At 35.7% G+C, this 58,835-nt stretch overlaps 1 protein-coding gene across 4 annotated transcripts; it reads right to left on the bottom strand.

Annotated features, from left to right (window-relative positions):
• Positions 1 to 2,393: 2,393 nt before the first annotated feature.
• PLSCR5 (phospholipid scramblase family member 5) lies at positions 2,394 to 56,969 on the bottom strand. 4 transcript variants are annotated; one of them, XR_012129461.1, is made up of 10 exons: positions 56,796 to 56,969; positions 51,830 to 51,903; positions 40,699 to 40,862; positions 36,002 to 36,044; positions 34,850 to 35,070; positions 32,736 to 32,897; positions 30,974 to 31,135; positions 28,559 to 28,641; positions 11,915 to 12,126; positions 3,750 to 11,378 (listed from the first exon to the last, which is right to left on the bottom strand). XR_012129461.1 is itself a non-coding variant. In XM_073232232.1 (9 exons), exons 2-8 carry the CDS (start codon positions 51,840 to 51,842, stop codon positions 28,603 to 28,605), a joined length of 804 nt encoding a protein of 267 aa, XP_073088333.1. In that variant the 5' UTR covers positions 51,843 to 51,903; positions 56,796 to 56,969; the 3' UTR covers positions 2,394 to 2,648; positions 28,559 to 28,602. The 4 variants fall into 4 exon arrangements, 3 of the variants coding, with proteins under 3 accessions (XP_073088333.1, XP_017505841.1, XP_017505840.1); XM_073232232.1 differs by lacking the exons at positions 3,750 to 11,378; positions 11,915 to 12,126 and adding an exon at positions 2,394 to 2,648; XM_017650352.3 differs by having other exon boundaries at positions 3,750 to 12,126.
• Positions 56,970 to 58,835: the final 1,866 nt, after the last annotated feature.

The raw sequence follows: 58,835 nt of genomic DNA, 5'->3' as shown, positions 1-58,835 counted from the left end.
TTGAACCTTTATTGTAATGAAGTGTTATTTCTAGTAAAAATTTTCCTTTGAAGTCAGTTTTGTCTGAAATCAATGCTGTTCTTATAAAGATTTTACCATTATATCTCTATATCATCTATTATCTACATCTATATCTGTATCTCTGTCTCTTTCTGTATCTATCTAGGAAAATAGATATCTTTCCCACATCTGATACTCAGGTCAGGAGGGGTAGATTTCCTCTGTGTTCTTCCCTCTCGCATGGCACTAATTACTTCTCTTTCATGTTACAAGGCGGTAAAACTCATGGGCTCAGATTTTAGTGCTGCTCTTCTGTTAGGTTATCCTTCTTGATGGGCCTGAAATCTATCTTTAGTTTTAATACTTATGCAGTAGTGAAAGTAGACACCCAATGTCTCTAGTGAATGCAGAAGTTTCTGTTCGTTTAGTTTCTTGACTGCTGAACTACTTCCAGGAGGGGCAGAAGAAGTTACTGTAGAGATCCAGTAACTTCTATTTGCAATGTTATTTTTCAACCTCTACTCCCCAATATTGCATTTGAATCCTAAGATGTTTCTGTCCCATTTTAAACACAAGAACTCTTTTACACCTAGCTTAGGGCTGTATATACCATTGCCACATTCTCTCCATGGGGTAGTGAATACAGCTGGGTGATTAGGCTTCTGAATGTAGGTTTTAAGCATTTTTCATTTTAATTTCCAGTTTTCTACTTTCTCCTCCCCCATTGGCATCACTAAGTCTTCAATTTTTCTGGGTATCTGTAGAGGCAAATTGGAGCTCCTCATTCTTACATGCCCCTACAGATTTTATGATTTGTCATGTTTTACAAAATAGTTACCACATTTGCCTCTTTTTTCCTTTTTCCCAAGTTTGTTGACATATTATTTCCCTCTGTACATTATCATCTTTTTGTTGTTCTTGTGTTTTTTACAGCTTTTGGGTGTGTTTTTTTATTGTTTTGTTTTAATCATTTTTGTTTCCATTTTATTATGATATCTGAAGAAAAGTACCATCTTTAAATAGAAAATATCTAGGTATAGTATAAACCATTAGTTGTCTACCCAACATTCAGTAAGTGCTTTTATGTGGCAAAATAGTGGTTCCCAAATTTTTGTCTGCAAAAGGCAGCAACATATGCGAAGGAGGCCATGGTGTAGTACAAGAATAAAAGTGGTTATATGAACTGCAGTGCAAAAGGGAGCAAGACAGAGTTGAAAGGTACCCCTGATGATGCAGAGACAATTTACTGTTCACCAAAACTTACATTATCTTTTCTTTGGTACGGAATTGTTGCTGAGAGGTGACCAACTAACATGTGGCCATATGACTGAATTCCAGCCAATAGAATGTAAGAAGAAACAAATGTATTGCTTCTAAGCCAAGGTTCTTAAGAAGTAGGTGATCCTTTACTATACCATTTCCCTCCCTTTGACTTGATGCTGAAGATGAGACTCTAAGGTATGGCAGAGTTACAAAACAAAAGGATCCTGTGGCCCTGAAACACCATGTGAATAAAAGCTTCCCACAGACTAGAAACTTCCACCCTGATAGTTACATAAGTGATAAACTTTTATTGAGAAAAGCCATTGAAATTTGTTATAGCAGTTATCATTATCTAAACGAATCAATCCTGGAAAGACTGAGCAGGAAACACATGTAAAAGGTCATACAGTACACTGATGAGGTTGGGTTTGATCTTGGAGGATGGACTGAAGAATTAAATAATTTTTAAGTATGAAAAAGACCCCCATTAGGCTCTTGTTTTAGAAAGACCAAATCAGTAGAAATGTGAAGAATGATTTGTATGATAGAAGAAGCGAGGACATCATTTTAGTGACAATGCCAGATACAATACAATCTTGAAAAAACAGTGAAATTAGAAAGGAGGAGATGTATTCTAGGAATAGAAAAAGAGGAATAGCTGGTACTTGGTGACCGAATAGATGTTGTGGGGAAGGGGGTAAGGAAGGGAATTATTTTAAGACTGTTTTCATCTTGAGTAATTGGATGGAGGATAGTGCATATGTAGATAGGGATCACAGAATGAGGTCAGGAGTAGCGTTCAGTTAAATTAGTTGAGTTTGAGATGACTGTGGGACATCAAGGTACAGAGAACTGGTAGGTAGTTAAGATAGTCCTACCTACCTTTTGAGAGAACCTGAAATATGTACAGTAATTGAAATTATCAAACAGGTAGACCTGCACCATTGAAACTTTGCAGCATGAGGAATGAGTTGAATATGGAAATGAGAAACACCACCGTTTAAAGAGCATGGGCTTTTTATCCTTTGCCTATGGAAAACTGAAAGGAAGGACGCAGTCATATGCAGAACAGAAGTGTGATTTTTTTTCTGTAACTAAACAAGGAGAGACTTTAAAAAATTAATTTATTATGTATTTTTATTAAGGTATCATTGATTTACAATCTTATGAAGGTTTCACATGAGCAACATTGTGGTTACTACATTCTCCCATATTATCAAGTACCCCCCCCACATGCCATTGTAGTCACTGTCCATCAACGTAGTGGGAGAGACTTTTAATGAGGAAGTGATCAGTAGTGTCACAAACCGTAGGTAGCACAGGAAGTTGCGGCTGTGGTGGCCAAGTCATGCACGTAGGTTCCCGGATCATTCTTTGGTTTGCACCTAATGACAAGGGAAGAATGCTTGCAAACACCTTCCTGTTAAACACAGTGCATAATTTATTGTGCCTCCCACCTCCCCCATCTAGAAGGGAAGGGAGGTTGCTAAACAGAAAACGCATTGCACAATCTTATGACACAATCTGAAGCCTGGTAGGTGGATGTTACCAAAGTGGAAAGAAGGTAATACCTCACTCTGTAGTTTCAGGTTCCTCTAATGACAAGTTCTCATTCTTTTTCAGGCAGGAGAGAGAGAGAGAGGGAGAGAAATGGGAGAAAGGGGAGAAAGGGGGAGAGAGAGAGAGGACCCTGGCTGAGAAGGACCAAGCTCCTGCGCCGGATTGACCTGGGAGGAGGCACAGGGCTAAACCTCTGAGGTAATCAGTTGTGGCTCTGGTTTATCAGGCACACCCTATGGTGAGTTCTGTTTTAGCTCTTCAATTTGCACAAGTTAAACAACTTTCACTTACCCAAAATCCAAACCAACAAAACCTTGGTGCCTAAAGGTTTCTACTTACTTAGCCAATGGACCATCTAAAGAGACAATTATGATTAGGTCTAAAAGAAAAAAGCCCAGAAAGTTTAAGCACAAAAGAGATTTTGAAAAGCACCTTTGTTCTGGCTTTCAGTTAAAGATTGAGTCATTTCCATGGGGTCTAACAATAAAAGGCCACTATCAACTTTAGCAACGGCAATTTCATTGGAATGGTAGGATTGGAAACTGTATTTCAGTGGTTTGCAGACTAAAAGGGAAGGCGATGAAATACAGGCAATGATTATTAAAAGGACTTCAAAAAACACGACCGCTAACCGACTTTACTTTAAAGTAATTAGAAGCAAATACCAAGAGTGCTAACTATCAGATATAATGAAAAATCCAAAAGGAGGTCAGGCTCATTGGACTAAACCTTTGTTAATTTAAAACATAAACTTTCTTGGATGTATTACAAGCAAAAACCAGACAAGAGACACTATAATAAAACTCTAAGAACAATTTGAAACCCTTCTAATGAAATAGCTTACAATCAAGTGACCATCAAGTCACCATTGGAATCAATATTGAAAACAAGCAGCAACATACAGCATCCTTGTAACATCCATGTTAGCTCTGTTTTCAATACAGTTCAGTGCTGGTGATAATTGAACATTTTATCTACATTTTAAAAAGAACACTTTGATCTTTATCTTTCTAGTAGTGATGTGATATTAGTCATGTCTTTTTGTAGTACAAGGGAGAAATTGCTTATTATTGATGTTCGGTGGTTTGCAAATTCAGATGGTGCTGATTTCATCAGCAAAGTAATATAATTTACATTCACAACAGAGCAGGACTTGCATTTGTTTATTTGGTCATATGCTCTGTGAAGAGATAATAGTGAATAAAAAGTGTTCAGAGCCATGTGTGATAACTTGAATATAGTGATACTCAAGGAGTATAATTTGTACTTAGGAGCTTGAGAAACAGATTCCAAAGCATTCCTTCACTGAGCACCGAATTTCTAATTCATTCTTTAGACTTATAGGGTTAATGCAAATTGGATCATTAACAAGGTAGGTTTAATCTGGGTTATGTAAAAGAGAAATTTAAACAATCCAGGACTGATGCTAATAGATTTTTCTAAGCTCATAATTGGAAGAAAAATTTTAGGTGGAATTAAATTGCCACTGTTTGTCTTTTTTATCTTTCGACACATTTCTTGAGGATAAATTTTCAGGCAGATTTTAAGTCAAAGTACTTGATTATTTTAATTCTTTTATATATCTTGCTAAACTGCTTTCCAAAAGAATTGTACCAAATTTATTTCTGCCAGAATATTTATTTATATTCCCACTTACAGAATACATGAAAAGCAGTATATATCTATTTTTAATGAAAACTGATATGCACAGTGTTTATTAAGCTTTAAATTAGGTGGCTAAAATATAATTTTAACGATACAAAGGTTTTGATAAATGTAAGTTTTACAATAATTAATTCAATTAAAAAGTCTTATGAACATATAAACATAGGTACAAAAGTTATGATCGTGTGGCAAAGGTTACTACAGGACAATGATAAAAGCATAAATATTTCGGAAAGGAAGTCACAAACCATTCTATATAGTTGCATTTGCATAAGAATATTACTTACAATAATCTAAAGAAAAATTAAGATAGCAATTTCCCAGTGGTTTGGGTTCTTATTTCTACTGTCTGAACTGTCTTCAGAATTTATGTAGTGATAGGATGAAAAGCAAGATTATTTGTTATGATTTAAGAATTGATATGTTTAGTGTACAGAAAATGCTCATAAGGGACCTACACAATAATGACATGAGGGAGAAAAATAACAAAGTGCCAAATCCAAGTGATGATACTAGGGAAATACATTATTAACCTAGGGTTTTCCTGACACTTCTATGTTTAGATATTCTTAGAATTTTTGTGTTCAAGGAGATATTAGGCCCTTTGGGTCAATTTATTTTTGAAGATAAGGAAACCAAGGTACCACAAAGCTAATTTGGCAAAACAAAATATATATAGAATTAGTGTCATATGTATAAATAGCAAACACAGGCTACAGATCAATGTTCAGTGTTTTTTTGAAAGAATATCATATTGTGAAGTAATGATATATAGTTTTATAAAGTACACAAAAATATTTTAAAATTATAAAAAACCCTACCACACATTATATAGTGAACAATATAACTTAATGTTTTTTCACAGTCTTCTTTGTATGTGCAACTGCATTTGTATTATTAGTAAAATTAGACTCATGCAGTTAATACAGTTTAGTATCTTGCTCTCATTTAATACATAACAATTATTTCCTTCAAAAATCTGTTATTCAAGGGTTGCATAATATTTCATGTAATGATTGCACTATAATTTATTGCTCTATAATTTATTATTTATTATTATGTATATATAATGCTGTGAACAGTCTCCTATATCAAACAAGTGAGCCTTTAGAGTATTTTGGGTGGCTTAAAATCCTAGATATGAAATTTTTAGGTGCCAGTGCTATTTGTTCTTGTCAACTGTGGAGAAAGTGAAGGTTCCTGTGGCCAGGATTCTCACCTGGCTCTGGTCAGCTTGTTCACTGCACACATAGGCAATATGCTGTTACTGACTCTATAAACAGAGCTTCACCTAGTGCTCTGGGCCATGCGGTGGCACAACTGCAAGGCTGCAGGAGAGCAGAGATGAGACTGGAGTGGTGGCAGCACTGAGGACAGAGACTGACACAGCTGCAGGGCAGAGAGGCCCGGAGGCAGAGATGGGCTTGCTGCATGCAGACTCACTTTGAGTAGACAGGATTCTAGTGATTGACCTGCCACTGTGGGAGTAAAGTTGGGTATAACCCTTTGACCCCAAGAATGTTCCACTGTCATTTTTTTGGCCACACTGGATCCAAAGTGAACTTGCCCAGTGCTGAAACCTATTGGCAAGACACCAACAAATACTTGTACAAAATGGGACTCATTCAGATGGAGAACAAATATTCAGGCATTTTGTTTTACATTATTTGGCTGTAGATTGAATATAGAAGGAAATATGTAGGACAACTTCCTGCATTTAGGCATTCGTTGGGCAGTAACACTGGCTTCAGTGAAAGTTTACATGGCATAGCTAGGTGGATAGCACTTACTTGCCTGTACTCAAGTTGAAATCATAGGTTTGGCATTTATATTAGATTGTTATTGCTGTTGTAACAAACTGCCACAAATTTAGCAGCTTAAGTAACACAACTTTCTCATCTCACAGTTCTGTAGGTCAGAAGTCTGGGTTGCCTTGTCTGAGTTCTCTGATGTGGGTCTCATAAAGCTGAATCAAGGTTTATTGCCAGCTGGGCTCTTGACAGGAAGCTCTGGACAGAATCCACCTCCAAAATCATTCAAGTCGTTGGCAGAATCCATTTCCTTGTGGTTGTAGACTGAAATGCTGGTTTCCTTGTTGGTTGTCAGCTAGGGCCTGCCCTTAGCTCTGCACAGGTCCCTGCGTCTCAGCGCCAGTAGTCGAGTGTTTAAATCTTCCTCATGCTTTGGAATCTGTCTGACCTCCATCGCTGCTACATCTTTCTCATCTGCTCTTCTGTCTTCTGCCTTTTAGGCCTCATCTGATTGTCCCCACCTGGATCCCCATTTTAAGGCCAGTTTATTAGTAATCTTAGTAACTTGCATAGCAGTACCTAGTGTTTGAACAACTAACCAAAAGATGGAAAATGGAGGGAAAAACTCTTTAGCATTCTATCTTCTCCAACATCAATTCTGATAGCTTTGGTCCCCTGCCATGCCATACCATATATGCTTTTGATTATCCTTCCTGAATATAATCTAATGCTAACAGCAGTGAGATATGTCAGAACCTGGGCAGTCAGCCTTTTTCCTCTACTCACTCTCCCTCATTGAGGGTGTCAGTTATTCCACTGACATGACTGGGTATTGGGGTCCAAACCTTGCCATTACCACTCTTTTATTATGTTTTATCATGTGTTACAGTTCTTTTACTAGTCCTGATTGCCCCTTAACATTCTGCCAGGAGCTCACCAGGAGTTCTGCAAGGCTACCTCCCTCTCTGAGGCCAGCCTCTCACAGATCAATTAAGTTAAACTTTACCATCTGTTGTGCCTATAAAAATATACTTTAAGCTTTGAGGTTTGAGGAGAAAACTGCTTGTGTATTTGGTACTTATGCTTGGGTCCATAGATAATAAAAATATTGGTCTGTTTTAGCTCCAGATGACATCAGTAGGCCTCAGTATGGTGTGCCCTAGAGAGACCTAAATTGGATTAGTTTTTGAAAATTCAGAATCTATTCTTTAGAAAAGTTTGAGGCCTGGCATAACAAGAGAATTGGCTCCTTGAATTTGGGATACAGAGAGATCTCTCAAAATAAGAGCATTATCTCCATTTTTAATTAGAGCTGAGCCATTCTTTGCAAATAATACTTAAAGGACTCTCTCGTAAATTGTCTATAATTATTCATTATAGAAGAGATGGATTGTTTTATTTAAAAAAGAGTAGTCGTGAACTGTGACAAAGATAGATTCTGGAAACATGCTTCAGTTATCTCCTACCCTTTCTCCACTCTTGGAAAACAAAAAAACCCCACCTGTGTTAGTTCTCTCTGGGCCGGGGGAGCCTGGGGTTTCAGTAAGACCAACACCCATTGCAAATGTTACTCCTTTTTTGTGGCAAAGGTAGACCTGGGCTCTCCTAATGCTCCCCTCCCAGTGTGGTTTCACATTCACCTTTGTCTTCTGTTTCCATTCTTTCTGTCTTCCTCCCCATGCCACCCTCTCATAACTTTTCTTTCTCATTATTTTTTGTCTGTTAAGATTTCTGAGAGATTTTTCTCAGTTGATCTTTCACACCCTAGGTTAATTTAAAACTTTTGCTCTTCTATTTTCAATTCCTGCCCCGCTACCAAATGTCCTTTCTTATAGTTTCCTATTCTTGTTTTGTAGATTGCTTTTTATGTTTCTGAGGTTATTAATTATGGAGTTTGGGAGGTTTTACTTGCTATTTTTTTTTCAGCATTATCTCTGTTTTTTTTGCTTCTTTCTGTTTATCTCTCTTATCTGAGGTCTTCCTTAAGTGCCTGGTGATTTTTAGATAGCCCATTTATATATATGCCAGAGGCAGTAACATAGCACTTTGCAGCGGCAGGCTTCACTGTGTGGTGAATGGGTAGAAAGCTGCAATTTTTTTCAGGTACCCCCAAAATCTGGAGGGTTTTTATCTTTGACTCTTCAGTTTCTCTGGGGAACAACTTTCCAACCATCTGCACATTGTGAAACTCTTATGTTTCTTGCATCCCAGATAAGAGAAACTAATTAGAAAAACCAATTTATTTCTAAAAGAGACTTAGAGGGAAGAAAGAATGAGAATGAAGGAGAAAGGTGAATTTGAATATCCTATTAGGGGAGGTACCCAGGTTTATCCTATTCACTTAAAAACAGAAATAACCATTGCAAGCAGGGTTGGACTCACCAACAGTCTAGGCTTCCTAGTCCATAGGGTAGTGACCTCTTTTCTTCAGGCAACAATTAAACATAGCTAAAAAACAACTTCATGTGGGTTCTAATCATTGAAACCAGAGTCAACACGGCCAACCAGAAAACATACCTTCATCCTGAGTAGCCCTTCTGATTAAAATCCTCTGTTTCCTATGACAGGTAAGTGTCTCCAGTAAGAGCTTTTATCAGCCATTTTCAGGTCCAGGGTTATTTACAAGTGGAGACAGTCATACAATCTCTCTCCAACCTCTGGCTAGCATAGCAGGATGTCTAGAGAGCCGTCACTTCACAGCACCTTCACTCTGTCCTGAATACTCCAACAGATCTTTTGTCTGAGTGACAGGAAAACATGCTTCTCTTCCCACTTTAAAAGGACTGTTTCAGAGGCCAGTGATTGAAGACAAAGCTAATCGAAGAATGAGAGAGATACTATCCAAATTTGTAGATTTGTGAAAGAGCAACAATAAAGCTTTAACTTCTATTTTGTCTTTTTCTACAACTGCTACTGTTATTATAACTACTTCTCCTACTAAAACTTGATTTCAGAGGACCTGTCTTAATTACATATAATGAAATTAGAAATATAACTTTTCACACTATTGGGAATTAGAGGTTATGGGTTCTTAATCTAGAGGAAAACACTAATGAAATTAAAATGAGCTTTTTTAAAAAAATTGGAAAACTGAAAAGTGGAGACTTTGAGAGTGTTTATGTTTCACACAAATTTTAGCAGGTCTATATGAGATGAATGCTGGTTTGTTAGAATAATTTTTTTTGAGGATTAATTAAAATATAGCTGACTCTTTGTCCTTTATATGCTTAATGACAGAATAGCATAGATTATGTTTTACCAGAAGTCAGGAATTAAAAAAAAATGCCCAAACAACCATTTTGGGAGGTGTCTTGCCAGTGGGTTTTTAGCCCTGGGCATGTTCACTATGGATTCAGTGAGACTGAAAAATGACAATGGAATGTTCTTGGGGTGAAAGGGTTTATACCCAACGTTATTCCCACGGTGGCAGGTCAATCACTAGAATCCCGTCCACTCAGAGCGAGTCTGCATGAGGCCTCTTCCTCTGGGCCTCTCTGCCCCTGCAGCCGTCTCAGTCTGACCTCTGCTCTCCTGCAACCCTGAAGCTGGGCCATCGTGTAGCCCAGAGCACCAGGTGGAGCTCTTTATTTAGAGTCAGTAACAACATATTGCCCATATATGTGTAGTGAGCTAGCTGACCAGGGCCAGGTGAGAATCCTGGCTATAGGAAACATCACTTTATGCACAGGAAGATATGCCTAAAAGTCCTCCATAATTCAACTAAGTCAAAAGTGCTTATGTTTATCTTAACTACTTCATATTAACTCTGGAAAGGATAAGTTTAATCAGCAAGACTGTAAGCTATTCTCCCTCTTTACTCTCTCAGCCTCTGGAAAAGAAAGTGGCCTGGTCAAATCTCTTTATAAATACACTAATCACCGGTCTTCTGACAATCAAACTAATGACATTTTCTAGGAGAGATTTTATGTGTTCCATGCTTATTCTAGGATTGAGTTGGCTTGTTTAGGATTTTAAAGGTACACCAATCTAGAATCTGTGCATGGGGCATGGCCCCTTGGAAAACATCAAATGAGCTGCATAACTATCTGGATATAAAACAGAGATGTTTCATAACCAGAACAACTCCCTTCCATTAAGAAATGTAGCTGTGTAATATGTTAGCATCTGTCATATTAATTTGGACCCAAGGGTGTTCTGAAGCAACAAGAAATTATTCAGGTAGTTGTGTTAATATGTCTGGACCTCTTTCTGCTTCTCCTTTGTGTGGTGACTAGACTGCTTGTATCCTGAAAAGTTCTAGTAAAGCTTGTTAGGGGATGAGACCTTTTATTTGTATGAGTTGGATTTCATATGCAGGTTCCTTATGTTATCTTACTATAATTAGTAACAATATTTGTATAGCTTAAATGAACAGAGTCTGTCATCTAACTACACACATTTGAATTTTTACCTCCTATAAGGAACAGTTCAGTAAGTTAATTTAGGTTGGACAACAAGTGTTTTGAGAGAAACCTTAAATCCTAGGCAGATCTTTACTAATAGGACTTGGAACAAAACAACCCAGGAGTCTGCCCTGTTCCCCTCTGGCTGGCTGCGGTCCTGAGGATCCCCGACTTGAGTCTAGGACTTCTCCTTCTGCCTTAAGAATGCTGAGCAAGGAAGCCCACTGAGGATTAAAAGTGACATTTAGGGAATGAGGGAAGCTTTCCTAAGGAGGCAGGGTCCCCCTGACTGGGATGATTGAACAAACAGCGTTTCTGAGTTCATCTGGACAGTAAGAGTCTCTGTAAGGGAGAGTTCACTAACTGGCCCCTGCGGGAAAGGCCAAAGCTCTTCTCCTGACAGCCTCAGGGTCTGTGTTCAAATTCAAAGGGTTTATAGCAATCTGAATTATTTGGGGGCTTAACTGCATTTGGCATTGTGGCAATTGTTAATAAAAAATTGGAGAAATGGTACCAGTACTGACATGATGCACTGTACTAAGGATAATGAAGATAACAAAGACAAGAAATATCTTTTGCAGGTGGGCTTTAATTTCTTACTTTTACCTTGTTACTATTACCTATCAGAAGAGGACCATGGTCATATTACCAGTTTGTTCCTTGTCCTTTGGAAATATCAACAAATTATTGACATACCAGTTTGCCCTCCTATATGACAGTGATCCAGTAACATTATCTGTTGGAGTAGACAAAATTGGGCACTTAAAATGTGTTTTTTTAAACATATTTTTAAAAGCAGTTAAACATTTTGAAAAATGATATTGAGATATGACTGACCTACAAAAAGCTGAATATATTTAATGTATACGACTGGATGAGTCTGCACATATGTATACACCTGTGAAACCATCACCACAATCACTGCCATAAACATATCCATCACCTCCAGAAGTTTCCTTTCTTTTTTTGTTTACCATTATTGTTATTTTTTGATAACACAACACAAGATCTAATCCCTTAGCGATTTTTAAAGTATTCAACACAATATTTTTAACTATAAGCACTGTACCGTACAATAGTTTTCTGGGACTTACTCATCTTGCATAGCTGAAACTTGTTCTCTTTGACTAATACCTCCCCATTTCCCCTTCTTCCCAGCCCCTGGCAACCATCATTCTATTCTCTGCTTCCATGACTTTGAGTAAGTTAGATTTCTCATATAAATGGTGTCACGTAGTATTTATCCACCTACGTCTGACTCGTTTCACTTACCATGATGTCCTCCAGGTTCATCCATATTGTTGCTAATGGCAGAAATTCCTTCTTTTTAAGGCTGAATAATTTCCCATTGCATGTATATACCACATTATATAACAGACATTTAAGTTGTTCCCAGGTCTTGGTTATTGTGAATAGTGCTGCATTGAGCATAGGGGTGCAGATGTATCTTCAAGACCCTGACTTCAATTCCTTCGGCTGTATCCCTGGAAAAAGGATCACTGGATCATACGGTAGTTCTATTTTTAGTTTTCTGAGGAGCATCCATATTGTTTTCCATAGCAGCTGTACCAATTTACATGTCCGTCAACAGTATACAAGGGTTCCCTTTTCTTCACATCCTTGCCAACACTTGCTGTCATTTGCATTTTGATAATAGCCATCATAACTGGTGTGAAGTGATAGCTTATTGTGGTTTTTGTTTGCATTTCCCTGAAGGTTAGTGATACTGAACATCTTTTGCGTGCCTGTTGGCCATTTGCCTGTCTTCTTTGGAGAAATGTCTATTAGGTTCCTCTTTTTAATTGGAGTTTCTTTTTTTTCTATTGAGTTGTATGACTTTTTTTATATATTTTAATTTTAACCCCTTATTAGACATACATTTTGGAAACATTTTTCCCATTCTGTAGGTTGCCTTTTGTTGATGTTTTCTTTTGCCATGCAGAGGCTTTTTAATTTGATGTGGTCCCACTGATATGTGTTCACTTTTGTTTCCTGTGCTTTGGACGTCATATACAAGAAATCATTGCTAAGACCAAGCTCAAGACTTTTCCCTTGTTTACTTCTAAGAATTTTTATGGCTTCAGCACTTGTGTTTAACTCTGTAATCAATTTTGAGTTTACTTTTGGGTATGGTGTAAGATGAGAGTGCAACTTCATTCTTTTGCATCCGGCTGTACAGTTTCCCCAACATCATTTATTGAAGAGAATATGCCATCCCTTGGTTCTAGAGTCCATGGCCAAGCCTAAAATATCTTAATATATTTTAAAGTCCTTAAAATTCACATTTTAATATTGCCCAAGCCCACATTATATTCTATCATGTGTTATAATCATCTCTACGTTCTAAAATTCTACAAACACATTTTATGTACATTTCTACTGAGGTAGAAATTTCTTTGAAAAAAATCAAACTTCTTATTTGTAAGTTGAAAACTCCTAGCCCATTTTTTTAGCTACTTAAAATGTCATTCTTACTTCACAAGAAATATGCTTCTTTTTATTGAAGTATAGTTGATATAAAATGTTTCAGGTGCCACACCATGATTCAAAAATTGTATACATCATCAAATGCTCACCACAGTAAGTATACTTACCACTGTCTTCCTACAAAGTTAGTACAATATTATTTATTATAAAACCTTTGCTGTACTTTTCATCCCTGAATTATTTATTTTATAACTAGTCCCTGATAATGTTAAAGCCAAGTAAGGATAAATTATTTTTATTAAATGTCTTTGAAATATTAGAAATTAATGCTACCTGGTGAAATGAAAGGTAACTTACCTAATATTTGCCCTACATATTTTTAAAAATTTTGCATTTTTTCCCTACAGATTTAAAAAATATTACACTAGATTGGTTATCATAAGTCTATCATTTTAAATAGGTTTAGTAGCTGGCAACTTCTCACAGATGTTCCTTGGTAAATTCTGAACCATTTATCATTTTCAGAGTGTTCCTTGGCTAACAAGGAATCTAACAGAGAGGCTTTCTCTGTGGAGCACTGGAAGAGCTGAGAACATTCAAGGATATTTGAGTACTGATGCTGGTCACTTCCACTACCCTAGATATGGCCTTGTATACAATTAGGTTCAAAAATTAAGAGAGCTTGATGTAAAGAGTTTCTTAAATATAAATACCTAGCTTACTGAAGTAAGTTCTTTTCTCACTGACAATGTAAGCTCAAGTGCAAAAGGTAGTGGCAGAGTATGAAGACTTCTTTTTTTTAAATGTTTTATTAAGGTATTATTGATATACACTCTTATGAAGGTTTCACATGAAAAAGCAATGTGGTTACTACATTTGCCCATATAATCAAGTTCCCACACATACCCCAATGCAGTCACTGTCCATCAGTGTAGTAAGATGCCACAGATTCACTATTTACCTTCTCTGTGCTATATTGTTGTATGAAGCCTTCTTAACTCTACCATGGTCCTTTATGAAAGTAGAGCCTTAATGCTGGGAACCAGAGCTAGTGAAAAAAACATTAAAAGACATGTGTCTGTATTACTTGGAAATGTCTTTTTAATTTCTAAATGTTTTTTCTAGCTTTTTGCTTTAGTTTTCCTTTTCTGCCTAATTTTCAGTATAATATTAGTTTTATAAGATGTTTGTCCAACAGTTCTTTTTGTTACTACTTGGTGAATATTTCATATGTGCCTCAGAATGATATTTATTCTTCATTTGTTGCAAATAGGCAGCGGTTCTCAAAGGGTGGTCGGAATAATTTCCTGTATCACTAAGGTCTTATTTGCCTTTTTTACTTACTCATATGACTGTTCAGTGGAAATTTCCAGAGGCTTCTGATATATGGAAGCTAGTGGAATGTGAGCTTGTTTTTTTATGTTTTAACAATTTCTCAGTTTTAATTTCTAATTCTGGTTAATATCAAGAGATAAAAGCCACATAAACAAAAGCTTTTGGGCTCTTCAATCAATCTTCCTTCTGCTGTTACATTTTCAGCGTCCTTAAATACCTGCCCTCAGGGCAGACATTTAATACCTATGTTCTAAGTACCTATGTCCACTCTAGATTTTATAGTGACATTAAGTGGAAGAGACAGGTGCAGTGTGCTTTCTGCATCTTACCTGGATCTGGAATCTTTGGTTCTTTTTAAAAAATATTCTCCTATTCTTGACTCTATAGCATCTTACTACACTGATGAACAGTGATTGCAATGATAATATAGGTGAATGTTGAAACCACAATGTTGCTCATGTGAAACCTTCACAAGATTATATATCAATGATACCTTAATAAAAAATTTCTCCTTTTTTTATATTATAGTACATGTATGTTCATAGATATACGAACATTGTGAATTGTTCATCATGTGATGTATTTAATCAGGATTAAAGTTTACAGATGGTAAATATTTGACATATAAACATTAGTACTTTGATCATTTTTTTTAACATTTTGCCATATTTACTTCAGATCCTTATAAAAGCAATTCTAAAACTATTTTGAGCATAGCAAAAGTAGTATATATAGTGAAAGAGCATAGTAAAAGAGAATACAACAACAAATACCCTTATATTGGGTGGTTAAGTGTACCCACTCTGGAGCCAGGCTATGTAGCTTTGCAGTGACATTGGAGAAGTTACTCAACCTCACATATCCCTCTCTTTATTTTCCCCTTTATTTTCTGAAATCAGAATACACGAATTTAGGGAAATAGGGAGACATGATTGATCAGGACAGTCACCTCTGATGAATGATGAGAACATCACTATTGAAGATAGACACAGCTAGAGAATTTTCATCAAGATTCAGTCTTGGAAGATTATATGTTTCTAGGAATTTATCCATTTCTTCTAGGTTGCCCGATTGGTTGGCATATGATGCTTTATATTTCTGTGATTGGTTGTAATGGCTCCTATTTAATTTTGATTTTATTTACTTGAATTCTCTATTGTTTTCTTGGTCTTTTAGAGACTTGTCAATTTTGCATATATTTTCAATGAAACAGCTCTTAGTTTTATTGATTTTATCTTTTCTTTCTTTTTTAAAAAACTTCTCTATTATCTATTTCAACAGTGATCTTCTGTCAAATCATCTTAGTAAAATTCTGGCACCTTGGCAGTTATTTGAGCTTGTAGTTAACAAAAAAACTTGCTTTTCTTTACATGAAATATTGAAAGGTATTCCATTTTGAAATTTTGAAGATAACTAGTTAAGTCTGAGATGTGATATGTATCTATACAAAATTTTCATTTATTCCACAACAAGGAAAGAACAAGAAAAAGGCATAGGGTTCTTGGTGTCATTGGGGGCACAAAATTTTGCATTTGTTTCAAAAATAGTAATATTTAAATCTAAGACAAGAATGCTAGCTGTTTGTCAATTATTTATATGGATTATATATTTATAATATTCTTTTCTTTTTTTTTGTACTGTAAAATAGTGCAGGAAAAGAATTACGTCTTTTTTTTCTTTAAATACACAAATGTGGCTCCTAATTCTTGTGCCAAAGTGCAGTGAGTGGTAAATTTATTAAGCACATGTAAACAAAACATTCAGCAAAGTGATCATATGCCTTTGCTTATTTTTTCTCCTTTTGGTTAATTATATGTTTATTTGCTGTTATCTGAGAATGAAAAGATTTAATATTTAAAATATGCTGATTATGCTAGGGATTATTACTTATATAACAATATTTCCTGGAAATGGGGCTGAATCTTAGTTCAAATAGGAAATTAATATTTTCTTTAGATTATGACACTAAATCACAGGGGTCCCAGAAATGTAGTAATATGTACTAAGGGTTGTTAGATTTATGTTTTTAAACAGCCCCCTGTTTTTTAATGAATGTATTAATTTTTCAAATTCCTCAATATTCACTGAACTTTTGTTTTTAGATTCTTTATTGTACTTTGGTTTTTATGTTTCTTCTTTGGTCAGCAGTTTTTTATTTATCTTAGTCTAATGTTTCACTATATATCTGGTGGTCCTCATTTATTCATATTTCAGAATAGAGAACTGGTGACCTGTCATTTTTCCCTGCTCTGTGTGCCTGTTTCTGTGCCAGCTCCCTCCCTCCTGTAAGTTAGGACTGAAAGCTCAGATGTGAACAATGCTTGTCACCTTTAGAGTAAGCAGAGCGGAGACTGCCCTTTGAATGCTAAAGTGGGAGAACTTTTCTCTGTGGCACTGAAATCATTCCGTCAACATTGGAAACCTTGTGTTCAGGCAATTAATTAAAATTCTTTAAGAATGCTATTTTTGGATGCCTGGGATGTAGTGCTGAGCTGCTGTGCTCAATGTGCATGGGCGACAGGGTGGGGTTGGAAGTGAAGCGAGTGTGAGCACCTGATTAGCATAGTATTTCAGTGGACGGACTTTCCACTAACTGTTGTTAGACATGCTTTCTACTCCCGCCTCGTGTGCCGCTGCTATCTCCGGAACAGCGAAGACACAGGCTAAGGGCCTTTCTCTACTGGGGACTGTTCGTGTGTACACCCACCTGCCTTTTGCTGCTTCTGTTATCCGCCAATGCCTTCATTTGCTCTAATTTACTGGAAACTTAAGAGAAAGGGAAGAGATAGTCTTATTTTTTGTTTGTTTTGAAAAGGAAGAGACATGTCAGACACTTGTTCTAAAAAAAAATCGGTCTCTCCATTATATAGAGAATGCATTGTAGGAAAGAAAGGCTGGGGACAGGGATATAAGTAAGCAGATGCAAAAATAAGATAGTGGCAGTGGAAACAGAGATGAAGAGAGAATGAAGAGGTAAGAAAGAACATATACCATTTGGTGACTTTGTCCTCGGCAGTTGTGAATATACAGGAAGAGTTAATTTCTTCCTTTTGCGTGACCAGTAGGCATAATTTCCAAATAAAAACAATATGTAAAATTCCAGGCTACATGTCTCTTAAGAATTATTTTCTAACTATATAATTAGGTTCTAAGTAATTAAAATTCAATCTACTGACTGTAATTGATATTATATTTCCTGAAATCTAATGTGGAGCCATGATGTCTGGAGTCACATGTGAACAGTAGGGACCGGTTCACTGAAAAGCTGGAAGCCATAATTTTACATCTAATTCTCCATTTCTCCTTGTCATTTTCTATCATTCCATAAAATAATACCTGAGGTTCAGCCTTTTAACTCAGATTGATCAAATGTTGATGCTTTCAGGTCCAGGAGAACTCCTCGGCTCTTTCAGCACAAGTTTATCCACCTGTTTTGGTGTATTATTTGTGGTGTATTATTCCATGGGCTTTGTTTGTGTTGGTTACTGCCCAGGGTGCTCCTGCAGCAGAGACAGACCCTCCTCTGCTAACTGACACCTGACTTTGTCACCCTCGTCCAGATCCTCATGGTTGTTCATATTCACTCCATGTTGATTCCAAGTTATTTTTGTTACATTAAACATTTTTTTCCACTTATTTTCTCTGCTTCCTTTCTTTTTGTCATGCCCAAGAGCATCTAAATTAAGACTCTTACCAAAATCCATTTAATAGCACTTTCTCTTGAGCCTAATAATATTTGAATGCCTAAATCCAAAGAAAATAACGAAATCATGGCACTGTTTTTTAAAACAACACTGAGTATGCTTAATTACTACTCAGCTCGCAGAAATCTCTCTTAATCTCTGTAGTATCATCCTCTGTTGTCCTTCCTGTTGGTCTCTAGGTGTTTCTCCTCAGTCCTTTGTGTACCTTTCTTCCACAAGTTTTTCAAGTCTGCTGTCTTAAGGCTTCCTTCTGCTTATGATATTCTTCTTGTGCAAAATAGTTTCCGTGGAGTACTCATGGCTTCAATTCCCACATTTCAGCCATCGAGCTAGAGCTCTCTCCTGACAGAATTCTTCCTCCCAACTTCTCTTCTGACTGCATTCTCATGTGGGTGGGAAATAAACTACTCACAGAAAGATTATAATGTGTATAATGATAAATTTGATGCCAAGTGATTTCAGAGTGTCACTGTCCTTTTAAGTATTTTGACAGAAGGATATTTATTCTTTCCTTTCTTGAGTACTCATGTCCACTGATGTCATCTCAAATCAGATTGTTCTTGAGTTATGTAAAGGGGGATATTAAAAGACTGGAATTTAAATATATTGAGTAGTATTATAGACGCCAGGAAACATGGTACATGTTTATAGGTTGGACATTATGAAAACTGAATCAATGAAAATAAAGGAAATAAGTGTGTGTAAAAGATGGGCTTATTTAGAATACAGTTGAAAAGAAAAATTGTGTATACTCATGAAAAAAAGAGCCATTATTTTTCTTAATTTGATTGTTAATTATTTTTCTGTGAATTTAAGAAATATCACAGGTTTCCCTTTTGAGGCAAATCTGAATAATTGTTTTTAGAAATAGTTGCACTTTTAACCATTGTGTGTGTGTGTGCCATGTATGGATGTATGTATATGTAGTGGGATTATTGTTCAAACATTTCAGAAATATATGTAGTAGTAATTAAGTTCCCCATGCCTGCTCCAACTCTGAAATAATCATTTAAAAATCTGATATATACTCTTCCAGATTTTTAAATTTAAGAATATCCTATACAGTGTATATGCAATTAATATTTTTTTTCTAAAAAAATGAATCGCAGTTCTGCATACTCTTACAGAGTAACTTATTTTTCTTTACCTACTATACTATGGTTATTTCCCATTCTCTTTCCCTACACTCTGCCTCCTGCCTTCCAACTAAATGACTATCAACTTATCTAATTTTAAGAAAAGAAAAATTATTGTCTATGTGTGAGCATTATTTATTAATAATTATTTATTAACTAATCCATGATTGGTGAACATTTACCATGTCTCCATCATTTTACTGTGAATATTAAAACAATCTGACTCTAGCATTCTGACACATGTGTCTTTGAAAGCTTTTACAGTTATTTAATGTATGTACAGAATAAATTCCAAGAAACCAAAGTTACTTGTTTCCTGAATATGTAACATTTAAAGTTTTTTACACTTGATGCCAAATTTTCCTCCTGATTAATATCAATTTACTCTTCTACCAAGAGTGTATAAAAAGTGCTGCTTTCTTGAACCTTTGATAACAATGGACAATTCAAACATTTGATTTTTTCCAATTCATTTCTTAAATAGACAATTTGAACATAATTTTATTTTTATTTTATTTTATTCTATTTTTAACATAATTTTATTTTTATGAGCCATTAATATTTCCTGTTTAATGAATTTTTAAGTTCAGTATTATCCCTGTTTCCTTTAAAAATATTTGGCTCATATGTTGGTAGAAGCTCTGTTCTCATTTTGAATAAGTACCATGTCTTTTATGTTGCAACTTTTTCTTCCCTTGTCTTAGCTCATGTTGTGTTTTGCAGACCAAATTTTTAATTTCCTAGAATTTTTGGTTTTATTTTTATATCTAAATTTGTTGGTGTATGACTTTAAATTATATTTTACTTTTTCTAAATGGTTATATCAGGTAACAATGTTTTCAGCTAATGTTACAGTCTACCTAAATACTAGTAGCTTAAACTCAAAATGATCTCTGCAGCATATTAATTATCTCACAAAATTTGGAGATACTCCAGGTAGTCCAGGACAGGTACGACAGCTCCACTGTATCATCAAAGACCCACGTGCCTTCTATTATTTGAGTTGCCATCCTTATGGTAATGGCTAGCTGAGTCATTAAGATTGCTGCTGTATTTCCAGGCATCAGATTCTAAGAAAGAAGAACTGGGCAGAAAATAGAGCCAGTCACATCTGGCCATTTTAGCATAGAAGTAAACAATTTACTAGAAGCCCTAATAGACTTCTGGTTATATTTCACTGACAAGATCTGAATTACCTGTGGACCCCTAGATACAAAGGAGCTGAGAAAACAGTTACTTTTAGAATATATAAATCCATAAAATAGATCTACCTTCTAGCTGTCATATTTATAAATATATCTAAAAACATTTTATATGACTTTTGTGATTGTATACCTGTGCTTTTGCTACAGCAAATAGGAAATGGAAACTTTGGCATTTCTCTCTTTTCTGTCTTTTTACACCTACATCCCACATATTCTTGATGTTACAAAAAGTGATAATTCTGCATACTTCTGCAAAGTAACTTGCTTTTCTTTTACCTATTGTAAAATAGATATTTTCTACCCTGCCTGGCTATATGTCTATGTATTCTATCATCTATCTAATTACAATCTAATTTTAAGGAAAGGGAACTCCATTCTATGTGTGAACCATAATTTATTCATCTAATCATCATTGTTGAACATTTTACATATTTATTAATAGTCTTTTTATGTAAACTCTGATATGGGAAAAAAGACTTGTGGACATGAGGTGACAGAAAGTTACTTAATTTTTCTGTTTCTCATTTTCTAAAACTTTAATATATGGAAGTTGTACCTGGTCATCTTCAAAGTTATGCATAATGGAAACCCTCTGTTTTTCTGTGAAGCCCAGCTCAGGTTAAACAGATGTGTGCAAATGCTTTGAAATACTCTCAAGAATATAGATGAAACCACTGCTGTGATTGTGATTTTATAATCACTCAACATATTGGAAACATGGTCAATGACACTAGACTAGGGATCTGCACAGGGGTCCCAGAGGGACATGGCTGTTTATAAAGGGCTCAGACTACCAGAAAGTTTATATAAGTAAAGCAGAGACCAATTACTGAAGATTTTGAATGACAAATTTGGGATGTAGACTGAAAAATAAAGTTTATACTGTCTTGTAGAAAGTTGTTTGCAACACTGCATGCATGTGCAAAGAATGCAGTGACCCAGGAGACACTCGCAGGAATTTTGACTTAATTGATCTGGAAGGAGGCTTGGGCATTGGCAAGTTAAAATGATCTCTCCACATTGATATGTTTAAAAATGTGATTTTATATACAACCTGGATTGAAAATCACCCATACAAGATGAAGTTGATTTCTCTATATTTCAGATTGCATTTTTCCCACTTCTGCTCCAACTGCTCCCACCATTCTGGATAGAATATTCATCACAGTTTTGCATTCCTAACACTTCATTGTTTTAAAATAGTAGGAAAGCAGGGGGAATTATGCTCCCTGACTTCAAGCTCTACTACAAAGCCACAGTAATGAAGACAATTTGCCACTGGCACCAGAACAGACCCATAGACCAATGGAACAGACTAAAAAGCCCAGATATAGACCCAAGCATATATGGTCAATTAATATATGATAAAGAAGCCATGGACATACAATGGGGAAATGACAGCCTCTTCAACAGCTGGTGTTGGCAAAACTGGACAGCTACATGTAAGAGAATGAAACTGGATCACTGTCTAACCCCATACACAAAAGTAAACTCAAAATGGATCAAAGACTTGAATCTAAGTCATGAAACCATAAAAATATTAGGAAAAAACATAGGCAAAAATATCTTGGACATAAACATGAGTGACTTCTTCATGAACATATCTCCCTGGGCAAGGGAAACAAAAGCAAAAAATGAACAAGTGGGACTATATCAAAGTAAAAACTTCTTTACAGCAAAGGACACCATCAGTAGAACAAAAAGACATCCTACAATATGGGAGAATATATTAATAAATGCCATATCTGATAAAGGGTTGAAATCCAAATTATATAAAGAGCTCATACACCTCAACAAACAAAAAAGCAAATAAGCCAATTAAAAAATGGGCAGAGGAGCTGAAAAGACACTTCTCCAAAGAAGAAATTCAGATGGCTAACAGGCACATGAAAACAAGCTCCACATTGCTATCATCAGAGAAATGCAAATTAAAACCACAATGAGATATCACCTCACACCAGTTAGGATGGCCAACATCCAAAAGACAAACAACAGCAAATGTTGGCAAGGATGTGGAGAAAGGGGAACCCTCCTGCACTGCTGGTGGGAATGAATTAGTTCAACCATTGTGGAAAGCATTATGGAGGTTCCTCAAAAAACTAAAAATAGAAATACCATTTGACCCAGGAATTCCACTCTTAGGAATTTACCCTAAGAATGCAGGAGCTCAGTTTGAAAAAGACATATGCACCCCTATGTTTCTTGCAGCATATTTACAATAGCCAAGAAATGGAAGCAACCCAAGTGTCCATCAGTAGATGAATGGCTAAAGAAGATGTGGTACATATACACCATGAAATATTATTCAGCCATAAGAAGAAAACAAAATCCTACCATTTGCAACAACATGGATGGAGCTAGAGGGTATTAAGCTTAGTGAAATAAGCCAGGTGGATTAAGACAAGTATCAAATGATTACACTTCTCTGTGGAGTATAGGAACAAAGAAAAAAACTGAAGGAACAAAACAGCAGCAGAATCACAGAACCCAAGAATGGACTAACAGTCACCAAAGGGAAAGGGACTGAGGGAGATGGGTGGGAAGGGAGGGATAAGGGGGAAAAGGGGGCATTATGATTAGCATGCATAATGTAGCAGTGGGGATACAGGAAAAGGCAGTATATACAGAGAAGACAAGTAATGATTCTATAGCATCTTACTACACTGATGGACAGTGACTGTAATGGGGTATGTGGTGGGGACTTCGTGATGGGGGGAGTCTAGTAACCATAACGTTGTTCAAGTAATTGTACATTAACGATACCAAATTTGAATAATTAATTAATTAAAAATAAACAAAATAAAATAAAATAGTAGGACATTCCCATTCCCGATCAGACCTACACATCTTTGCTTGATGACCTTGAGTCACAAAATCCAGAAGAGATTTGACTCTATGTATGTGCCATGGCTTTGCCTCTACATTTACTGTGAAGTTGATTAAGATACAACATCCAAATGACTAAAGTGATTTCCTGCTTATGTCTAAATTATTTTAGATGTTGTGTAATGATTGCTTAGCTCTTAAATGAGGAATAGCAAATCAGATTTTGGAATCTACTTTCAATTAGATGCTTAATCTTTTTAGTTGCCTTTATTTAGCTTTTTGATAAGATAGTGTTACTCAGTTTCCTTGGAAAAATAGAGATATATGCATTCACCAAACTGAAATTGTAGTCAGTCGGTCCATCAAAAATAGTTATTATTAAACTTTTATGTTGTACATAATGAATGTATAAAAATGGCCTGTTTCTTATTTGCTAAGAAAAGCAACATCCAATTTCACCCTCCTATGTACAAAATCAGTAACTTTCTGTTTCCAGATTACGGGAAGAACAAAGTGAACACTCAATAGAAATGTTTCCGTGAGCCTGCCGGTAGTTAAGCAGAGCTGATGACGTGAAGCACCGCTGCCATCTGCAGCATGAAAGGCTTAAAGTATATGTTACCTACCTGTGTGTAACTGGGCTTGAGCAACTTAGAAAAGTAAGAACGGTTTCATTTTTGCTATTAGTTTTTCTATGTATTTTCTACTGCTGTCTTTTAACTTTCAACATACTTAAACCTGTAATGTATTTTAAAGCCTTCAAAGTACTTGTGAATATGATATAGGTGCCAACATAGAGATTATGTTGATTAATTATTTGATAATGCTGAAATTAATTTTGGAAAAGCAATTAAATGGTAGCCCAAACTAGCCTGCATGATTCATTGATACCAGAAAATATTTTCCAAATCTGTTATGTTTGACAAAGTTTAAAAAAAAAATCACTCCAGTAAAATCTGAAGTTTTCTCTGAAAGAGATCTTTTGTTCAGGTTTACTATTACCTACGTAATCTGTTATATGGAAGAGTAACCACTGCAATATCCACAAAAATGACACTGGAGATATGCTGTTGGAGGATGAATGGTTTTAGGATGTCTATTTCTTGCTTTTCCAAGTAGAGACATTACATAGTGTTGATGAGAAAATTACCCAGTGAGGTCTTACAGGGGTGAGAAACTTCTCTCCTCAGTTTCTGAATTCTCATTCTGTGTATTTAAAAGTTCTCCTTTTGCCATTTCTTCCACGCATATTCTCATCATAAAAGGTAGGCAAAAAGCAAATCTTTCCGTAGAATTTGGCAAGTTACTTAAACTTCCAGAGCATTGATTTCCTCCTCTGTGCTTTTGGGCTCATAATAATCATTTTCTTGTATTGCACTTAAATTAGAATTGTATGTGAATAGTCTAGCACAGTGTCTGAAACCTGCTCATTCGTGTTAGCTTTTATATATTCATGACACAAATTGTTTCATCATGTTTAGTTATGTTTCAAGCAAAATACCATATTTTCATATTTGAAATCTCTTATATTTCTATTGTACTTAAACTTTAAAAACAACATATTTGTAATTAAATGAAAAATTTCCCAGAATGTGTTTTTTAAGTATTTTGATAATACTATTTGGCAGATGGTTATAAAGTACTGGCTCAGTCAGCAAAACCTAAATAAGAATAAGAGTAAATTATGAAATATTAAATTTGTAAATTATTTCCTAAGTTTATTCTCATTTTGATACAAAGCAACAAATCTAAAGTAAATGTATGCAAACCTGTAATTAAGGCTCAAATGAATCAGAATTATAGTAAACCCTTGTGTATGCTGTCTGGACTGTACTCTGATTCTACAGATCATGTATCAAAACTTCACTATTATAAGGAAATGTGGGTGATTTAAAGAATGAATTTTAATTTCTTTCCTTCAGGATATTATGGATAGAGCAAACAATAAATTCTGCTTATTGTTTGAGATATTGAGTGATAGACTCACTATCAGTATTACCATCACCTGTGATTACAGGGTGTTGTTATCAATTGGTTTGTTATCTATCTATATTTGAATGTAAGCACCCAGAGAGAAAATACCTTGTTTCTTCACTGCTGGAACTTAATGTGGATGTATGTTCCTAGCATATAATATAAACATTGTTAATACTTACTGAATGTATCTTTACAGTAGGAGTAATTGCCACTTAGCATAGGATCTCCACTACCAATATAATAGCTGGTATGCAGAAATAATTCCATAAAATATCAGTTAAATAAATAAATGAACGGATTCATTGTCCATGCCTGTTTTAAAATATTTGTTAGGGGTATCCTTGAAGTTAACCAGAGATTGTTCAGATCTCTGTTAGTCCATATTGTTCTCATAAACTCAACTCTCTCTTCAGAAATAAACCCAATGAAAAGATGCCCACCTGCCTATCTGACATCTCTTTTTGGAAGACTTAAAGGCATTGCAAATTCAGTATGTTAAAAACTGAACCCATGCTCTTTGCCCAAACCAGATCCTCTTCTAATGTTCTGTCAGGAAATGGTAGAGACAGAAATCTCCTTTCTCTCTCAAATCTCCATTTTCAACCTGGAAAGTAATGGTGATTTTACCTCCTAAACATGTCTTGAATTTGCTTACTTCTCTCCCTTTACATGAGTGCCATATATCCAAGGTTACCATTAGCTGCCACCTAAATGACTTTAGGAGCCTGCTACCTCATCCACGAACAGCCTCTCCAGCCCTCTTCTCAATCCGGTCAGCGATCAGTCAGCTCTCTCCTCATACACTTCTCAGAAGCTTTGTGAACAGGACAGAGTCTAAACACAGAGTCCAGGCCCTGTGCATCCCCACCTTGTACCATATTCCATCTCACTGTCTGGACTTTAATTGTGGCCCTCTTCAAGTCACATGAGATTGTCACATCCTCCTCTTCCTCATCACAGAACTTGTACAAATGCTAGCACCTCCACCTAAAACATTCTTCCTTCCTTTCCTCCTTATACTTCACATATTAAATCCACCATCACTCCCTCACTCTGTGACCAGGTCACATACCTCTACAATACTTAGCACCTTGCCCATCTCCTGTAAACACTTCTCATGTTTGGAGTCTAACCTTTGTTTTGTCATTATTGGATTAATAGCTATTTCTTCGAGTTGTAAACTCTATAGAGGAAGAAGGGAGTCAATTAAGTACTTATTAAATTATTGAAAGAACGAATGGGAGGCATTTGAATCTAGTCAAGCCTTTTCCAGTACTTCTCAGAGTAAACAGTCTTGGAGCCTGTATTCCGAGAGCGTAGTGGGGCCAAGGAAAGGCAATAAAACCCAGAAACTGTGATGCACAGAGGACCACCTTGTTCTAGAGCTGCATGCTTTTCACTAAACATCTCCCTGAAAAGCAAGAGCCTTGCTAGTCTCTCATAGATTTGTTTGATGGGAAGGGAAAAAGTAGAACATAGAAGACATATAAAGATAAATATTACCTTTGATGAGGAAGAGGAGATAAGATGAGCCCTAATTTGTCGTAGCGTGCCAGGTCAGGAGCAAAGCACCGCAGCAGGTTTTTATAATGCAGCCAACTTTCAAGTGCTATATTCTAAGAAGGATTTCTGTCTTTAGGGAATCTCCATTAGATGTAGGTGTTAAGCAATTCTTTTCACTAGTTTTAGGGTTCATTTAAATATTTTTTGAAAATTCCCAATGTTTTGTCATATTAAAATGCAGTATTTACACATAGTGTTTCTCTCCCATTCTTGCTCCACTGTGAAAGTCTCAACTGCTGCTTTGTGACACCAGTTACAAAAAGCTCTCATTGTAGAAATTAAAAGTAAAGGACAAAAATGTGACAACAGGATCATGTTTAGGAAGGAAAATTGGGACATGAAGCCAGTGTGCAGGGTGGGGAGGGAGGAAGATGAATTTCAGGCAGTCTTCCATGCACTGCCTGATTATCCTGTTTTCATGTCACTTTGGTGCCCTGTCAGGAATTCGTATGAAGCATAGTGCTTGGCATGTAATAAGCCCTCAGAAAACATTACCTATTTTCTCTACTTTGTTAATAAATATTAGCTTTAAAAATGCTATTTCCTTTATTTAGCTGGTTATAACTGGCCATGTATCACATGCCCCAATTTAAAATAGTTAAAGGTGAAAAGGAAGAAATACTGTATTCCCTTTCACCATCACGGCAGTTCTGCAAGGTATACATACACGGGGAACCCGAGGAGGGTCAGGAAGACGGCATGATAGGCTTCTGGCTGCGTGGCTAGTTCACAGCAGATCCAGACTCCATTCTCAAGTACAGTCTAAATGGCCACATGGTGCTTTGTTTAAAACAAATCTGTTTTCTCATTTTGAAAAGGAAAGAACTATTATCATTCTTAAAAAAGAAGTTTTCCTCTTGTGTGGGCTTTTGAAACATGTGGATAACTAGACATAATAATCTGGAAGACTGAAAATTTTCAAACGGAAGGCATTCATTCATTGAATTAACTGTATTTCCTGACTTTGGCATTTGCCTCATGTATTAAGGTTTTGTTTTTTGCTTGTTTTGGTTTGTTTGTTTTTAAGTCCTGGAGTTTTCCATTTTTAAGAGCCTTAGGTCCCATTTTTGCCTGAAATTTCACTGCAAATGGATAAAGTTCCAACTGTATACTACTGCTTTTACTAATCAGAAGTCTGTTTATATTAGCTTCTTTTTTTGGAATATAAGCATGCCTTTTGCCACTAGAACGGATTGATTTGATCTATCTTCCTCTTCATCTTTAAACACATTATTTACCCAACTTTTAGCTTTTCCAGTGTAAAGGTGTCTCACTACAGTAAAATTAATAAACAAATTAAAAAATAATTCTTACGAAAAATATTTTAGAAATCCAGTCCTTTTGATTAGTAAACAGCCTTAGAGTGAGAAAAATTTCAAAGTGCTCTCTAAACGTTGAATTTTCATCCGTGATGCTGCAAGCCTTAGTTCTCTCTTTCATGCTTACCCACGCAGTAACTTCAAAGGAGAGGAAGAGAGAAAGGTAATCTCTCCAAGCACCCGGTGCTCAGGCCAGTAATCTTGTCTTTAGCCATCATACATTCATAACCAGATAATTGCTTCATTAAATTATGCTTTAATACATATAATAATTAGCATTTTGTTACAAAATAAAAGCAAGTATCAAACCATTCAGAAATGAAATCCAGAACCCAAGGGATTTCTAGGAGAAAATAAAAAAATTACCATCAAATACAGACATTTTCAAAGGGAAAAATATTGTCTAAATTTGCCCTTTACTTACTGAAAGATGTTCTGAATACTTTATTCTTTTTGTCATCGTGCTTTTTATAATCCAGCCAGTGAATGTTCAAAGAACATAAAGTCCTACAAATAAATAAACTGAGTATAAGTGAATTTACAAAAAGGCACCAATTCAGATCAAGAGTCTCATGTAAGCTTTGATTATATAAAGCAATTATGTTTCTCAGTAGTGTTCCAGCAAAGTTGGATATATCAGTAGGAGAAAAATAAAAAAGTTTTAAGCTTCATGACACTTCCATGTCTAATTTTCAGAGTACAAATGACTTGGGAAACTTATCTGAACCAGCATGGTATCATCAGTTAAAATTCTGGGTGATCAAGACTTTGCAGAATTAGACTGTAGGGAGTTCCGGATCAGTGCTGGAAAGGGTAAAAGGCTACATCATGGTGGACAGGGTGGGTATCCACAGAAGTATGGAAAACTGTAGTAGAGGGAACTTCAGAAGGAGGTGGTTAGAGCTGTGGGCTGTGGAGTGGTAGCCTTGAACCAGAGGAGGCCAAAAATTAGGTGGTAATTGTGAGTTTTGCTATTAGATCAGAGAATATCCTCTCACCAGCTTTTTAAGGGTCTCTCCACAAGGTAATAAAATACAGAGTTTAAAAACTAAAATTTTAGTTTTCCCCTCATATTATATGCATAAATAAATCATTTATCTTGGTAATACATGTAAGAAATTGTTTCAAAAACCATACAGGCAAAAAAGGGAAAATATTTTATAATATTATGGAAAGAAAAAAAAATGGATGGGATTCATTAGATGTTCTCAGTATGTTTCTCACTTAGACAATGGAATTAAAAAATTATCTTTTCAGATGATTGGGTTGCTATCTAGATCAGCGCTTCTACAATTTATAGTGTGTACGAAATTGTTGACAGTATGTCTTATCCATCAGCCTGTTATGTAAAATAGGTGGATGGGACAGATGGTCTGTTTTTTAACCATCTGTTTTATAAACATTTAATATAACCATTAAGTGTGGGGTTAAATAAGAAAATTAAGATTTGGGGGAAAGGCTGTGTGTGTGTGTGTGTGTGTGTGTGTGTGTGTGCGCGCGCGCGCGTGCGCGCGCGCATGCATGCGTGCGTGTTTGGAGAGATTGGTGTTGAAATGCAGAATGATAAAAAATGGGAAAAGTGAGAAGAAATGGCAAATTAAAATCCTTGTCAAGTGATAGAGAAGAACAGGGAATGGAAGAAATATTAGGGGACAGGCAAGACTAACTGGAATTGGTTAGATTTGTAGATGAAAATGGTAATGAGGGTAACTGATTATTTAATAAGGCTAAAAACCTAGCACTCTACATATCTGAATTCTACCTTCTACTAATGACAGTGAACCAGTAAGTTAAAATGATTCCTCTTAAGTTCCTGGAGAAATAATCCATATATGAACATTTCTTTATGAGTGTGTGTATGTGTATACATATGTATAATGTATATTTCTGTGTATTTATATTAAACTCTTTATATAACTTTTTAAACTCTATATACTGATATAAATGTGTTAAACTCTAAGTATCCACCACTGATGTAACTAGGGAATTATTTTTAGTTAATATATTTCCCAAGTGTCTTTAGAATAGACTGAATAAATGGGGCCAATTTTTTTACCTACAGCAGCTCACATTAATATAATAAGATTTAGGATCTTAAAACCCTGAAGAACAAAATATGATAAAGAAGTAGGATTATTTAAAAATTCCAAGAGTTTTTGTGAGTGCACTGAAAATGGTAAGCAGTGAGGGAGGGACTAGAGGGAAAATCAGGAAGAAGAGATGCCCAAACATTTGCCTGGCACAGGTATTACTTGACTTCTCTTTTGCTATCACTAATCTCTACACCAAAGAAGAAAATGTTTTTAATGAAATTGTAAGTTGGAAAGAAAGGACAAAAACCTATCTTTGTAATAATGGAAACTTATGTTAACTCACTCGTGTCAACTCAGGTACCTGTGTACACATTGGAGGGCAAGAAAACTGTACTTTCCTATTCTGAATTAAGCAATGAAACAGTTCTGAAGTTTACCCAGCATAAATAATGTGGTGTTTGTGTTTGCAGCATTTTCAGTGAAAGTGAAAATAAGCCAAAAATCTAAATTGAAATTGAAAGAGAAGGATAACTTGGGTTTTAAGGAAGAAATAAGTAGGATGTGATGGGGCATCAATCCTTGAAGAAGAGGGTGTATCAGGGCCACTAGAGAAGTTCTGTCCAATAGAAACACAGGCTCTTAAATTCTGACTTCTAAAGAATGTTGATCCCAAACCAGGCTTTTATGCATAAAGCTTACTCTTTGGAATAAATGCTCTACTGTGTGAAATGGGATTGGCTCTGTAGTAACTGACAAGTGAAAAGGAGAGAAATAAGTCACCCATACTCTTTTTAGACCGTACGTACAAAGAGAAAACAAGCCCCAATCATTGCTGCTTTGACTGTCACGTCCAGATCCGCAGGAACATGAATTCCAAAGTTGTCAGCATTGGTGAAGACATCATTTACAAATCCTGACCAGTACTTTGAAATCTTTCCAATTGTAAGCTTTTCATTAATGGTCTTCACCTTTGAAAAGGAAATAAGAGGTATTAAATTTGAAAGTGAAACAGATAGTTTTACGTGTCTTTGTTTATTCCAAGAGAGAGATGAATTATTCATCATCTGTAAATGACAATTCCATATTATTCATCCTTTTATGTAAGCATAGGTTTGGAGATTTAACTTTGCAAGCGACTCTTCAGAAATTTAGCTTTCCTGATAGTTTTTAATCGGTCAAAATTCCTTTTTTTTTTTTTTTTTTGCTTTTTCTATGCAGACTGAGAATATAATAGCAATAAATAATTAAGGTCAGTCTGCCACAAGATGGCAGCAGGTATATAGTCTCAATTAAAGGCCTAACCATGAAGGTAATTCCTTTAGATGAGGTCCAGATTGTAAACCTGAATTCTTCATTTAGAAAAAAAAAAGGAAAGAAAAAAACAAAAACAAAATATTTTAAGAAAGATTTCAAAAGAAATTAATTTCTACATACAATTTTTGAGCTTTCTAATTTTTACTGCCACAATTTTATAATTACACATATAATATTATCACCTATTGCTTAATCTCATTTTAATTATACATAGACATTTACCAGGTCATTCCAGTGTAGCTAATCCTAAATTCCATTTTTCCTTAAAAAAATCCTCTGAGCTAATGTACTGCACAGGAAATTCCTACTAATTTGACACTGAAAGTCTACAGTTCTTAGCTAGAAGGAGTCTAATATTTCATCTAGTCATATACTGCCCTGTTTCTCCTGCAAAGGCTGTCAGTGATTCAATATAAACTTTCATTTTCAGTATGATAGTAGAAGATAGAAAATTGAGTAAGTTACTTAGGGCATTCCTTTAGGAATATTAAAACTTTTAGTTCTTCTCTGCCATAGGGCATATTTTTATCCTTTACTCTTAGGAAAGCTATGACAAGTCCTTTTGGAATGGGTTGGAGTTAGGACAGCTGCTCACTTTGCAAATTTTACATTGTATTCCAGTTGAATAGTGACTCTGAAGTCCTGCAAACTGAATGTCTTAGGTCAGCTGTATGTGATGAATGAATGAATAAAAAATATACACTTTAGGTTAGGTATCCTCTGCCTAAGATGTATTTCTAGGAAAAGATTTTAAGATTGTTCATATTTTACAGATTAAATTTGAAACTTCCTATTGCTTTCTAACATTCAATTCATACAAATATGTTTACATGAGAATATACTGTTTTACAAAACGAAGTTAACAAGTCTTATGAGCAAGCTTTTAAATTAGTGATATTTTGATGGTATATGCTTCTGAGATGATATTTGAACCAGGAAATGTTACTACCAGGAAAAATGATATAATTTAAATGATTCCAAACTATATATATTTACATTATACCATGGATTCTTTAACTCCACATAATTCATTTTTTTACAGTATGTTTTTTAAAAAAATTCTTGGACTTAATATCACTGTACAATATAGGCTTATTGGTATGTACAAGGTGGGCTTATTACATTATTTCATAAATATATTACTTCCTAAACTTATTTCAGAGATATTTCATGATTTGAACATTTTAAAAATTGAATTATGTTGCAAAAAAATCAGCACCTGAGTGAAAACTCCCTTCATTTTGTCAATCATACCTCAAAATCCACATCACCGAAACAGCCACATGTTGCACAAGGACCAACAATTTTCAAAATATCTTCTTTGTTTGCATTTTGGATTGTGAATTTAGGCAGAAAGGGGTCCCACTTCTGTGCAACATAACCAACTATAGTACCAGGAGGGGCTTGGATTTCTAACTGTAAGAGATAATAAGATGAAATTTTCTAAGGTTATTGTATTTTAATTTTGCTATAATATCAGTTTACTTCTAAACAACATACTGTTAATGGAATTACTTTTGTATTCTACAAAATATTCTAAACATCTGTTTCTAATGAAGCAAAGCAGTGGATTTTTATATTTTATGGAAACAAAGATTTCACTGTATAGATATATGTAGGCATTATGCAGTAGAAGTCCGTGTCTTTGGTTTTACTTCCCCAAAGAGAACCTACTCCAGAACTCTCTTCTGACACTGCTGCTTTGCCAGTTTTGTTCCAATAAAAACAATTGGTCAAGGCCGTTTCTCACGAGACACATCATAGCGACTTTTTATTATTTGTTGCCACAATATATCTATTTTTAAGCCCCACTTACCAGTTATTAAGTATTCATGAATTTTTTTTCTCTTCAGATTATCATCTTCCAACTTCTCTGTGTTCAGTTAAAAACAAACGCTTCTTGTGGGGTTACAGTTATTACACACCACTTTTATTTGTTTCACTTCATTCAGTGTTAAAGACTAACAACTGCATTTTCAGGCTTCACTTTAGTATTTTTGCCCCTTTACCCTTCATTCTCTTAATTTCCCATTATATTGCATTTCAATATATTTATGTAGCCAAATTAAATGTTTTGTGCAATAAGCTGGAGGTGGGTGAAAATAATGAAAATGATGTGCTTTTAAATCAAACCAGCTCTCTGTCATCTGATCTTCTGTCTTTTCTTCCTTATTACGCCTGTAGTGTTCTTGGACAAAGGTGATTTCAACAAGATTGCTTAGAATTAGATAGATTCACTCTGGGATCACTTTTAAGGAAATTGGTTTTTGACCGAAGTTTTAAAATTAATGGGTATCAAGATATATCTTACGGTTCTTTATGTGACACTGGGCTACTATGAAATCAAACATCGATTATCAGCAATTTTCAAATGGGCATATATTCTGATTATACTGACTATACCATATTGGGACATATTAAATATTAAATATACTCAGTAAGAGAATGAGAATTCTTGAGTACCAGATAGGGGTAATCTTAACCAGCTTCTCACTCAGGGAATTGCTTATAAATAGTTGGAGAATTAGCTTCAACATATATTGTTCGACACTTCCCTATTTAACCTCCTTCCATATTAATATTTATTTCCTATCATGTTAAATGGAATACTTACTCCTCAATAGAGAAGCTTGGGCTTGAATAAGGACACCTGGATCAAGTCCCATTTATGATTTTCTTAGACGTGTGATCATAGGTAAGACTCCTCCACTCTCTAAGCTCCCGTTTCCTCAATTGCAAAATTTGGAGATGTTATGATATCAAAGAAATAAAAAAGTAAATATTCCATGTCAACCAACTACATTATGTCAATGAAAGTTATTATAAGTCTATTCAATAATGATAGAAATTTATTATATATTAATATGAAATAATCAAATGATTCCCTTTAGAACAACATGTCTTTGCCAGACCTTGAAGTTCATCAGAAATGGGTGAATGGAAAGTGAGATTCTGTACTAAAAATAACACCTAACCAAGAGAACACCTTAGAAGAGTTTAGGAACACCGAGCACTTCCTAATTTGTTCAAGTTAGAGAAGACAAAGGTTGATTTGTTTAATGGTGGAACTCATAGCTATTACAATTAGTGGCTAATTAGACATTCAGGGGGGTGTATCTCATTTACATGATACATGTGTCTTTACAATGAACATCACAGAAGCCACTACAGTTTTTGGTTAGAAAGGAAAAAAATTGAGTGACTCACCAAATCCTCAAGCTGTTCTGATCTTAAAAGGAGCAATGTGGTAATTCGAACAATTGAAAGGGTAATGCCCTATAACTTCAGATGAATGCCATTAGTAAAGAAATAATTGCATTTCTTTCCAAAGGGGAAAAACTAAGGGTACATCCGAGCCACTGACTGACCTCTTGTAGGAAGCAGGGGCACCAGCAGCTGTTGCACCTCAAGGGCCTGTTTATTGTGATCACCTCTCGACCTGAGTTATCTGTGACCTTCAGAGCACAAGATCTCAGTGTGGAACACAGAGTACGGTTAAAGCAAATGCTTTCCTCCATGGCAAAGTAAATTCTTTGTCCCAAGCTGTTTTTAATCTCATATTTGTTGGCGGTCTCAGTGCCAAGTATCACTAATGGAGAAAAAAAAAAGTCATCATAATAATGCTATTACTTAGTATCAATCTTTAAATAAAAGTAGTAGTGTTCTTAAAAGAAAATAGGGTGACCAATTATTTACTAAGTATATGGTATCTTCTTCACACAGATTTACTTCTGTGCTCTAAAACTTGAGGATTTAGCCATGGAAATCAAAATAAAGTCTGAAGGCAAAGCTGTGTGATTAATAAATTTTGATTCCACATATATGACCTATTTGGAAATATGTAGTGTTTTTCAACTAAGGAAGTAATGCTGTAGAAAATAATCTAATATTGAAATAATAATTCTGGCATTGCTATGGAATTACTGGGATAATTCACAGTGATTGTAATGATTTTGTCTAAAATCCCTGGTAATACATCTACAGCTGCATGCTATCCTGGTATGTAATTGTTATAATACTTATGTATTTTAGGAGTAATATAGAATATTAAAGACAAAAGTACTCAAGTAATTTGAATTCAGTTAGTCATCATTGTAAATTTGTGTATTGCTAAATAATTTGCCTATTTGATGAATCACTGATAAAATGATGAACCAGTGGAATTTTGTTTTGATGGGTTTTTGTTGTTTGGCCTCAACCTTGATTTCCATTTCTGAAATTATTAAGAAAATTTAAATTATTAGCAACCATGGACATGACCAAATATATTTTATTATTTTAAGATTAAAAATAATGTTAGATTTCTAGTGACAGTATCATCAGACTCAGAGAGTTTCATGCTTTGAGGTTTATCTACCTCAGACTAAATATTTTACTTTCCACAAGTATTTCAAAAAATACAGTGGTCTTTTTTAAAATCTATCTTAAACATTTATTTAACCTTATTGCTTACAAAATATTTAGATGTAAAGAAACTTCTGAAACCTAAAATATTTTCAACAGTTTTAATAAGTACTTACTTCCAAGAAGCTCCACTTGTTGGTGTATAATTATCAGGTCTAACTGTTAAAGGATGACATAAAGGAGATAAAAAGTATTATATCACAATACTTTGAAAACCTGTGGAGCTACTACTAACTTGTTTAGCAGATCCTTATTAGAGAAACAGTTGAAAAACAACTCACATTTCATCGTGAAAAACAAGATAACATGTTTTTAACTCAAGTAAAAATTAAAAGTTACAAGAACCCTGAAAGTTCCAAGGCAGAATTGCCCAGAATAAGAATAGGAATTGTAGTTAAATTCTGTGTTCTTTCTGTGGTAATGTAATAAAAGAGTAGTTCTTGGAAATAACACTTTGAGAAGATTTTTAAATGATCTCTGAATGAGAATGCCTATGAGGTTTTAAAATTCTCAATTTTTAGGAACATTAAAAAAAAAAAAAACGACAGTGATCTTGAATGTCTGGCCTCCCCTCTCCACCATGCCTACCTTCACTTTCTCTCTGTCATGCTGCAAGTCATTCCTCACAAAGATGAAATGTCTTTGTTAAAACTGGAAGAGTTTATTATATAAATTTTTCTCATTCATACCTTCCTTTAGACTAGGAAAAAAAAGACAAATCCTGCTGATGCCAACAAAGTACCCATTTAAGAAGAGTAAGAGTTATACCACTAAAGGTGATATAATAAAACTTGCCTTATGTAATTATAAATGAAGTTAATTTACAGAGGTAAAGTACCTACAGATAGGTGAAAAATGACCATGTTAAAAAGTATACAATACAAACTGTTTTTAAAGCACATATTAAAAATACATTCTCAGAATGAATTTTATTTGCATAAAATCTAAATTTGATAGTCGGTACTTGAAAATTCACTAAGGTCATGAGCACTGAATAGAGAGTTGACTGTTGTTTTTTCTAATGCTTCATTTTTTATTTAACCTTCAGATTTGTCCTCCCTTCACCATAATAATTTCACTGGTAACTGTTAAACTGAAATAGTCATTACTAATATTTGGTATCAATTGACTGTTATAAACCCAGAAAAGTTGAACCTACTTTATTTCCTTCATTTTCTTTGTATATTCTGAGGTGAAGGTAAAACTAAGATTGTTTCCTCTATTTAAATCTTATGATTGATAAAAGAGTACATGTGGCCTCCTTTTTAATGTTCTCAACAAATATTTTTCCAAAAATAATTTTGACTTAATATATTCTATTAATAATCTTTAATAATTATGGCAAAATTTTTAGAAATTAGAATCACTCTTTTGTAATGTACTGTTCTTCATTCTGGTCTCCTCTTTTGGGGAAAATGAAGAAGCATTGAGGAAAGAGAAGAGGTGAGCCTCAAAAGGATAACCACAATGGCAGTGGATTTATGTAGAGGTAATTTAGAGATGGATAACTATGGGACAAGACTGAGGTTTGAGTTTAGGAACTTTAATATTAGTGTGCATCAAGTTTCAGTCTTGAAAGTTAGAGACTATCAACTGAGGCCCACTCCTCAATGAAAAGGGAAGTTGTAACTCTCTAATATCCTGTAATGACAGTTGTTTAAGGGCTACTGTGAGACAGTTGTTTATCTAAGGGCTTCCATGAGGATTAAATACACTGTCTTATTTAATCCCTACAAAAATATAAAAAGGTAGATATCATTACATTTCACATGTAAAGAAACATTCTCAGAGAGATTAAGTAGTTTCCTCAAAGTTGCAGAGTTTATAAATGGTTAGCTTGGACTTGAACCTGGGCTGTCCTGCCACCATTTTTGAGGTGCTTTCTTCTCTGTTGGTGTACTGGAACTACCAAACTAATCTGTTAGGAGCTGGGGCAATAAGTCTTAAATGATACTATGGAACTTCTGAGTGCCATTCCTCCCTGTTTGCTCTTATATTCTCTCTCTCCTCTGTAAAGACATTTGATTTGCTCTCTCTGTGGACAAACCTCCTGGATCTGAAGGTTTTGGTTATGGTTGTTCTTGTAGCTTCCTTCAAATAGTCCTGGGCCACTTACAAACCATGGTCCGAATGAGCCCTTTTCATCTTCTGCTGTTACCGTATGGACTAGGAATTAGTGGAGACTTCAAACAGATTGAATCATGTACTCAGGGTCAGGGCAAGTAGAGCACTCCTTTAGTATGAAAGCTGCAGGATGAGATCTAGTGGCAGTCTTGAATATACAGCTTAACAGTCATTTCTTATGTTTAATTTATCAGGTTTACAGGGAGCAGCAATTCCACTGAACATATGTACTTTAAAAGATACTGGATCTTCAGGGAAAGACTGTGTAGCACAGAGAAGGCAAATAGTGACTCTGTGGCATCTTACTACACTGATGGACAGTGACTGCAATGGCGTATGTGGGGGTGGACTCAAAAATATGGGTGAATGTAGTGACCACATTGTTTTTCATGTGAAACCCTCATGAGTGTTTATCAATAATTCCTTAATAAAAAAAGAAACTTTGTCTTTACATGTATTGTTGTAGACTTTAAGTCATTACTCTTACTTACAGGTGACTAAATTATAATAATTATCCTTTGACACTTAGAGGATAAAATGTTATTGACTATTGTGAACACAATCTGGGAAGAGAATCTATTAGTTTTATTCTTAGGTTTAACCTAAATGAACAACATATATGTATACATATATGAACACTGATTCATAGGTATTTATATATATGTGTGCATATATGTACACAGATTCATAGGTATTTATATAAATATATAAATATACATATATAATACATACATACACATGCATGTATATATTTGTACACCCCTAAAAATATACATACACATACTTGCGGATTTATTTTCAAATTGTTAATGAAAATAAGGTTTTCAATAGTCATTGGATGGACTTGATTACAAGAAAACATGCTTTTTAAAAATTTGACTTTTTAATTTAGAAGGATTTTGTATATTTTTGTATATTTTCTTATTTATGGAGGAATATACTATTTCCAAATGTTCACAACTTTATATATATTTTTAGATGAAAGTTAACATCTAAAAATTTATTTCATGTATGTCTCTTACAGACTTCTGGTACAAAATTTCTAAAACACTCATTCATCCTATTGAATTAGACACTGATTTAAAATAAAGTAAGTGTTCTTTTAGCATAAAGTGAATAATTAACTTTACCTTTGAAGTAAAATAGTCATCAATTTGTGGCATATTTTGATTTTTTGTAAAAGATTACCAAAGGTCTATTTTTGGAAAACTGACTTCATTTTAGAACTGAATCCGGTGGATTCATATCTCTATTTTTCGAATGTGGAAAAAAATATATTAATGTCAAGTATCTGGCTCCAGGAGTGTCATCATTCATGGATGGAAGAAGAGTATGTGATGACCATATGTGATCATCAAACCTCAGCCCTCTGGCACTGGTATATCACTTTTATACTTGGCGAATCCTTGTCTGACAACATTCCCAAACAGCTTGCAGCAGTTAATCAACTCTAGTCAGCTATTACAGCGGATCCTTTCTGCAGATGGAAGATGGTGGGCTAGCTTTTCCAGCTCTTTTACATATCTCCCTGAGCTCTCCAGTCTCTAAAGTACATTTGTCTGCCAGTGGGTTTCTGGAGAAGGCATCTGCAATTATAAACATTTTCCCAGGAACATATGCTGCATACAGCTTAAACCCTATCAGGCATAACAGAAATCTCTTGTACCTTAAGGGAATTAACACTGAGATTTGATTTTGATAAAGGAGATAGACTTCAGAGTTTGAAAGAATGCCAAACAAGCTGAAAATTGCAGCAGATGTGCTGACATCTCAATATTAGTGTAAATGTATTTCTAATCTTTTGTAGGATAAAATACAAAAACAATTATACATATGTGTATAATGTAATTGCTATCTATGCACCATATAATTCAGATATAATGATATATATTGATTAGTTATAAGGCTTGAATCACTGCTTACCCTCTAGTGACTAGAATAGTGGCTTATCTAATAGTAATATAATTTTTCAAGCAAATTGGCCTGGAGATGTTACACTATCAAAGACAATAGTGTTGACTTGGTCACCTGCTTTCCTGTGGATTTCTAGCTACCTTTTGAGATTCAGTTGAAAACACTGAACTCTCAGCTCATTACAGAAATCTCTCCTGAGCACATTGATCTTTAACCACCTTTCTCTCCTCTCTTCACCTGCACACATTACACTTGTGTGTTACCTGCCTTTGGTACACAGCCTTGAACTTTTTGCCAACATTTTTTGTTAACAAAATAAGCAGTTACCAATTGCTTACAGGATATTTGGGTGAGAAGGACTAGATTGTATGCTTTTATATGCCTTGATTATAGCAAGTACTCAGTAAATTTTCTTTAATTAAATAGCTACAGATACTAGATATATTAGATGATTCCTTGAGGATAAATTTACTGACACCTTGAGCAATGAGCAGAAGGAGGATAAATACGCTAACAGCTAAATAGAAATATTTAGTGTCATCACTCTGTCAAGTAAATAAGAACATAGCAAACATAAAGAAATAGAAGTAGAAAACATGAATTTCACCCCAAATAATAGATATAAGAAAAAAAGATTTTTAATTTCATGATTTGTAATGCTTTCACACTTCAGTAAGTTCTTTCTTGAAGTCCTTCAGTCTTGGATGAAAAGTGAAAAACCCAGTTTGTATTCTTCTTAAGGAAAACATTTATAGACACAGGCAGAGAAAAATACCTGGCTTAAATATTCTAGGCCCGGAGGGAGATTGCCTGGTGGAAGGAGACCTGGCTGCAGCACTTGGCTCCCTGGGCAGGAAGGAGTGACTGGAAGGTGATGGTCTGGGTCTGGAGCCCCAGGAATAAAACCAGGCAGACCTCTACTTCTTTGGTTCTGTGCATCTGCAAGAGAATGAAAAAGCCCAGCCCACATTTAAATTTATGCCATTTTATTCAGTTTTCCTTATAGTATTTGTTATTTCTTAGCTCAGAGGGTAGGTTATCTCCTGCTGTCCCTCACTCCAGTGCTGTCCTTTCATTTTCCCTTCTTACTATCACCACTGGGGTGTTCAGCCAGAGAAAAAGGAATGTGGAAGACTTCTAGTAGGAGTTGTGAGAAAATGTTGGACAATTTGGGTGAAATAAAAGATTTTAGAAAATGCATTTTTTGAAGGTAAGTAAAACTTCTATTCAAAGAGTTGAACAAGTTATAAATGATGAAAGGAAATGAATGGTAAAAAGAACTAGATATCCTCTACTCATAAAAGAATGACCTTAGACATAGGTTTTGAATCACGTTTATGGCTTTTAAGGAACATTTTCCGTTCCCCAAATATTAAGTAGGGTGCCTCTTAATTTCCAAAGATATTTTGTCTTTTTTTAATTAGTCATACTGTGACAGCTGGGTTTCATTCAGTGGTTCTTACTCTTTAGCCTGCTCCACAACTACCTGCAGGGCTTGTTAAAACACCGATTGCTGGGCCCCCTCCAGTGTTTCTGATTCAGTAGTTTGGGTAGGGGTCGGGCATTTCTAGGAAGTTCCCAGGTAAGGTGATGCTGCTGGTCTGATGATATACTCTGAAAACTAATGGTTTAATGTTATATACTATGAGCATATTAAAATTAATGTATGAGCTTCTTAAGGGTGGTATAACATCTAACTAAGCTTTGATTTCACAGTATTTATATAAAAACATACAGGTTTTAGATAGTATGAATCCCTTTGTAGCTCACCCAAAATTGCAAAAGAAAATAATTACAGAGTTCTATAATCTTTGGTTTTGACATTTTAGAGAATCATCATTTCTCTATGTTATTGCCAGGTAAAAATGTTACCACTTCAATTATCTCTTAGATGAAATGTGGAGATGTACTGTTCACCCTACGTCAGTATGAAACCTGTTTAGTATTATCCATAAGTCCTAAGAGATAGGCCATGAAAATGTCTTCTTTGTTAAAAAGTATGTATTACAGTTTTTATTACTATTATTTTTCATTTTCTTCTCACTTGACCGCTATTTGGATACCTCCTTCATCAGATACTACTTTTTTCCCAAAGCCTATAATCAGTGTTTTTGCTTTGTGTCTTTCATAATGCATCAGTTACCGGAATTCTCACATGTGCGTTCATTAGTTTATCAGCGCTATGCTGCCTTAGACTGGGTGTAGGTGTGAAAAGGTATACTCAAATGTCAGAGAGGCCATGGTGAAGACAAATAACTCAGACTATTCTAAAGACATGAATTGGAAGGACCAGGAAAATGAATCTGGTTTACTATAAAAAAGAAATTCATAACAGCTGTATAAAGATTTGAAAAAGTCCTCTCGTTGTACATATACTAAAGTTGGAGGGACATTTGCATATCTCACAATAGATCAGAATGGCCTCTCTTCAGCACTGACCCCCACATTCTTGTAAGTTGTGTGTGGGGGTGGCAGAAAGAGACATTTTCTGAATCTTTCAGATCTCTAAAAAACAAATTTGAGAACAAGACTGAATTTTCTTTGGACAGAATAAATTCTCCTTTATTAAAGAAATTCAGGCACAGTCTGGATGAGCACTTACAGAGAGGTGAATAAATAAATTGGTGAAGTAATGTAGGCCTCCAAGGAATGGTCCTTTGGACACTGACATTAACAGTTTCCTAGTAATGATAGGCTCATTAAAGTCGTGTGAATTGTGATTGTTAATGAGAAACGATTGGCACATAATTCATTTATTTAACCCTAAGCCTGTAGGAATAGATGAAGGTGGGTCTGTAAGTTTGTACTGCTCTGTGACCTTTTGAATTTGGACATTCTTTAGGGTTAGGACAATATGGAAATAAACCTGTCCTTCGGCCCCACTAAGACAGAGCTCCATACCACTAATGCAGAATTTGCTTCCCATCAGGGGTGGTTCTGAACTTGTTTAAGATCCAGGCAGACACAAAGGATATAGGCTTTAGAGCTCCTCTTGCTCTAGAGAAGGAGGCCTGAATGGGATCTCAAGTGGTAAACTGAAAGGAAGTCTGTGTAACAGACCATACAAACTTGGGAAGGGAGCTAATGACCAATATAGTATTAACAACTGGAAAATAATGTCAGGAGGCACACATACTTTCCTCAGCATTAGCGCTGTTGTCATGGACTTTCAGAGAAACAGAGGCAAAATTATGATTTAGGGAAGACTAGTTCAGAATGATAAAATTCAGAGTAGTGGTTCATTTTGAAAGTGCTGGTGCATGGCTATTGACCAGAAAAGGAACTTTATGATGTGCCAGAAATGTTCTATCTTTTGATCTTGTTGATGATTACACAAGTGCATCCTTATTTAAAAAATCACTGGGGGCGGAGCCAAGATGGCGGTGTGAGTAGAGCAGCAGCAAATATCCTCCCAAAACCATATATATTTTTGAAAATTCAACAAATACAACTATCCCTAAAAGAGAGACCAGAAGACACAGGACAACAGCCAGGCTACACCCACACCTATGAGAACCCAGTGCATTGCAAAGGGGGTAAGATACAAGCCCCGGCCTGGTGAGACCTGAGACCCCTCACCCCAGATCCCGGCGGGAGCAGAGGAGTCGGAGCGGGGAGGGAGAGGGAGCCCAGGACTGCTAAACACCCAGCCCAAGCCATCCGCAATGGAGTGCAGACACACAGGGCATGTGGTGCTGGATAGTAGGTAAACGGGACAGTAAGACCTGTGAGCAGGTCCCTGTAGCCAGCGCCCCTGGGATAAAGAAAAGCAAGTGCTTTTTGAAAGACTTAAAGGGACAGGGACCCCACGGCTGGATGGAAGCATCCTGGTGAAATCAGCCCAGCAACTGGGAATCCAGGGGAACTCCGGGTGGTCTAAACCCCTGGGCAGCAGTGCAGCTTGCAGGCCCCTCACGGAGATAAACAGCCTCCAGCCCATTTCCCCTCTGATGTCGCTCTGCCACAGTGAAGCAGCAGCCTGAGGCAGCAGGGTGGAGGCTTCTTTCACAGCGGCCAGGCAAGAATTAGAAACCCCGTCTGTGTGCAGCTACCCAGCACAAGCCACTAGGGGTCGCTGTTCTCCCAGGAGAGGAAGGCCACAAACCAGGAAGAAGGGACGTTTCCGAGCCGACACACACACCAGCTTCCCACAACTACCTCTATAGCCATAAAAAGGCAGAAAGATTTGATACAGACCAGATTAAACCAGACAGTCTCCCCTGAGGAGGAATCTGGGGAGATAGACCTAACCAATCTCCCTGAAAAAGAATTCAAAATAAAGGTCATAACCGTGCTGATGGAGCTGCAGAGAAATGTGCAACAGCTAAGGGATGACATCTGGAAGGAGATAACAGAAATGAAACAATCTCTGGAAGGATATATAAGCAGAATGGATAAGATGCAAGAGGCCATTGATGGAATAGAAACCAGAGAACAGGAACGCATACAAGCTGACATAGAGAGAGATAAAAGGATCTCCAGGAATGAATCAATATGAAGAGAACTGTGGGACCAACCCAAATGGAACAATATTCGCATTATAGGAGTACCAGAAGAAGAAGAGGGAGAAAAAGGGATAGAAAGTGTATTTGAAGAAATAATAACTGAAAACTTCCCCAAACTGGGTGAGGAAATAATCGTTCAGACCACGGGAGTACACAGAACTCCCAACAGAAGGGACCCAAGGAGGACAACACCAAGACACATAATAATTAAAATGGCAAAGATCAAGGAAAAAGACAGAGTTTTAAAGGCAGCTAGAGAGAGGAAAAAGGTCACCTACAAAGGAAAACCCATCAGGTTATCATCAGATTTCTCAACAGGAACCTTACAGGCCAGAAGAGAATGGCATGATATATTTAATACAATGAAACAGAAGGGCTTTGAACCAAGAATACTGTATCCAGCACAATTATCATTTAAATATGAAGGAGGGATTAAACAATTACCAGACAGGCAAAAGTTGAGGGAATTTGCCTCCCACAAACCACCTCTACAGGGTATTTTAGGGGGACCACTCCAGATGGGAGCACTCCTAAGACTAAATAGATGTCACCAGAGAAAATAAAATCACAGCAAAGAAAGCACACCAATCAAATAATAACTAAAGACAAAAAATAAAATCAAGTACCCATAAAAACAGTTAAAGGAAACACAAAAGAGCACAAAATAAAACACCCAACATATGAAGAATGGAGGAGGAGGAATAAGAAGGGAGAGAAATAAAGGATCACCACACAGTGTCTATAATAGCTCAATAAGTGAGTAGAGTTAGGCAGTAAGATACTAAAGAAGCTAACCTTGAAGCTTTGGTAACCGCGAATCTAAAGCCTGCAATGGAAATAAGAATATGTTTTTCAATAATCAACCTAAATGTAAATGGACTGAATGCAGCAACCAAAAGAACAGAGTAATAGAATGGATAAAAAAGAAGACGCATCTATATGCTGCTTACAAGAGACCCACCTCAAACCCAAAGACATGCACAGACTAAAAGTCAAGGGATGGAAAAAGATATTTCATGCAAAAAACAAGGAGAAAAAAGCAGGTGTTGCAGTACTAGTATCAGACAAAATAGACTTCAAAACAAAGAAAGTAACAAGAGATAAAGAAGGACATTATATAATGATAAAGGGCTCAGTCCAACAAGAGGATATAACCATTATAAATATATATGCAACCAATATAGGAGCACAAGCATATGTGAAACAAATACTAACAGAACTAAAGGAGTAAATAGAAGGCAATGCATTCATTTTAGGAGACTTCAACCACCACTCACTCCAAAGGATAGATCCACCTGACAGAAATAAGTAAGGACACAGAGGCACTGAGCAACACACTAGAACAGATGGACCTAATAGACATCTATAGAACTCTACATCCAAAAGTAACAGGATACACATTCTTCTCAAGTGCACATGGAACATTCTCCAGAATAGACCACATACTAGGCCACAAAAAGAGCCTCAGTAAATTCAAAAAGATTGAACTCCTACCAACCAATTTTTCAGACCACAAAGGTATAAAACTAAAAATAAATTTTATAAAGAAAGCAAAAAGGCTCACAAACACATGGAGGCTTAAAAACATGCTCCTAAATAATCAATGGATCAATGACCAAATTAAAATAGAGATCCAGCAATATATGAAAACAAACGACATCAACAACACAAAGCTCCAACTTCTGTGGGACGCAGTGAAAGCAGTCTTAAGAGGAAAGTATATAGCAATCCAGGCATATTTAAAGAAGGAAGAACAATCCCAACTGAAAGGTCTAATGTCACAATTATCAAAATTGGAAAAAGAAGAACAAATGAGGCCTAAGGTCAGCAGAAGGAGGGACATAATAAAGATCAGAGAAGAAATAAATAAAATTGAGAAGAATAAAACAATAGAAAAAATCAATGAAACCAAGAGCTGGTTCTTTGAGAAAATAAACAAAATATATAAGCCCCTAGCCAGACTTATTAAGAGTAAAAGAGATTCAACACACATATACAGAATCAGAAACAAGACAGGAAAAATCACAACGGACCCCATAGAAATACAAAGAATTATTAGAGAATACTATGCAAACCTATATGCTAACAAGCTGGAAAACCTAGAAGAAATAGACAACATCTTAGAAAAATACAACCTTCCAAGACTGACCAAGGAAGAAACACAAAATCTAAACAAACCAATTACCAGCAAAGAAATGGAAGCGGTAATCAAAAAACTACCCAAGAACAAAACCCCAGGCCAGATGGATTTACCTCAAAATTTTATCAGACATACAGAGAAGACATAGTACCCATTCTCCTTAAAGTTTTCCAAAAAATAGGAGAGGAGGAAATACTCTCAAACTCATTCTATGAAGCCAAAATCACCATAATACCAAAACCAGGCAAAGACCCCACCAAAAAAGAAAATTACAGACCAATATCCCTGATGAATGTAGATGCAAAAATACTCAACAAAATATTAGCAAACGGAATTCAAAAATACATCAAAAGGATCATAAACCATGACCAAGTGGGATTCATCCCAGGGATGCAAGAATGGTACAACATTCGAATATCCATCGACATCATCCACCACATCAACAAAAAAAAAGACAAAAACCACATGATCATCTCCATAGATGATGAAAAAGCATTCAACAAAATTCAACATCCATTCATGATAAAACTTTCAGCAAAATGGGCATAGATGGCAAGTACCTCAACATAATAAAGGCCATATATGATAAACCCACAGCTAACATCATACTGAACAGCGAGAGGCTGAAAGCTTTTCCTCTGAGATTGTGAACAAGACAGGAATGCCCACTCTCCCCACTGTTATTCAACATAGTACTGGAGGTCCTAGCCATGGCAATTAGACAAAACAAAGAAATACAACCAATACAAAATGGTAAATAAGAAGTTAAACTGTCACTATTTGCAGATGACATGATACTGTACATAAAAAACCCTAAAGACTCCACTCCAAAACTACTAGAACTGATATCGGAACACAGCAAAGTTGCAGGATACAAAATTAACACACAGAAATCTGTGGCTTTCCTATATACTGACAATGAACTAATAGAAAGAGAAATCAGGAAAACAATTCCATTCACAATTGCATCAAAAAGAATAAAATACCTAGGAATAAACCTAACCAAGGAAGTGAAAGACCTATATCCTGAAAACTATAAGACACTCTTAAGAGAAATTAAAGAGGACACTAACAAATGGAAACTCATCCCATGCTCTTGGCTAGGAAGAATTAATATAATCAAAATGGCCATCCTGCCCAAAGCAACATACAGATTTGATGCAATCCCTATTAAATTACCAACAACATTCTTCACCGAACTGGAACAAATAGTTCAAAAATTCATATGGAAACAAGCAATCCTGAGAAGGAGGAATAAAGTGGGGGGATCTTGTTCCCCTACTTTAAGCTCTACTACAAAGCCACAGTAATCAAGGCAATTTGGTACTGGCACAAGAACAGAGCCACAGACCAGTGGAACAGAATAGAGACTCCAGATATTAATCCAAACATATATGGTAAATTAATATATGATAAAGGAGCCATGGACATACAATGGGGAAATGACAGTCTCTTCAACAGATGGTGCTGGCAAAACTGGACAGCTACATGTAAGAGAATGAAACTGGATCACTGTCTAACCCCATACACAAAAGTAAATTCGAAATGGATGAAAGACTTGAATGTAAGTCATGAAACCATCAAACTCCTAGAAAAAAACATAGGCAAAAATCTCTTGGACATAAGCATGAGCAACTTCTTCATGAACACATCTCCCCAGGCAAGGGAAACAAAAGCAAAAATGAAAAAATGAACAAATGGGACTATATCAAGCTGAAAAGTTTCTGTACAGCAAAGGACACCATCAATAGAACAAAAAGGTACCCTACAGTATGGGAGAATATATTCATAAATGACAGATCTGATAAAGGGTTGACATCCAAAATATATAAAGAGCTCATGTACCTCAACAAACAAAAAGAAAATAATCCAATTAAAAAATGGGCAAAAGAGCTGAACAGACAGTTCTCCAAAGAAGAAATTCATATGGTCAACAGACACATGAAAAGATTCTCCACATCGCTAGTCATCAGAGAAATGCAAATTAAAACCACAATGAGATATAACCTCACACCAGTAAGGATTGCCACCATCCAAAAGACAAACAACAACACATGTTGGAGAGGTTGTGGAGAAAGGGGAACCCTCCTACACTGCTGGTGGGAATGTAAATTAGTTCAACCATTGTGGAAAGCAGTATGGAGGTTCCTCAAAAAGCTCAAAATAGACATACCATTTGACCTAGGAATTCCTTCTAGGAATTTACCCTAAGAATGCAGCAGCACAGTTTGAAAAAGACAGATGCACCCCTATGTTTATTGCTGCACTACTTACAATAGCCAAGAAATGGAAGCAACCTAAATGTCCATCAGTAAATGAATGGATAAAGAAGATGTGGTACATATACACAATGGAATATTACTCAGCCATAAGAAGAAAACAAATCCTACCATTTGCAACAACATGGATGGATGGATGGAGCTAGAGGGTATTATGCTCAGTGAAATAAGCCAGGCAGAGAAAGACAAGTATCAAATGATTTCACTCCTGTGTGGAGTATAAGAATAAAGAAAAACTGAAGGAACAAAACAGCAGCAGAATCACAGAACCCACGAATGGACTAACAGTTACCAAAGGGAAAGGGACTGGGGAGGGTGGGTGGGAAGGGTGGGTTAAGGGCGGGGAAAAAGAAAGAGGGTATTAGGATTTGTATGTATAATTAGCATGGGAGGGCTGTGCAACACAGTGAAGACAAGTAGCGATTCTACAGCATCTTACTACTCTGATAGACAGTGACTGTAATGGGGTTTGTGTGGGGGAGTTCGTGAAGGTGGAAACTTGGAAACATAGTTCTTCATGTATTTGTAGATTAATGATAACAAAATTAAAAAAATCATGGTGCTTAAGTTCAGTGCTTTTTATGCATTTTACTGTACACATGCTATACTTACATTTTTATAAAGCATGTGCTAGGGGTCACTTTGTAATAATAACTAGTAGAAGATTATTAGATTCTCTCTCAATATCTATTTTATTGTTAAAGAGATTAGCAAATTCTAATTTTATCTTGTAAACTATGTTTGCTTTAACAAAATGCAGTAGATTATTGTCTGGCAAGTGGGTCTACATTACTGACCCAGGTCTTTGGGTCCTTCAAGGCCACAGCAGGTGTAGAGGTACTGATGCCCTTGGGGCCCCCAGCAGATCACGTCCAAAGTCTATTTGCGGTTAGTCTGTGGAAGACTGCTGGGATCACCATTCTGTGATCACTTGCTTCCTCTTTTGGGATTTCATTTCACTTAAGAGCAGCCTTTGGAAATAGCTCCTATTCAGTTTAGATCATCCTGGAAACTCCTGTTTTTCTCAGACTTAAAGCTTGGACCCACCTATTCCAAAATTGTGTTTATTTCTACTAAACCACAGGGCTCCAGACCACACAAATATTTCTTTAGTTCTCATGGCATCCAGTATTCAGATTGTCCTGTAATTTAGTACACTGACCGAACTGCCTATGAAATGTGTGCAATGTCCACCTAGCTTGTGTTCCCTGGGAAGGTGATAATTGCCAATACAGTTACGTAGGCCAGAGAGAGTGCATAATGTCACAGATAATGTTGGTTGGTAAGAATATTTGAAGAAAACTATCCACAAAACCATTTTAGGCAAATGATGATAACCTGCCTTACCCCTGAAACCAGATTTCTAGTTCAAAAGGAAGCTTCATTTTCACTTCCTATAAGTAACAGAGGGTCTCTTACAGATGTTCCCCCACTTCAGGTGTTAAATATTTTGAGTAGGTTGCAAAAGGAATGTTAGTTTTCTATCTGAAGTGTTACCTTCTAAGTTTAGCGTTGAGTCCTTATCACTACTGAACATCACTGCTTTCTTGGTAAATTAAATATATTTTTATCATAATATAGCTTTCTGGTCACAAGTTTCTTCAACGACTTAAGCTAGCAGATAAAGAAGGAACTCCTTTGAATTTCTATCTACTCTTTTAAAAATGCATAACTAGCTTATAAATATTTCACGTACTCTGCAACTCTTCACCTTACAGGCTACAATTGTTGCTGTAACTCTTATTTTTTAAATGTTTTGGACTAAGTGTTAGTGTCAGTCTTAAATGAAAGAAAAGACCTGTCAAGATTTTTTTTTGTTTTCCTTCAAATATAAAAATTAAGTACATATTAAAATTAATGATTTTTTATGTTCCATGCCTACATTTTACAATTTGTTTGAGCTTTTGCAATGATACTCAGGGACTGGTATACATTAGATAGTGAAAAATGAGTTTACTTCATGTGTACCGTGTTAAATAGCATCTGAAAGTGTATTTTGATAAAAGAAGCAAATAAGCATACGTATTTCTTTTGAATGGATCATTAATTCAGTTTAGGATATTTTAAATTGGTGGACTCTATTATCCTATTTGTAATTAGATTAAGAGGTTTCCACCAATTATATTAATCATAGTTCTTCATGCTAAAACTTTTTTATTATAGCCTAGAGTTTATTATGATAATGTAATGAAAACACATTATAATTTCATTTTTTGCATAATTTCATGATTGTTTTTAGTGAGATTGTAACTCATTACTTTTAAAAACAATCATAACCACATCTCTTGTCTTTTGAAAAGTTCTATTAAAGTAAGACAGCACTAATGAAATTTATAGAGTTTAGGGATTTGAGGAAAAATCCCTAAATCCCTTAGCTCTCTCCCCACAAAGTCCCTAGTTAATCTGCTTGTTTAAAATATTTATTTTCTATTTGCTTTTTTATGTATAATTTATTTTCAAAGAAACTTCAAAAAGTTTTTTGCTTCATAGTTCAGAAATACTTCTAGTTCCATTATATTTATTAAAACTTACCAGTAACACATGTTAAATTATTTATAATAAATGGCTGTATCACGTTTTAAACAACAATGGGGAATTAAAAATACTCAACTATAACTTTTTACTTACATATGAAAATTTTTTTTCAGATCCTTTTAAACAGAATATCAACAGAATGTCCTTGCATTGACATGAATATTCACCTTCTAAATTGTGCTATTCTGCTTTCTTATTAATTCACTGTTATATTCATGATAATTAAACCATTGTTTATATCTTATCTTTTACATTCTATTAGAAGGAGTGTTTTTAAAATTATTATCTAATGCAACATGCTCTTGGAGTTAAATTTTTAAAATCCCAATGCTCAAAAGTGGTAAGTGACAGGTTTTAAAAGGTAAGGCTCACTAATTATAACATCCCTACAGCTACATATTTTTAGTCATAAGGACAAATTTACTAGCTGGCTATATTTACTCTTACCTTTAGAGGCCATGAAGATGTCTGACTCACTTCTTCAAAGGCAGCCAGGTTAAAAGAAAGGGCTTTTTTTGTTGCTGCAAGGAGAGAAAACACAGCAGGTATAAAACTTCAGAAGGTGTCTGCCTACTGCTTGTCAGCTTTCAAATAACAGAGGGGGTGTTTGCTCTTTCTGGAGTGCTGTGTTTTATCACTTTGGACAACAGGGGGAGATGAAGCTATCACCAAAGGTGAATACCACTCAGAAGACATCCTGTCACTTGTTGGCTGAAGAAACCATTTTAAAATAATAAAAGCCAGAAAGGAAAACATACAACATTTATTTTAACAGTCTTGTTTCCACTTAGTGCTTTTTTTTCCTTGGAATATATACTCTTGCATTCACTGTTACATCAGAAATATTCTATTTCTCCATTCTCTAGAACTCTCCTATGCAGGACACAATGATATTCTATCACATGTAAATTTCTGACAGCTGTAAGTACATTTTTTATTATAGCTGAAAATGTTTGAACATATATATTCTTATTTTTCTGTCAGGCATCCACCCCACTCTCCCCCAGTAATAAATAAGAAGAGCATGTATTTCTTACTATGTATGTGCATGCATAAATATTTTCATTTTAATTGAATTTGATGAACCTTAGGCATTTAAACATAAAAACCTTCAATAACCTTGCAAAGTCAATCGAAGCATACAGGTGATATTTAGCTGCATTGCATACTAAAGGGGAAAAAAAACCCACTGTAACCTTGACTAGATAGCTCTTATTTCTAAATGTGGCTGACCAGATGACCATGGAAATTTTCCTCACAAAGTCAATTGCCCTGGATGGCATGACTTGCAAAGGTGGAAATTGTAGGATAAACTGCATTATCAGCAACACTGTCTACTTCTAAAAATAGTAAACTGGCCTGAGAAGGCATAGATAGTGATGAACGTCAGCCTCATAGGTGTAGATGGCCAGAAGTTTAGTTTCTTCTTGGTTGGCAAAGAAATATTTCTTTTTATTGTTGTTTTTGTTCTGAAGTGTTTGGGGTGGAAAGAGCTGCCATTGTTTGAGTTGTCACTTTGCAGAAACAGTGTATAAATATGATTAATATTTTTAAGTTAAATTATGTGTTTCTTAATCTCTGTCATGGGCATTTAGAAAAACTTAATTCCAATGGTAAACTAAGTTGTTATTAACACTATCAAACGTGGTATTTTAAAATAACTGACCAGTTAATTTTGACCTTCTAAAGAACACCAGGTTTGAAATAAAGAATAAAAATGGAAAGAAATTACACATATATTTGATCTATACAAGGCCAACTGTATGTATTTGAATATGGCCATATGACCGACTGGTGGAATCTTTAAATGTTTAACAGCAGCAGAGACTTCCCAGGTCATCCACCTGGTGAAGCATAAGCAGACCATTTCCTCCTTCCTGCCAAAGGCAGCACCAGCCATGGTTTTTTCTTTTTAAAGGCCCAGCTGATACCAACTTGAGGGCTCCCCTCCCCTCTATTCCTTTCTGCTTCCCAGCCTTTCTCAAGGTGAGGCTCACACACCCTCCTTCGCGGCCCTCTCCGGACAGCCGAATGTCTCACTCCGGAGCTCGCACGGCCAGGCGATCTCGCTCAGCCAGCTGGCCTTCATCCTCCCCTGCGGTGCTGCCATTCAGCTTCACCCTCACGGTGCTCGGGGGCCTCTTCTCCCGACTTCTGCTCTCTCCGTGGAAGAACCAGGACCACAGCTTGTCACTCCACGTGGCCACACCATCCTCCCAGCTTTGTGCTATGAGGACTGTGACTTTTTCCAGCAGCATCAGTATCGTTATTCACTTTCCCATCAGGCTGGAGTTTTCTGGTTGGTCCACTCCCTTGATTCCAGCAAATGTAGCCATGAGAAGGTGGGCGTGTCCAACAGACATAACCCAGGGCTTGAAGGTAACAGAGTGGGATTGTAGTACAAAAAGGGCGATTTATAACAACGACTATCATAAAACATAAGGCAGTAGGCCTGCCCCTTTGCTGGAATATCCTGACTCGTCCTCTCTGCTGGGCCTCTGCTCTGCTGCTGCCCTGCTCAGGGGCCTGTCCTTGTCGGTGCACCTGACCTGTCCCTGTCTCTCCTGGAACCATCTTCAGTTTCAGCCAAAAAGAAATGGGAAAAAACCCCTGCATAATCTTACACAATCACCCTCTGCCTATGGCCTTTCTGCAGGACACGTCACTGCAATTTAAGGTCTGTCCATTCAGTACTGCATTGTTGGTCAGAACTTCACCATTATTTAATTATTTAATAGTTAGCTATTGTACTTAAACCTTCATGATTGGAAAGGATCACCAGAATAGTCTCTCTCAACACAAGGGAGAGACTGCTAATTTATTTAAGTCCATAAAGTGACAGAAATGCTACCTTCTATAAAACAAAACCAAACAAAAACAGCAACGTGCTCAGGTGGTGTCCTCTGGGGAAAGGATGGAGAATTGAGAAAGATGTAAACCTACAGGTCTGGGGAAGGACCAAGTATTGGGATGAACTAGCTTTAGGAAAATTTCATTAGCTTTATGGTTATTCTCCCTTTGGTTTTACTATAAAATTACATGTTCCTAAAAATTATATCCATACATATATATAAACATATATATGTACATATAAATCATATATATATATATATTTATGGAATCAGAGAATTATTTTTCTTTTTGATTTGGTTATATATTGTTTAGGTATAATTCTAAAACACATATTATTCACTTGAAATTGTGTTTTTAAAAGACTCCTAATAATGCTTAATGTTACATGGGTTTTCAGCCACTGCATGTAATTATTGTTTATGGACATAATGAGTACAATTTTTGGCCATTGCCCTTTTAATGGGCTTTTAGATTGTTTCCACTATGTAAAGCAATGGTTCTTATGTGCATGTATAGAAGTCCTTTGAAGGTCTATAGCCAGGAATTAAAATGCTGGCTTTATGGGGTATAAAGATCTTCACCTTTAATAAGTATCACTGAATTGCTCCAATATGCATGTACTAATTTACATTCCCAATAGCAATAGATAACCGGTCACATTTCCACATATCCCTTCCAACACTGGCTTGGTCAATAGAGTGGCTCAAGTTAATGAGGGGCCTCCCAAATATTAACTTATAAGAAGGCAGCATCAAGAGGTCTTAATTACATTATAATCAAAGTTATGTAAACACCTTTGTCTGTATTTATGTTTCCAGCTGTTCCTATTATACTGTATCACATAAGAATAATTAATAGCAAATTTTATGAATAGCTGGTTATAAAAGTAATTGCTATAGGTAGGGAATGGTTTGTAAATGGACTATAATACAGTGATAAAATAGCTCCTTTCATTCAGTGAGTCTCATGGCATGATCAGCTGACATGTGAATCCAGTTTTAGCAACCATGTGCACTTAAGATCTGCACTTCTATGCATAAATCTTATTCCTGGCTATGTAATTCCCTTTACTAAAATTTGTTGTGGAACAAGGCAGGGTATGTTTAAATAAATGAATAAAGGAAGTAAAACAAATAAGGGGAGAAATATCATTATTATAAAGGTTTCTTTCCAGAGTCATTTGATTTATAACTACAATACAAAATATGAAATGTCCAATTCCTTAATGTAAACTTGGATGTTTCTTCCCTGGGAATATGCACATCCTATTTCTTCAGCCATTTATGCGCACTTTGCAAACCTCCTGTCTAAGTTCATTTCTTTACTATCTTATTTACACCTGCCCTCTTAATATAGTGCTTCATTCATTCATTCAATAAACATTTATGAACTTTCTAAACATTATTATCAACAATATTAATATTTAACATTAGTAACATTTAATATGCATAGCACTGTAGAGGATACTGAGATGTATTGATATGGCCTCCAGTCCAGGGGAATGTGTATTCTAGTTGAAGTATCACAATACAGGGATGCAATATTCTTTTTATTTTAAGAAATAAAGAATCACCACCTCCTGAAAATAAAATGATGTTACTCATTCTCTCTCTGAAAAGCGAAACTAATTAGAATCAGTAATGAATCATTCAAATGAGCAATTCTTTGTTTCACACATACATGTCTAATTTTCCTTTAAAACAGGAAAATAATAACTATGAAGTTATTCTTTCTTAAATAATGAAAGGATGGTAAATTGGATCATGCTTCTTAGCTGTTACTAAGAGATGGACTTTTTACCCCTTCTCTTTCTGCTTACTTGAAGAGATTGATTCTAAGAACTAGGAGAAAAAAAGGAAAATAATCCTGAATACAGGGACAAATCTGTGTGAAACAAAGATAAAGCTTGTTCTGGAGCAAATTTATCTAGAGGGGTCCCCGTTCACCAGGATTACATGGAAAAGATGACCTAATTTAGAGTCCTGCGCACAGACTCGCTGGGACAGATGGTATCCCATAGTCAGCAGACTCCAAAGCCCGAGGCAGAAGCAAGAGTTTAGCTTGTGTATTGAATTTCTTTCTAAGTTTTCAGCTTTCTATGTTTTCTTTAGGTAAGGGTAAGTTAAGTTGAGTGCACTTATTTGAAACAATCTGTCTTTATTGTGCATTACTTCTGGTATTTGCCTTATCTGTTAGGCATAATGTAAACTTTTTCATAATGGTATGTTCCTTTAAAACGTCTAAAAGTAGAGAGAATGTTCCAAGAGCTTCTAACAAATTCCAAGATATATTACCAAAAAATAGATGAGAATTACAAGCACAAAACCATACAGGCATATGGCATATTAACAGATTTATTTGGATGTCCTTCAGGTTATATGTTTGTATGTGTATTTGATAGGGATGGAGAGAAAGAAACTGTAGCTACTAGGTAGATTGAGAGGGAGAATTAATAGGATATTAAAAATCTTGAGATTTGAATCTCACTGCTCCCCACTAAGAACTACTTTCCCCCTTTCGGAAATCTCTTTATTTCTACCATTATTTTAAAAATATTTACCTTGTGCCTTGGTTCTTGTGCCTCAGTCGGTGTGGTCGCTTTGTCCTCCCCACTTCTGCCGGCGTTCTCATACACCATCAGAATACCACACAAGCCCTAGGGTGGCCGCGGCTGACAGCGCAGCAGCGCTCTGCATAGAGCTCTGCCTTCCCTGACAGCAGCCATGTCATCCGCAGCTCGTGCAGCTGCGATTCAGTGCCAGCTAGAGCACGCCAATTGTTCTCTGCGGCAGGTTTTCTTATATTTACAGCACTGACAATAAGCTTCCCCAAGCTTGGATTCCCCAAGGGCAAAGTTCCCAACAAACTGAGATACTTGTTAGAATATATACACGTGAAACATACAAAGTACCTTAGAGTTAATTTATGCTTTCTAGTGCATAGTTAGTATTTTCTTCAGGTGCTATTTATAGACTAGCTTATCCAGAAAATGTGACTACATTTGAATGCATGTTTTGGGAACTGGTAGCTAAGAGGGCGAATGTGTCCTCAATGCCAGGGAGAATGTTGCTTCACTGAATGGAAACGGGAGAGGAAGGCATGTTTTTGTTATTTGTGTACGTTATTTTTCTTGTTGCCTTAAGGCAGGTTCTGATCCAAGAAGGTTCTGGTTCAATAATGTCAGCGTTCCTGAAGTGTTTGCTGAAAGTGATGGAATAGGTACCACCAAGAACATTGTTTCTTCTTTGGGTCTCTTTCTTTCATTACTTTTCCTACAAGCAAATGTATGAACTGTGAAAAATGGATGGGAATTTTGATGTTGCTCCTGACTTCAAATTACAGTCAGTTGTGATTTGAATACGATGCATGCAAGCATGCTGTTTTGTTTTTGGCATAACTAGAAATAATTCTGCATTTGCTTAAAGTGGAGTATATAGTATATATGTTTTGTATAGTTTCACTTTTCCTTTGAAATTTGCCTAGTCATGTTTTTCTCAAGTCTCTAAGAGGATTCTAGTGCCATGTAGTCAATAGAAATACATTTTGAGCCACAGATGTAATTTAAAATTTTCTAGGAGCCATATTAAAATATAAAAAGAAACAGGTAAAATCAACTTAAATAATCTATTTTATACTACTTCATACATTTTTAATGTATGATTATAGAATTAGAATCTATGGAATTATAATTTCAACATGTGGCACTAGCCAGTTTTCAAGCACTTAATATCCACATGTAGCTAGTGTCTAGTGTACTGGACATGTAAATCCTAGTGTGTTTATCTAGCAAAAGACTTGGCTGGTGACTGATTAAAACTGTTTGTTAATCTTATGTGTTTATTTAAATATATATGTGCTTTAAAATAGTTTTGAACTTCAATTTTAATGTAAATATTGTTAATAAAAATAACATTTATATGGAAAGTGAATTATACTGAAAATGATGAAAAGCAAAAGATTATGTTCTCCTCCACATTAGTTCCTTTTCCAAAAATAATTACTGTTAACTGTCATGTATATATTTTCAGGTCAAAATTATGTCTATATACTTATAATATGGAAATATATATTTAGAATTTAAACTCATATAAAATCTTATATAAACAGACTTGTACTCTGTTCAACTTCAATAGAAAACAGAGAAAAATTAAATGAGAAACCATCACACACTTACTAGAGTGGTAAAAATTAAAAGGACTAACAATACCAAATGTTAGCAAGAGCGATGGTAGCACGTACATACCCTAGTGAGTATGTGTAATACTACAATAATGTTGAAAACAGTTTGGCATTATTTAGTATATTTGAAGAGACATAAACTCAATGACCTCATAATTCCACTTCTAGAATATTCCCCAAAGAAACACTTGAACATCTCTAGCATGAGGAATATGTCAGAACACTCTAGAAGCAATTAATCACTGTAATTCAAAATAGGAAACAATATGTTGGTTGGCAAACTGGCCCCTGTACATGGAAGGCAAGAAGAGACCAAAGAAAAAGCCTGTCTTATACAGCTGTCAGATGAGTAGATCTCCACACCTGCCCACCAGAATCTTAAAAGTTTATACAGAGGCTGTAACTGGGCTAAGTCATGTAT

The sequence above is a fragment of the Manis javanica genome, chromosome 3 (assembly GCF_040802235.1).
Source record: "Manis javanica isolate MJ-LG chromosome 3, MJ_LKY, whole genome shotgun sequence".
NCBI lineage: Eukaryota > Metazoa > Chordata > Mammalia > Pholidota > Manidae > Manis > Manis javanica.
This window is presented reverse-complemented; position numbering and strand designations above follow the sequence as displayed.

Bases quoted from the DNA above. Each gene is read 5' to 3' on its own strand.
- PLSCR5 (XM_073232232.1), bottom strand. The intron at 36,045-40,698 runs GTATTTTTCTCT...ATCCTTTAACAG, and splicing joins GCCTAGAATATTTAAGCCAG to TTAGACCTGATAATTATACA. The intron at 32,898-34,849 runs GTCAGTCAGTGG...TATCTCTTACAG, and splicing joins GCCCCTGCTTCCTACAAGAG to TTAGAAATCCAAGCCCCTCC.